Source organism: Ailuropoda melanoleuca, chromosome 16 (genome assembly GCF_002007445.2).
Source record: "Ailuropoda melanoleuca isolate Jingjing chromosome 16, ASM200744v2, whole genome shotgun sequence".
Taxonomy (NCBI): Eukaryota; Metazoa; Chordata; class Mammalia; order Carnivora; family Ursidae; genus Ailuropoda; species Ailuropoda melanoleuca.
Window position 1 is genome coordinate 29,195,584 of NC_048233.1, and position 72,089 is coordinate 29,267,672.

The 72,089-nt window shown below is 36.4% G+C and overlaps 1 long non-coding RNA gene and 1 other non-coding gene across 2 annotated transcripts; both read left to right on the forward strand.

Moving 5' to 3' along the window:
* The first annotated feature begins 3,939 nt into the window (after positions 1–3,939).
* LOC117796789 lies at positions 3,940–27,335 on the forward strand. The gene is made up of 3 exons (XR_004621453.1): positions 3,940–4,022; positions 4,875–4,972; positions 27,235–27,335. It is a non-coding gene; the product is annotated as an uncharacterized LOC117796789 (long non-coding RNA).
* A 484-nt stretch (positions 27,336–27,819) lies between these two features.
* Positions 27,820–27,926, forward strand: LOC117796875. Its single transcript, XR_004621576.1, has one exon. It is a non-coding gene; the product is annotated as a U6 spliceosomal RNA (small nuclear RNA).
* The last annotated feature ends 44,163 nt before the right edge of the window (positions 27,927–72,089 follow it).

Here is a 72,089-nt window from a genome sequence, read left to right on the forward strand (position 1 = left end):
GGAGGCAGTTTTTTTGTTTTGTTTTGTTACATAAAGTATATTAAAAAGAACCAAACAACCAAACAAAAAACAACTCCTTTTCCAATAACTCAGAGCAGAGATGTTTGCAATGGGCAGCAACAGAGGACTCCGTTTCATCTGATGTTCGCTGAGGTATGTACGATAGTTAAAAGATTCAGAGAGAGAGAGGCGCCTGAGTGGCTCAGTTGTTAAGCTTCTGCCTTCGGCTCAGGGCATGATCCCGGAGTCCTGGGATCAAGCCCTACATCAGGCTCCTCCGCTGGAAGCCTGCTTCTTCCTCTCCCACTCCCCCTGCTTGTGTTCCCTCTCTAGCTGGCTGTCTCTCTCTCTCTGTCAAATAAATAAAATCTTAAAAAAAAAAAAAAGATTCAGAGATAGAATGACAGTTGAGGAAAACCCTGTTCTTTATAGAACTTTAAGCCATTGTGAACACAGACTACTTTCAGAGTACTTAGACAATGGCAGTTTTCGTACAGAGGTCGACTTGAGGTGGACGAAAGTGGGTTACAAGAATAAAGGCTGTGAAAGTGGTAAATGTCTGTGACCTGATCTATAAAAGTACTGTCTTTTTATGAGTTTCACAAGTATTTCAGTCTGGAGAAATTAGTTATCAATGGGGCATGTTCTCTACTGTGAATAATAGCTACATTTATTGAGTGCTTACTGTGTGCTAGGCACTGGTCTACAGTTTATTTAAAGTGTGTATTAACCACTGTTAATGAGCATTCTCTGAATCAGGTGGATTCACCTGCCAGGTGTCGTTACTTTTGGTTCCCTTCCTCACAGACATGCTGCCATTCAGTCTCTTTCATGCCCATGAAGACATTGTCCTAGGGGACCCCCCCCCACCCCATGAACCAAGATAGAAGGAACCTGGGTCCTTGAATGACTATATAAAGCAAAACCACCAGCCTGACTTTTCTGAAATGTAATAGAGAAATGAATTTTTTTTCCCCTTGCAATTGTATTTTTGGGTCTCCTTGACATAGTTTTAACTTACTCTATTTCCATGTCTGGAAATAATACTTACAAAATATTATAGTGATTTTGTGAACTCAATTTTTTAATTGTTTCTACAAGACAAATTAGGCATTCTCGAAGTCATAGTCTTGATTTAAGAGCCATAGATAGCCAATAAGCATATTGGTATAAAATGAATCAATCACCCACAAATATTCATACTTTCCTGTTATTGTTTATCACTGTATTCAATTCGGGGGGCTATAAATGTCTACGTCACTTCATTCCTGCTTATTTTGGTGGGAAATAAATATTTTTCACACATGGTATAAATTTGTTTTATATATGTTTTAGGTGATCATTTTACTGGAAACATTATTTGAACTCATTGTGTGCAAGTTACTGTGTGGAGTGGTATGGATAAAAATGAAGACTAGGGGGCACCTGGGTGGCTCGGTCGTTAACCGTCTGCCTTCGGCTCAGGGCGTGGTCCCAGAGCCCTGGGATCGAGCCCCGCCTCAGGCTCCTCCACTGGGAGCCTGCTTCTTCCTCTCCCACTCCTCCTGCTTGTGTTACCCTTTCTTGCTGGCTGTCTCTCTCTGTCAAATAAATAAATAAATAAAATCTTAAAAAAAAAAAAAACCTAAAACATGGTCACTTTTCTCAAAGAACACACAGAAGGAAAAAGCAGTATTTAAATATACTTCATAATTTGCTTTCAAAAAAAGTTGACCTCTTTGAACTTCCCTACAATCAAGAAAATAGATTTTATCATACCTTTTTGTAGATGATGAAATGGAGACTTAATAAAGATAATAACTATACTTCTTGACTACCTACTAGTAGTTCCTGTGCTTCCTTCTTGGGCCAAACTATATTGGGAGTGGGTGCAGTCAGTACAAAACCCTGGATGATCTCGTGGGATCTGAGAGAAGCAAGGGCATGTGATGCCTGTCTCCTGATGGAGCCTGAGAAAATGGCAAGATCTGGGTGATAGTTTTACAAAATTTAATGTGTCCTGGTGAGAGGCAAGAAGAGTAAAGTGATTCTCACTTTAGCAAGAAAGGACCCAAGCAAGGAAGTTGGGTCTATAGTGGGGCCAGGGTGACAGAACAGTAGAGGACTGATTTCTGTGTACCAGAGAGAAGTGTGAAAGTAACAGAGGGCATTAGCTTCCTAATTTCCCTTATGCCAGTGTGGTGTGGGTAGTTTCATGGTGACTCCCCTGCACCCAAAGTAAGGGACAGAGCTCAACACTGGGGGACCTTTTGGACAGGAGTGAGACCTCAGAAGATGCAGCCTATTCAGCTGACACCTGAGATCAGACAGGAATAGGGGTTCATACAAATGCCAGAGTAGCAGCTGCTCACTTGGATCCGGTATCTTCCTCTCTGAATGCCCTATGAAGCCAAGGCCCCTCCCATGCCACCAGGGTAAAAGAGATCCCCTCTGGACTGACTAGGAGTAAGTTTCTACCACCATTAAAATAGGCTTACTATTATGAAGACTATATCATTTATTGTCCAAATAGGGACACTTTTTAAAAAGTGTATATATTTAAGTAATAACTCACGACCCCGAGATCAAGAGTCACATGTTCTCCTGACTGAACTAGCCAGGCACCCCCAAATATGGACACTTTTGTGAGTGAAAAGGGGAACTCTTGATAATTACACCCAGATTAGCATATATAAGTGCAATTGTCCAGGGCAAATTGGGAAAACTGTCACTTTCTTCTCACAAAAAGAATTAGGATGTGGTACACAAAAACGAAACAAGTTATATTTCTCACACACATGAAAATATGGGCTAAAATTCATACCCACCACAGAAGCCAATGCTTACAGCAGAATCTGTCTCTGCAGATCACTGCAATTCATAAGGAAGATGACTTTTTCCTTTGGTCCACTGCTACACTTTGAAAATACCGGGCTTCTGTACTCTGTTGCACTTTTTGCTAACTCCTCCCTGTGTAAAGAGGAATGATTTATCTCTTGGTGAGATGGCCAGGATTTGCCATCATGAGTTCATTTTCCTTTGTAAGTGACAATAGAGAGTTAATCATCACTCTAACAATGTGACCTGCCTTACTTTTCTTGCTGGGTGAAAGTGCCGGAATTTTCTTTTGCCACTTCTCTGCCCTCAGACTGACTCCTATCTGGGTAGGCTCTGTTCCTGTGCAGAGGACGCAAGAACTTTGCAGGGCTAGACTCAGTTTGCAGAAAATGAGTGGGAAGCTTAATTTTGAACATAGCTCCAAGCCATAGGTCTCTATTCCATCTCTACTAGTAAAAAAGCAGGTATTTTAATTCCTATCTGGCATCTGTGTGCATTCCCTAATTTGTTTCAAACTAATTAAGGGAAGAGATTGGTTTAGCCCTTCAGAGACACAACATGGCAACAGTATGCCCTGAATGATTTGGATTATGACTCAAGTGAGAGATGTTCTACTGGAGACAGTTATTATATGCTTTGCTTGGGATGCAGATGCCTTCCAGAACTTTTATTATTATTATGCCTGAAGCTATGTTTAAATAGAATTTTAACTTTTGTAAAACATGACACCTTTTAGGAGTTTGTCCCACTACTTGGTAATAGATTAATGTAATTTGGCCTTACATTTCCTAGGGCTTTCCATTCATTTTCTGGTTGTAGATACTAAGGGAGAATGTTTCTTTCCTCATTCCTGAAAATTTCTTCCAATTCAGAGGACTCAGTTTAGGGAACTCTTCTAGTTTACGGAACTCGGTGGCCGTGCTGGCCTCTCTGCATCCCATTTACCCTGCCCCAGAAATACAGAAGTTCCCACCTAAAAGCGGTTTCACTTTCGGAGCTTTCAATGACTTGCGGTCAGCACGGGTCTGGAGGAAGACGACCCTCCGTCTAACGAAACGTCGGCGGGTTAGGAGTAGCCTAACGCTACGTCACCACGCCTGTGTCATTCCCCTCCCATTGTCCCGTCACGCAGGACTTTTATTGTCCCGCATCAGTACAAGGGTGAGTACAGCGCAATGACACAGTTTGAGAGAGACTGCATTCAGGTAACTTATTATAGTAAATTGTTAAAATTGTCCTCTTTTATTATTAGTTATTACTGTTTACCTCTTATTGCACCTAATTTATAAATTGAACTTTATCGTAGGTATGTATTTATAGGAAAAAAACAGCATATACGTTGCCATACTATCCACAGTTTCAGGCATCCACTGAGGGTCTTCAAACGATCCCCTGTGTTAAAGGGGACTACTGTAACTTACGTAAATTTGGGACGGATCAATTGAGCATGCACACAGCTCAGCTCCCTTTCTTTTCTCTTATAATAAGGCTGTCTTCATGGAGCAGTTCTCTTCAGCTCCTCTGTGCTTTAAGTCTTATCTGCACTTATCCAGCAACGCCTGTGACTGGATAAGGTAAATCTGTCTAACACTGGGTTCAGTTAGCCAGCCAATTCAGCTCTTGTATTAAGCTGTGAAGTGGCCTTTGATAGCTCTATATGATCAAAGGATGATGTTTTGATTTGCTACCTGTTTTACTCCTTTTAGTTCTTTGTGTGTATTGGGCCTCCTCGATGTTCTGACAGTGGAGTGATGATTTTGGGGTTATGAGTGAGCTAATCTGTGGACATATTTGAGTATTTGCATAAAGTAAAAATTATTATTGTGGTATTTCTTAGCAACACCCAAGCATCACCAGCAGATAGCTATGCATCATTAAAGAGATCTTTATTATCCCCTGGAGGGATGATCGGACTGACAGGCTGTTCTGAGTGGAAAAGGGAATGTTAGAATGCAATTAGAAAATTCAGAAAAAGAAAAGGTGTTAATTTTTGCAATTGAGTCATGTTTTTGTTTATGTCCACTTGGTTTTCTCTGTTTTGCTTTTCTCCTTCACAGCTGAACTTAGTGATGCTTCAAGCCTCAGTCCACAGGAAGGACCCTGGATGTTCTGGATGCTCTGAATGGAATAGCCCCTTTCTTACGCTCCTCTTCTGGTAGGCACTGATACCTCACCTGGGCTTTCCTCTGTAAAAAGAGTTACAATTTGGGTGGGGGTCTGTTATGTTCTAAGACTTTGAATACATTATTTCATTTTATTGTCATGACAATGCTATAAAATAGATTTTGTTATTAACATTTTTACTGAAGAAGAAATTGAGATCCAGAGAAGTTATGTGACCACAAGACAGAAGAACAACTTGAAATTAAGTCTCTCAAATTACTACATCACACTTGGAGGATATGTAGGAGAAAGTAATCAGATAAATATTCATTATCTGACCTCTGCAGGTATGGGTTATGTGGGGAAACAAAAACTGTTATTAGTGTTCCCTAATGAACTGGTAGTAGAGTTTGCAATATTGGTCTGAAATTTCTTCAGATGTATAGACCTGGAGTAGCACTTTTGGATCCACAACATAAATTGTGCTGAAAGACTGTGTCACCATAAATATTGTCTAGAGGAAGGGCTTTGGTTTTCTTTTTGCTTAGTTCAGATCTTTTATGTTAAATACTACAATATCTATAGTATTTATTACATAACATAGCAGGGAGCATAGTGTTATGGATATTTTAGTAGGGTCACCTAAGGCAGTGGTAGTTGGGTATGGCAGACACTGATTTAAAAAATCTGAGCTGTCAAAGCAAATTCTTGAACTTATAGTCACATTTTAGCATTCAGGATATGGAAAAAGATAGACAGTGTTCACTGTCAACACAATTACATTTTGTTCCTGAGATGGAATTCTGTAAACATGTTTGCTTGCATGGATCTAAGAAAATATATTTCAGCCTTGAGGAATTTTTACTTTTTCCTGACCATCTCATTATTGTTTTCTCTGTTGTCTTAAGGAGGTCAGTCTTAAAGCTTTGTGTAGAATGATGTTTCCTGCTTTATTGCGCAGTACTGTACTTAAAGTATCAGCGTGAACCTGGTATTCTGAGCAGCAGGTTGGAGACTAGCTAAAGTGAATCTGCAGAGGGAAGTCAGGCAAGGACAACTGGCATAAATAAACCTGGCAGTTGGGCTTCTGTTGTATTTTATTGTATTAATAATTAATTAATTTTTTTCCCTGAAACAGCTCTATATCCTGGACTCATTAACTCTTATTAATTAAGCCTCTTATGGTATAAGACAGAGTTGAAAATAAAGGATGTTAGGCAACTAGCCCTCATTTGTGACTTTGTCAGAAATATTGGCTTCTAATACCTAGCACAGATCTGGCAGATGAGGTGCTCAAAAATATGTTGGCTAATTGAACATAATAATAAAAAAAAGACTTAAAAAGGAGACATTTTTAGTGCTTAAAAATATTTCGAGTAGTGAATATAATAATCCTGTATTCTTATTGAGTACATATGGGATTCCACACCTGTGCTAAAACTTTTGCAATATAATTGTGTTTAAAATAGACATAACTTTCAGCCAAAATTCCTTGCATGTGGTGCTACTGCAAACATTTGCCTTGCTTTATAAAGTAGGTGAGTTTCTAAAATTTAAAGAATGTGTTAAGGGGCGTCTGGGCGGCACAGCGGTTAAGCGTCTGCCTTCGGCTCAGGGTGTGATCCCGGCGTTCTGGGATCGAGCCCCACATCAGGCTCCTCTGCTATGAGCCTGCTTCTTCCTCTCCCACTCCCCCTGCTTGTGCTCCCTCTCTCGCTGGCTGTCTCTATCTCTGTCAAATAAATAAATAAAATCTTTAAAAAAAAAAAAAAAAAAAGAATGTGTTAAGCACATACCACAGGCCAGAATGAGTCTTCCCTCAAGCTTTGGTAAATACATGACAATGCTTTTATTCTTCCATTAAGTACGTGGTGACTCAAGCAAATTAAATGACTTACAAAAGTCACAGGTTGGTAAGAATTCACTCTGGATCTTTTTCCCAACCAAGCCATTGCTTTTGCTACTACACTCTACTGTGTATAATTGTAGTTTTTATATACATCTAGCCATTTTTCAAATGAGTGGGTGGACTTGAAAGAAAAGGATTTTTAAGTAAAATAGTCCTTTTAGGGACTTTTTTAGGGAATGCATTTAAAAATAATGTACATCATCCTTCTATCTCTTTTGTAAATTTGATTTTTGTATGTTAATTTAAGAAATATCTGTAGCAATATTATCAGTATTATTTTCAAAAAATATATTGCATGTATTTTTCATATTCAGTTTTTAATATGATACTTTATGCATACTATTTTATTTATTATAATAATCATCCATAAAATAGGTATATTACTCTTATTTACAAATGGGGAAATAAAGAACATTGATGTTAAATTACTTGTCCAAGGATATATAACTGTGGAATTGGAAAACTGTATGATTTTTTTAACCTAAATTTTCTCAAGGCTTATGGGTTCCTTGATCAGTTACAGAATTTTCTAGAGTAATATAAATATTGCCTAACTAAAACTTAAGTCACAATAATTGCCAAATTATTCTAACATTAGGGGGAAATATCACATTGTTTTAGATAGTCTCTTTTTGTCATTAAATATAACACTCTAACAATTTTGATTTTTCCAATAAAGAAACAATTTTACATGAAATTTGCAGCCTTTTAAACAGATATTGTCAATCATTCTCCAGGTTTCTTCAACCATTACAATTTAAGAATCAAATAGAACAGATAATTTTCTCAGATGACAGAAATACAGGAACATGCATAACATACATAACATTATCATTGTGACTTATTGCTGAACTTGTTGAGGAAAAGCATTTTTCTGATAAGTTCTTATAAGAATATTTACTTCTTTCACCAAACTCTTTACAAATGAGACTTGAGAGGTGGGTGACTAATATTCTGATTTTTTCAGCCTATCAAGGTATTGTTCTGAGGATTGCTTGATGCAGGAATTAAAATTGTTGTTATCCTTCAGGCGCATACCAGGTGTAGAGGTGATGTATCTTCTGCTGTCTAGTCTGCTTAGTGAGTGGTGTGGAGTGAGAAAGTTAATACATTAGCAACACAGGGTTTCAGTATGGATATTGCTTGATTGGCTATGCAGGCTGATACCATGCTTGAATAGCTATACAGAGAAGGGGGGGGCAGCTGGTATTGCAGAGACTGTGGTAAAGAAGGGGTGACCCAGAGTAGCTTGGGTAAACATGCCATCTTCCATTAGGATCCAGATACATAAACACTGCCATTTGCATACAAAATCTTATGTCTAATTATTTTCCCATATACTTTTGGTATATAATATATTGACCTGTTTTCTGTTGTAGGCAGATACCCCAGTTTACAAGTATATACACAGATATACTTGAATATATGAAAGTGAAATAACCATGGAGACAATATTCAGAATTCCAGAACTACCTCATTTTTCTTTATAAATTTTACTTATTATTTCAAAATATGTTTCAAAGTGATATAGGAGAGAACATTAGGGTTTGAAGCTGATGGCTAAGAAAGAATTCTCGAGACATATTTGGTGCAAAAAGGTGGTGTTATTAAAGCATGGGGACAGGACCTGTGGGCAGAAAGAGCTGCACTGGGATCATGAGGAGTGGCCCAATATATACTTTCAAATTGGGAGGGGGTTAGTGATAGCATAAGTCTCTGAGGAATTTTGGAAGCAAGGTTTCCACGACCTTGAGGGAGCCAGCTATTGTTGGGAAAAGGTCATTTCTTACCATGTAATAAAACCTGAGTCATGAGACCCTTCAGATGTATATCGGTGGGTCATATGCTTGGGGGATGATTGTCAACACGTATCTTGGGGGGGGTTTAGAGATAAAGGAAATTTCTAAAGGAATTTTTATATGTTAAAGTAGACTTACAGGATCCCGGGGGTCAGGGTAAGGTTGGCTTTTGCCCTTAGTAAAGTATTAACATCGTGGCAGTTGAGTCCCTAAAGGAATGTCACTCTGCCTATTTCAAGGACTTGTCAGTGGGCTGTGGGTAGTAAGGAAATTTAATAATTTTTCTTCTGCCTTTGTTTCCCACATCAAAAGGATGTTTGGTGTAAAAAGAATAAAAGGGTAAAGGAGTATATAAAATGAAAGCTTAAAGCTTCTCAAATCTTTCTGCTCAAACCAATCATAATTTCCAGAGGAAATGGCTTCTAGAATCATGGACTTTTAAGGAATTTTCCTATAAAATTTTTTGTTATTATTTTATCTGAATTTTTTCCTGTAAAAAGAGACAATGATATCTTTCCATAGGATTGTATCATATCAAAGCAATTGCTGTTTAGGAACAAAACAAAAAACAAAAACAAAACAATCTGTAACTTTGGACAAGTCTTGGTTTAGAATTCTTGGATCTTAAATTTATTAGGACTCTTTTGGCTGTGAGGAAAGAAAATTCAATTTATATTGTTAAAAAGGGATTTTTATTGACTTACAAAGTTGAAAAGTCCATGAGTAATGTGGCTGCAAGTTTACCTTACCTTGTGGGATCAAATGACAGCATTTTACTTCTCTCATTTATGTGGTCCTTTAGTACCACTTCTTCTTTGTTGGTTGCATTATCTGGTAGGTCTAGCCTCATGGTGACAAGAGGGCTGCAGGAACTCTCACATTGAATTCACTTAGTTTCAAATGTAGCAATGAAAAATATTCACTTCCAGAACTGAATCTTACTGGTTCTGATTGATCTGAATTGAGTCACATACCCGTTTGTATTAGTTCAGTAGGGCTGCTGTAAAAGACTGGGTGGCTTGAGTAACAGGAATTTATTTTCTCATATTTCTGGAAGCTAGAAGTGCAAGTTCAAGGTGTCAGCTGGTTTGGCTTCTTCTGAGGCCTCCCTCTTTGGCTTGCAATTGGCCACTTTTTCCTATGTGTCTTCCCATGGTTGTCTGTCTGTGTGTTTGTATTGTAATCTTCTCTTCAAATAAGAACACTAGTCATATTGGAATAGGAACCACCCTGTTGACCTCATTTAGCCTGATTTACTTCTTTAAAGGCCCTATTTCCAAATACAGTCACATTCTGAGTTACCGGGGGTTAGGATTTCAACATAGGAACTTGCTGAGGATGGAGGGTAGGACATAATTCAGCTCATAACACTATTCCTATATTACCACTGGCACATTCCTACAAAACCACATGCCCATCCTAGGTCATTTTGCCAAGAAAATACAGGTTAAGATTACAATGTCAGTGGTGAGATATTTTGGTAATAAATTAATAATAAAGAACTAGTAAAGGAGGAAAGACATTCTTGAATTGAACTTCACATTTTTACTTCAGGGGAAAGAAAAAGATTATCTTTCTTAAGAAAGAAAGAAGTAGTAGGTTCACCAAAACACTTTCTATAAAGAAAAATGGTAACCTGAGAATAGGATGTTAGTTCTTTTTTAAAAAAATATTTTAGTTATTTACCTGTGAGAGAGAGATAGAGAGAGAGAGAGCACAAGTGGTGGGGGGAAGGACAGAGGGAGAGGGAGAAACACTCCCTCTGACTGTGGAGCCCCATATGGGACTCAATCCCAGGACCCTAAGAGCATGACCTGAGCCAAAGGCTTAACCAACTGAGCCACCCAGGTGCCCAGGATGTTAGTTCTATTATCTGTCTTAAACTTTGAGTAACTGTACATTTTTGGCTAGGAAAAATGTGTAACAGACAATGTGGGGCTTTCTATAATAGGATATGGTCTCAATTTATCTCAATTTTTTAATACTGAGAAAAAAAGGGATTTTTTTTCTCCATAAAATGTTTTTACAACACCCTTGTACCCAGGAATAAATCCCACTTGATAGTGGTGAATGATTTTTTAAAATATATTGTTGGATTTGGCCTGCTAGTATTTTGTTGAGGATTTTTACATCTATGTTCATCAAAGATAATAGCATGTAGTTCCTTTGTGTGTGTGTGTGTGTGTGTGTGTGTGTGTGTGTGTGTGTGTGTGTGATGTCTTTATCTGGTTTTGGTATTAGGATAATGCTGGCTTCATAGAATTAATTTGGAACTTTTCCTTCCTTTTCTGTGTTTTGGAATAGCTTGAGAATAGGTATTAACTCTTCTTTAAATGTTTGGTAGAATTTGCCTGTTAAGCCATCTGGTTCTGGACTTCTGTTTTTTGGGAATTATTGACAGTTACTCATTCAATTTTTTTGGTTATCAGTATATACAAATTTTCTATTTCTTTCTGTTTCAATTTTGGTAGTCTATATGTTTCTAGGAATTTATTCATTTCTTCTAGGTTGTCCAGTTCGTTGGCATATAGTTTTTCATAATATTTGATTATAATTGTTTGTATTTCTGTGCTGTTATTTTGCCTCCCTCATTTGTGATTTTGAGTCCTTTCTTTTTTTTTCTTGATAAGTCTTAGCCAGAGATTTTTAATATTTCTTTCATCCTGAGGATGAGAATTCATCCTCAGTTCTTTCCATATTGAGAAACCCATAATCCAATAAGGATATAATATTTCTAGTAATATAATGTAATTAATAGAGTTGCCATAAAAATTTATATACCCTATAATGTCTACCTTTTTTTACAGTCCCCATGAACCCACAAAGAAAATCTCAGTATCTCTCAATAAATTCCAGAAAGTAGAAAGTAAAAAATTTAGTGAATTTCTGAATTTCTGAATGTAAACTAGTAAAACCAGATATACCTAGCAAAATGAAAACAAATGAAACAATAGCTTTTATTTAACCAGCTGTTGGGTCAAATAGAAAATAAAAGTACTACATACAACAGCTTAAGGAAAACAAAATAAAAAAAATTAAGCACTCGGTGTAGGACATTGAATGAATACATCCAAGAAAAGCAAAAAAAAAAAAAAAGTGAATTCATGAAGGTAAAAGCATAAATTAAACCATAAATTAGAAATAGAAAAAAATAGAATTGATATAAGGAGGTTTAAACGATAGTAACAAAACCCATTCCAATAGGTAACTTTTTACTTATCTTCATCAAAGTGTAGCTGAGAAGAGATGAAAGCACAAATAGATAGATTTAAGGGTGAGAAGAAGGAATGATTCACCAGTACAGAAATAATTAATAGAGCTACAAAAAATAGTTTTCAAAAATCTATGCTAATAAATATGAAAAACTCCTTGAATGGATGATTTTCCAGAAAATATGTTACCCAAATTAATACCTAAAGGGATAGAAAAATATAAACATCTAATAAGCATGAAGGAAATTAGTTGTCAAAGAACCAGTACCTTCATCTCCATCTATTTTTGAAGACAAGAACTTTTCATGTCTACAGTGTTCTGACAGCAATATTAATTATTTATAATACTGAAAAAATGACTTCCAATCATCCTGAGATTATATTTATACATTGTCTAAATACTCTGGGGTATGTGTTTTCGGTTTTAGATATTTTAATTAGTTTAAAACATTTATTTACTTATTTTTGACTGATGCATTTTTCCCCTGCTGAGTGTAGAGCATTGCTATGCAAACCTTCGTAAGCCAAAATGGTGTAAAGTAAAAAAAGCAATTACCATTAATTTATATGGAAAAATTTTTGAACATTCCCAGGCCCCCAAAATAACCTCTCTTAGGCTTTTCTGATACCTTAGGACCAATTTTGTTAACAGTTGCATGAAATAAATCCAGATAAAACACAGATGCTCACACAGTTCAAAGCTATGGCCACTTGATGCTGAGAAGCTGAGGGTATAGTTCGCGAGAAAGGTGCTTGGCAGGACCACTCCTGCTATTCCTGGTGTACATTGCCACTGTAACAGCTCTGCTACAAAACAAGCACGGAACGCTATTTTTGCTTTTTGCCTTTTTTCGTAAAAGTGAAAATTCTCTTTGGATTTCTTTTGGTTAACAAAAACAGGTACTACTAATATAGGTCTTTTGTAAAAGTGAAGTGGTATACTGTGAACTTTTGAAAAATGGGGTGGGGGGATACCTGTATCCTCTTGTCTATTTGGAATTCAATGTCTGCTTTGACTGAAATTGTTCTTATAAAATCTAGAATCACCTTGTTAGGGGAAGTCTTATCATTCAATTCTCTCCATTTCCGAATTAGGAAATATATCCATAGAGGTGATGCAATTTTCTTTATCATGGTCATCTAGCAAGCTAGTGGTAGAACAAGCACTAGAAAAAAATGGATTACCTGACCAGAGTAGAAAATGTAGAAAAAAGTTCCTTTGCCAGGTATTGGGTGAAGGGAATTAGATATAATTATCTTTACTCTTTTAAGTACTTTAACCTTAGTTAACAATATAAAGTACTTGCAGGTTCTCATTGCTTACATATGAACTCAGTTTAAGGCTAGCAGAGCAATGAAGCAAATTTGTAAAACTATTTTAAAAACTTCCTGAGTTAGTAAAAATATATTCTGAAGAGGTTTTCTTCAAAATTAGAGCTGAGAGTAACAGATGTTTCACAAATTGCAGTTTTTGTGGATGTACAAGAATTTGAAAGTGGTCCCCAAAGGTTACTAAGAGCCTCACTATGAATGAAAAAAATGGAATCAACAGTGCAAAGCCTGGGTAAGCAATAATGTCACATCCTGACATTACACACCATCAAAGCTGCAGAGAAAAAGCAAGCTGGGCAGCAACAGCTGTATTTCCAAATGGTGAAAATGTTAAAATGTTGCAGAGATCAGGGGAAGTTATTTATATTCACTGGAAAGGTACACTGATAAGGTGGGTTTCATTTAATTAATATTTTACAAGAGCAAGTCCTTCAAGATTTAGAGATCATGTGAATGAGGGCATGAACTTCCTGTTTTTTCTTTTCTCTTTTGACAAAGACTGCTTTTAAACCTGGGCCAGAGGTCTTATGAAGGTCAGCCTTTGGTTACATACTCAATCACTCCACAGACCTGGAAGAATGTGAAATTGCCTTGTAAATTCTGTGAGGGCAGGGATTTCTGTTTGTTTTGCTCGCTGTTATAACCCTGTACCCATAATAGTGCCTGCAACATAGTTCAATCAATATTCATTAAATAAGTAAACACATTATTTCTCTAAGAATATTTCTCCCTTATATTTCATTTAGTTCTTATCATCTCTTGCCTGGGTTGTCATAGGAGCCTTCAATCTAGTTTCCTTGACTATGATCTTATCCCTATTTCTCATCAGTGTTTCAATCTACAGCCAGATGTAAAATGTACTTCTGATCTTGTTATTATATAGTCTAAAAGTCTTCAAAAGTTAGCCATCAACTGCAGGATCAAGTTAAAGATTTTTAAGGTGGTATATGAGGTCCTCCATGATCTGACTTAAGTCCTCTCCAAGTGCATATCTCAGTGCTGGCTGCCTCATACTTTATGTTCTAATAACCACAAATTGCCTTATTCTCTACACATACCAGAAGATTCTTCCATTTTCTTTGTGTGTTACTTCTGCTAGGAATGTCTCAACTTCCCACTCACCTTTAAGATTCAGCAAAGGAGCACTAATCTACCCTTCTCCCTTACCTTCTGGCTCGATTATTTGCCCAGTTCAGCATGTCTCATACACTAGGAATATGGCTATCATAGAACTTTCCACACTGCTCTGTGATAGTCTGTTTATGAACCTATCTCACCCTCAAAACAGTGAGCTTCTCCAGGGTGAGGACAAGTTCTCACCCATTTTTAGATCAATAAATGGTAGTTAGCAGAGGTGCCTTGAACAATAAATGGTAGTTAGCAGACTCCATAAATTTGTCGAGTTACTTTGTAGATATAAAAGGAAAAAAAGAATCTCGTGACTCTGGGGGAGCATGCCCAAGATGGGAAGAGAATACATATTTTATTTTTTTTTGTTTTATGCAAAAGATTCTGTGCAAAGAACCAGGAAACATATCTTACCTAATTTAAAAAAAAATCAAAACTAAAAGAAACTGGTTCTATCTCCTTATCCCCACAAAGAAGGAGAAACTGATTGCAGGCTGGGAGAAAGAAATGAAAGCAGCCTGGTGGAGAAAATTACCCTGGGTAGGGAGCAGGAAGAAGGTAGATGACCTATTCTAATCAGAATGTGATGAAGATGATATATCTCTCTGCTTCATAATTTAAATGCTCCCTGTGTGTAAAGTGGTTCTGTGACTCTCACTTAGAGACCTCATCTATTATGGACCAGAGGGAATGTCTGGTAGAAATAACTTGGGGATCTGTTCTTGACATCTAAGCATTCTTTCTGCTTCCCCTGAGACTTTTGTTAGCTTGAATCCTTTACAGCATGTAAATGAGCTTGCTACTTGGCAATATTTGAATTTGTGTGATCTCTGTTTTTGCTCAGCTCATGGACATTTCTGGTTGCCTTCCAAGTATTCACTGTCTTCTTTATTACTTACAGAACCCTAATTTCGTACACATCCTTGTAGAGTAGTGGATGTATAACAGAGGTCTAGCCGATGAAATAGAAGCAGATATCTTTGGATGGGGCCTCTAGAAAGTTCTTTTAAAAGTAGACTTGGCTGGCTTGTCCCTTTAGCTTTCTCATTTTCTCACTTTCTTTCTTTCTTTTTTTTCTTCTTCTATTTAAAAACATTTGCTCTTCCTGCCTGGACATGGAAGATCCATGTTATGAGCATGAGGGGAAGGGACACATGTTAAAAGTGTTGTGTTGTTAAAAGGTAGAAGAGCTTGGGGGCACTGATAGACACTTGTTTTGGAGACAAAGTATTCCCTACGTTTCTCATTTTGTGGGGAAAAATGTTACTCTTTTGCCTCATTGTAGTTAAGACATTGATATTCATGAAGCAGGATCTATTCTTAACTGGTAACAATCTCTTAATGTCATTAGAGAGAAGTTCTAGAGTAGATGACTTTTAAGTGTTGGGGAATACTCTGTCTTTTGATTGGGGAATGTGAGGCCAGAAGTTTCAGATTGATGGCTTAGGGCTGTAACAATGAAAATAAAGTTGCTTTTCATCATAAATAAGAAAAGTAGGAGTTTGGGAGTGAGACGAGGATGTGTGAGGAGATTAGAGAACGAGAAAGAAGAGGGGATACAGGGAAGGGCCAGATGCAGAGAAGGATCTTAAGGCAACATGGTGGCAAGCCTGGATCATGAGGGTGAGGGCACTTCCCCTCCCCAGCAAAAAAAAAAAAAAAAGAAAAAAGAAAAAAGAAAAGAAAACTCCCTGTAGACAGCAATGAAGAGGGGCCTTGGAAACAGAAACAGCTAATATTAAATTTTGCATCATTGTTTTTTCTATGCTTAGCTTCCTTTCTGTTAACCTAACAATTTTAGCAAAATTCTCTGTTCTCTTGGGACTAACTGAAGAGGGCAAATGTCTACCCTGGCTGAGCTATACAGGAAGTGAATAGGTTCCATGGGAGGCAAATCATCATGAGGAGGCAATCGAACCTTCAGGTAAAGCAGGAAATCAGAAAAAGGCAAATATTGGTGCAATGCAATTCCTTAATAATCCTCTAAGGAAAAGTTGGGGTTCTTCAATCCTCTAAGAAAAGTTGGGGTTCTTCAGCCCTCTAGGCAGTATTTGAAGGAAGACTTATTGAGACACTAAAGGAGGAAGTTATGACTCTAAAATGTTGGAGGACTTGGGAACATGCAGGTGGTTAACACTTGGGTTTCATAGAAGAAAAGTGGCACACTTTCCCTTGAGCTTTTCTAGGATGCACTAATCTTCAGAACAGATGCTTGCATTTAGGCAAGTGAGCACCATGGGAAAGGATTTTTTTGGTAACTTTCACAGAATGTTTCTAAAGCTGCTAAATTGAAAATCTGTCCTGCATTATTTTGCTTAACTCCAGGGACCATGTTTATAGAAGAGCTAATCCATCTTTTCCCCATGAGAGTTCTGTTGACGTTATAGAAAAGGTGAGTAACACTACCCTTGGGTATGTTTGCTCATTTATGGTGGTCTCTGAAGTATAATGCCAGGAAAACTTATAGATTATTTTTAAAAGTATGACTGTTAGCTTATTATATTGGATGGAGGTCATTTTTTTCCCCAACGAAGAGTCCTAGCTGATGAAAGAGTCAGCTCAGGAGCAGTATCATTATTGCTGTTATACCTTATCTGCATTCTAATTAACATATTTCTGCATAATATCCACTTATGCAAACTCATTTATTGAAACTCCAAAACAATTTAGCTCTCTATAAAATCTTTGGGACTATTGTGGTATAAACTTCGCTGTTTTCATTTCACCATCTGTATATTTGTACCTCTTTCAGTTTGGGTTCAGTGAAGAAATAAAATGTTCTCTTAAGAATTTCAGGCATAGGCAAACGGCAGGAAATTAGAGCTTATGAAGTTATTTGGTTGGGCTGAAGTTGTTTGGAGGAGTGAAGTTCAGAGGGCTTCCACTCGATATTTGACATTTTAGGGCACTTACATAAATCTAAATATGGATAGTATTTTAGATGATATTGTAAGTTATTAACATTTTAGGTGTGATGATGGCCTATAGTTACGTAAAACATGCATGTTGAAGTCCAGAATGAAGTGTTAGGTCTACAATTTATTTTCAAGTGGTTTTGCAAAATAAATCTCTCTCACACACACACACACACACACACACACACACAAGGCAAATGTGGTAAATCTAGAAGTGTAAATGGGTGTTCTTTGTACTGTTCTTTCAAATTTTATGAAGATCTGAAATTTCTAACAATTGGAAAAAGGAAAAAATTCTGTCATTCATTAAACTGACCTTGTTAACAGAGCAGGTGCTATTAGTGCCAGTCTCTGAATGCTCAGGATGGCTTCTGTACAGACCAGTACCACTGACTGTCATAAGGGACCTGGGGTAGCAGCCTCTAGGGAAGGATGGTTCACCGCATCATAACTTGTTGGATGAGGCACTCAACATGTTAGTACTGATCAAACTTGAGATGTATGTTAATAAGAACCATATGTCATTGAACTTAATGAAGTATTTTTTTTTTAAAGATTTTATTTATTTATTCGACAGAGATAGAGACAGCCAGTGAGAGAGGGAACACAAGCAGGGGGAGTGGGAGAGGGAGAAGCAGGCTCATAGCAGAAGAGCCTGACGTGGGACTCGATCCCATAACGCCGGGATCACGCCCTGAGCCGAAGGCAGATGCTTAACCGCTGTGCCACCCAGGCGCCCCTTAATGAAGTATTTTTAAATGCATCATAAGTTTATATATAACCAAGAAAGAAAAAATTTGTTAATATTGTATAATGCTTTCAAATGGTAATTTAAGGAAGGATCCCAATACAAGAGATGTTAAAATACGAAAACAAGCATGAGTCCTAGAATCAATTAAAGTACAATATTCCCCCAGGAAATGGGTGATTATGTCAGAATATCAGTGTAATTCCATCTAGATCTGGTCATTGTCCTATATATTGCACCTCTGAGCAAAAAATATTAAGAATTTTAATAATGATTCAACCATAAGGTCTCCTGCCAGGGGCACACACATGGTTGGAACTATTAGTCTTAGACGTAGTGGAGCAAAATGGTAGGGATGGATTGTGTAGAAGGAAGGAGGTTTTGACTGCTGTCATGCATTTGGATCCTGTGCCATTGGGCCACTAATGTTCCCAGTTTTGGGATATAGATAAGAGTTTCTTTTCTAAATCATAATAGATAATACAGGTGAGGAATAATAAAAACAAAAAAACCCTTTAACTACAACCAAACACTGCACAGAGTAAAATCACAGAAAAAAGTCAAATTAAAAAAACAAAAAAACCCTTCCCTTAAAAATAGCATCTGGTCCCTGAAAGCACTAAGACCTGGTGGTAGATCATATTGTTCAAGATATTTTCTGCCTCTTTCCATGGGAGGATTATACGTCTTTTCTCTGTTAGACTCAGGAGTGGCCATGGGACTGGCATTGGCCAATGAAATGGGTGGGAATGCCATGTGTCACTTTGTGCATAGGTTTTGTAAGTGAGTTCATCGTCAGTTGTGTTCTCTCTCTTTCATTGGCCTGAGACCCAACTTTAATAAGAAATAGACCTTATTTTTTAAAATCTTTGAGTTTTTGGAGACGTCAATGCAGGAAACTTCGTTAGGCTGACTATTACTTCGACTAAGAAAAATTTGATATCAGAAAAATAATGCACACAGTCACATAACAAGGACAATGTCTAATAACAGCCCAAAGAAATTTGTTGTAGATTAGAATTGCTAGGACTAAGTATTTTTGACAAAAGTATATCTGCAAAATTTGTCATTTCTTTCCAAATCAGAGCAGCTAAGTTATAAGATAGCCATAAAATAATGTTTATTCACTACATACTTGGGGTTTCTTAGTAAAACAGATGATCATCATTAAAAAGCCACTTAATGGAAACCAGTATTAATGTTGAGGTAGTAAAATAACAAAAATCATCATTTATTTAGCATTTGTTATGTGCCATACACCATTCTGTGCTCTTTATACATGTAAGCTCATCTACCCTCGTGGTAATTCTATAAGTTAGGCATTTTATCAATGAGGAAATTAAAGTCCCAAGAGATTAACTAGTGAGCCCACTGTCATACATTTAGTAATGTTAGAACTAGGGTTAAAATTGGAGGAACCTCTCCTCTGACTAGCATACTTAACCCCAGGGAGGTAGTTTAGTTGCAAGTAATGTGTAATGTGGGGCACATAACCTGTAACCTGGGGAGTTTGCAGTTGTGACCATGTCAGTTATGGTAGAAATGTCATTGCTTGGAATGTAAAAGATTTAAAAAAATAGTAGTTCATGGGAAACAGTATTACTCAGGGGGTAATTATCTTTTTCTTCTTTTCCACACTCAATTGAAATATATATTGAAAGGCCCTGATGTCATTTTTAAATTATCTGGCTTCTGGATGTTGTTCTCTGATAAACATTTGACAGCTTGAGTAGAGATGTTCCATTATAAATATCCAAATAGCTCGGAAATTGGGTCCATTATGACCTCATTTGAACAGCATATACCTTCCTTCAAAGATCAACAACGGAATAAATGTCAGACGCTGAATACCTGTTAGATCTTTAGCATGGTTGACTTGGCATTCTTATTTGAAATTGGTGCTTGTTTTGTCTTTTTAAAGATATTTTAATTTATATAGTCTGCCACATCTGGCCTGTCAAGTCCTTGGCTCTGGATTTATATGACCCAGTTCAAGTCTCAATTTCAGTCATTCTGAGGATGACTTTCAATTCTTACGGGTGCCCAGTTATTCCTCAGTTTTTGCAATAATCCAGGCTGTTTTAAAAAGAGCTGGCCTCAGGCCACCTGGGTGTGTCAGTAGGTTAAGCATCTGATTCTTGATTTCGGTTTAAGTCGTGATCTCAGGGTCATGATTATCAGGGTCGTGAGATGGAAATCAACAGGCTTCATGCCCAGTGCAGAGCCTGGTTAGGGTTCTCTCTCCGTCTCCCTCTACTCTCAATCTCTCTCTCTCAAAAAAAAAAAAAAAAAAAAAAAAGGAGCAGGCCTCTGTAGACTGGGAACTAAAGATTCTTTTTGTATATGAAATGTCAATCTCATTTGCTCTTGAACTAGCTGAACATTGTTGATTGGCAGTTATTCTCCATGCTCTTGAAACTAACCAACTTCCTTCTTCCCTTCCTCCCTCTTTTCCTCCTCCTCCTCCTCTTTCTGTCCCTCCCAACCTCTTTAAAATCTTTTTTTGTTTGTGGAACCAGTGGTGTGCTGGTAAGTGTTTAATAACTGGCTTTCTTTTTCTTTTTTTCTTTCTTTCTTTCTTTCTTTCTTTCTTTCTTTCTTTCTTTCTAACAACTGGCTTTCTGAAAGATAGAGATGAAAGTTCAGTTTGTACTGTGTGCAAATTTCTGGGTATAAATACTTCCATCATGGACAACTTTATGTTACTAACATAATGTAATTAATCATGGAGTTGGGAAGAGGTGTGTCCAGTTGGCTCTCCTGAAGTGGTAGGAACTAGCACCAGCACAACACTGCGCAATTCAGATTTCTTCATTTTCATGATGGTATTTTTACTGGCATAATTTCTTACATGTATTCAAAGAAATAAATTAGAATATCCATTTTGAAAAATTAATGAACACTGAGAGGTTCCTCTTTCTCAATTCATAAAATGTAAGGAAAAGACTATATTTAATTTATAATTTTTGACTAAAAAATTATAAATTAAAATGTTTGAATAGGCAAATAAATTCATAAAGTTCAGAATTAAAAATAATGTAAGAAAGTGTAAATTGAGTAAAATACTTAAATTTAAGTTTCTGATCATTAAAAAGAACCACAAATTTTGTAGTGAAGGCAGACTATCTTAATTTTACCTAAAAGTTTTGGTGAAAATTTATTCTGTATTCTTAAATAAAGTGGGAATGGCAGACTGATGTTTTCTAATTTTATATGAGCTCTCAAGGATTCCCGATCATCTCATAATCTCTATTTTATGACCTTTCAGTTCATTCATTGTAAGTCCTTCCAAAACTTTGTTGCAAATTCTATACAGCTGTGTTATTTCAATCTTCTATTTCCTCCAATTCTTTGAGAAAAATTACTTACAGTAAATCCAAGATCACATATATCTTCTTCCAAAATCAAACAGGCTGAAAGTTTTATGTTAAACTTCTTCAGAATAAGGTTGCAAAATAATTTTCAACCTTTCTCTCCTAAATATGGCCAAACTGGACCATCTCCTGCCCTTTCCTGCCCCATGTGTAATTTATTTTTTTTTCCTTTTGAGTAGTCTCCATCCCCCATTTCTCTAATGCCTTTTGGTTGCAATCCTGTTGAAAGTAAGAATGCCATTTCCACCCCAATCTGGTTATTGGGAAATTAAGAAAATAATCATAATAATCTATGTTCTTACTTTTTATATAATTGTATAAATATGTATTTTTTAATATTAATTAAGGATTTGTAAAAATTAATCATCTTGTCCTCAGCAAGGAAGAACCTAATCATTAGGCAAAATTCCTTTGACTTTCAAATCTCTACCTTGTAAGAGTAGTTCCGGTTGCTTTCAAGAGCCATTTCCATATTAAAATTCACGTATGGATAGAAACAGTTAAATTATTCATTAAGGGTAATTTTCTCAGAAGATATAAAGTTGCTAAATTAAAAGCAAGTCTCACAATGGAAATGTTATCATAGCATTAACTCTGGCATAGATAAGTTAAACTTAATGTCCATTTTCTGAAATATTGATTAGTACATCAATGAAAATTCCATTAGGGCATTATAAAGTGGTTAATAAACTCATTTGATCTCCATTTTTCTCCTCAGGAAGGAGTGGATATATTAAAACTCAGGTTTTTTCCTTCATTTTGCCAAATTTTCAGTCAATTTTCACAGAGTGCCGCTTTAAAGATATTCCCAATGTGGTAGATTTACTTTAATGGATTTCTGAGTAAAGTGGAATCAATGGAAGACTTTGCTGCTTGTACTGTTTTCTTCTATAGCTAAAAGCCATATTTTGTTTTTACAGCAGAATTGCCTTTGAACAATGTCATTAGATACCCCTTAGTGGAAGTAACTACCTTTAATAGGAGTTTAATGAAATTAGATTTTATAGTTATAGAAATCTTATGATTTGTTTTTGTTTTCAGATCTTAAGAACATCACAGTATTATATCTGGAAGAAAGTGCCTAGGCATTCTGGTTCAATTTTCCCCTCAGTATTGGGAAGGTTTTTAGTACTTCTGATAGATGGCTCTCAATTTTGTGCTTAAACTTGTCTACTAGTGAAGGACGGTTTACTTCCTGAAGTGGTCTCTTTGAAATTTTTAGCTACCTGAATGTGTTATTATACTTAAAACAATGCAGTATAAACTCTGTTCTTTTTCCCAGTGACTGCCCTTCAAATATCTTAGTGCTTTTTTTTTGTTTTTGTTTTTCCTTTTTACCTCTCATTTCCAGACCATAATCATCCTGGTCTCATTGTTTTGGATGACTCTTTGTGGAAGTGAGACTCAGCCAGCTATAACATTCCGTGTGTCATCTGGTCAATAGGGAGACCATGGGATTATTATGGGATTATTATCTTCCTTGATCATGATCCTCTGTCACATAGTAGTTGATCAATTATCATTGAACCATTATCATGGTTCTATTTTTTAGTAGTTCTGTGGCTATTTATTGAATTTGAGTTCAATTAAACTTCAAGGAGAATTTTACATTATTGGTGTCCATATTATGGATCATTGGAATGAGAATTCAAGAATTAACCAAATCCTTCTATTCATTTTTACATTTATTTAAATTTTGATTCTGACAGATTCTTTCCAAATTTGTCATCTTTAAATTTGATATACATGTTTTATAAATAAATTCCAACACTGTTGATAAAATTTTTGAGAAATTAGTTCTATAGATTTGAATTTATTGAAATTGGCTTTTATGGATCTTTTTAAAAATTTACTTCCTTTACTTGAGGTTCATCTCCCTGTTCTGTGGAAGCAGATGGTTGGGTGGTTAAGAGCACAGGCTCTTTGTCATTCTGCCTTGGTTTGGAGTCTGGTTTCAGCAGTAATTAGCTATGTGATCTTTACAAGTTACCTAACCTCTCTGTGACTTTGTTTTTTCATGAAAAATAACTGGAAAAAAATGGGAATGATAACTGTACCTAGCTCAGAGAATTCTTATAAGGTAATACATGTAATACATGTAAATGACTTCTAATAATTTCGGGCACTCCATCCATTTTACTCTTTTTAAAATTTATTTATTTAAATTAAAGTATAATTAACATATAGTGTTATATTAGTTTTACTCTTATTAATTCTTCTTGATGCCGGAAGATGTGAAATGAACAATATTGCTTTCCTTCTTTTGTCTTTAGATCATTTTCCCCAACCAGCAAGTCCATTTTATCCTTCTTTTTCTTTTTGAACATAGATTTTAAAAATATAATTATGTCCATGTATTATGGAACATCAGTAGTCCTCAAGATAGCCTAAGATGTTTTGCTGCCAGTTAATTTACTCCCAATTTATAGGAAACATATTCTAAAGTGATGTGTTGAGTTCTTTACTTTGAATTTTTCTTCTACCTTAAAATTCCTCCGTGCAGTAAACTTTTTCTGGGACTTCAATCTAAAGAAATAAGGATAAAGCAGGAAAACAAAGTGTGCATGAAAATATTCAAGGTAGCATTATTTATAATGAAAATAAAACAACTTAAATGTTCAAAAATAGGAAAATGTCTAAGTGATGTCTATATATCTGTTATATTATATAGCCATTTAAATTGTAATAAGTTACTAATGAATTATTATAAATTATTAATTTATATTAATAGTGAAGAAGTTTACATTAACATGGATGAATGCCTCTATCTTAAGAAGAAAGAGAAAAATGGGTTATAAATTTGTTTTTACAGAAAAATCACACCTATGCAAAGTAAACAAACTAACTCAGAATTATGCATAGAAAAAATTTTAAAAAGTAACTGTGAGAGGTTAATACAGATTTTATTTAGCTAAAGGGACTAGTAGCCATAGTAGTGAGTATTGGTGGTAGTATACCAAATACATGCCAAAATAGTAGTCATTAATAACTAATAGCAACATATTTTGTTCTGAAAGCACCCATTTGTGGTAATATGTGTGCTACAATATAACAATATTTTCTGCTAGCCAAGTTTTTTTTTTTTTTGGTATGTTGGTATTGAATGTAATCATATTCCATTTGTTCTGCAAAAAGGCATCCTATTCCATAGAGTTCCATGGCTTCCAGGTGCTTGGCCTAATAAAACAATTTTGAGACATGCTTGTTTCATAAGGACTACAGCAATTTACTTTTTTGGTTAGCCGGGTCATGTGGAGAGAGGATCATGGAGCTTTTATCTTCTCACAGTGGGAAGAATGGAATTTCACTCCTGATTATTAAAGACCATCTGATGTAGTAACATCATAATCACTTACATTTTATTCAGAACTTATGATGTTCCAGACACAATGGTTACAAAAGCTATAACAACTTTAACCTTTACAATGATGCTGTGAGGCGAGCACTGTTATTTCTTCCCCATTTTACAGCTGAGGAAATGGAGGCACAGAGAAGTCAAATAACTGCTAAAGTTTGCAAGCACAGATGTGTTTGAGTTGGCTGAGAATCTTAACCCTGGCACTAAGTTGTTCTGACTTTCCTGTAATATCACATTGCCTAAAATCAGAATAAGTGTCAAAATTGCAACTCTTTTTTTTTGTTTCCTTTATTGCTTACATTATGAAAACATTATCTGTGGTAGCCAAAATTTAATAAGTAAATTTTGTCATTTTATCAAAAGAGAGTCCTCTATAAAGAAATAGATGTTTCTGAGTTTTTCCAGGAAATAGCAAGAACAGAGTGATTTGCAAAAAGAAGTTTATATCAATAAATTCAGCAATCTTTGGTATATTCTATATTTTCTTTCTGTGTAGATATATGAATCTATATTAATCTACTATTATAAAATGACAGGTTAAAGGCTAGTACCTGCCATTTAAACTCTGTCCTTTCTTGATTGCAAGGTAATTCATTAAAACATTCTGCTTAGAGCCAACTTGTAGTGGACACTGTGTTAGATTTGTGTGTGCTGTGATGAATAGCACAGTATCTTTAACCTCAAGGAACTTATAGTCATACATATAGACATACACATTTGATCAACATTCACCCAATCATGTAGCAGGATCCTGATGTCGTGTCATGTATTAAAACTTGCAGTGACAAATAAGGCACAGTTTCTGGTCTCAAGGAGTTCTAAATAATTAGAATACAATATGATGAGTACCAATGAATTACATATAAATTATCTGGTAGTACTGAGAATGGATTAAGAAGGCTTTAGAGAGGCGATGATACTAAAATTGTCTTAAAGATGAGTAGGAGCCTACCATGTAGACAAATTGGAAATACCATACAAGAAAGACAAATTAGCAGGAGCAGAGGCATAGTTATATAGGAGAACTTGGGGATGTTACAGGAATGTGAGTGGTTTAAATGTGTCTAGACTATAAGAATTGAAATAATAAAATAGAATACACATATTTTTTAATTGTTTTATTTTATTTTCATCATGATAAGTGTACTCTTTAATCCCCTTACTTATTCCCATACCTATTCCCCTATCTGTCCATCCACCTCCCCACCGGTAACCATCAGTTTGTTCTCTATTAGTAAGAGTCTGTTTCTTGGTTTGTCTCTCTCTCTCTCTCTCCCTCTTTCTCTTTCTCTCTTTTTTCTTTGTTCATTTGTTTTGTTTCTTAAATTCCACATATGAGTGAAATCATATGGTATTTGTCTTTCTCTGACTTATTTCACTTTGCATTGTACTCTAGTTCCATCCACGTTGTTGCAAATGGTAAGATTTCATTCTTTTTTAGACTATAAGAATATTTTGAGAGAATAGTAGAGAATGAGACTGAAATACTAGGGAAGGCTCATATCATGCCTAACCCTCATTTTTTTTCTTGTAATAGCATATTGTACCCTAACTATATGTCAAGTATATATATAAAGACACAGAATGTCTTCTTCATGCTGTGGGGATAGTGACACTAAATTATTTTTTGAAATTTGTGCCCTTGAAGATGAGTCTGCTTATGTGTAGGAGCATATAATTTTAATTTGGTCTTTCAAAGATTTGAGTGATTTGAGAAAAAACACAGAAACCATTCAGAGATTGTTGTGCTGTATTTATAAGAAAAAATGGGAAAATTACCTAGAATATTTGATATTTATATTTATGAAAGAAGAATAAAATTCTATGTCTGGAGAACATGCTGATCAGGTAAAGAGATTTTATTACAACTTTAAACAGCCACAATAATTAAATATTTTCCTTAGGTATCATTTGTTATTTTGGTTTTCTTTCCCACCATCCCTGGCCTTGCTTTTTAGATTATTAAAATCACTTGCATCTGTTATGATCTCAAGCCATGGTTCTTTTTATAGCTGACATTTTGAATTTATTTGTAATCTCATTTGCTGTTTTACTTGCATTTTGTTTTTCTTATTATCAAACAACCTATTTCTTATTTGCAAGTCTACAGCCTCCTCTCTACCAAGATCTAGTTTGCATTTTTTATGTTCCTAAAAGAAACAGAATCTGCTAAGAATAAAAAAATATTCAAAGTTGAATCGAGTTCAGCTGTTCAGTGCTTTTTGAGTTACTACCTTTTCAACTCCAGGAAACTTCTGAGTTAAAAGGTGGCTTTGGGAACAAGTTAAGACGGTTTTGCCGATCTTTTATTCTCAAGAGAAATTTCTTCACAGTACAGCCACTCAGAATGAGGTTTGGAATACTGTAGATTTATCTTTTTTGGAACATCTTTCTGCATCTGAAATATTTTGAGGATGTCAGTAGGCATTTAATAAGTACTGAATAATAGTACTAATAAGTACTAAATAATAGATGCATGAAAATATTTTTCGATTATTTACCTACTAAGTTTCTCTGTGATATTTCACACTCCCCATAGACTGAAGAAGCCTACCCTCGGTTGGATCTTTCTTCTACCTAGAGCATAACTAGATTCTTCCAATTTGCTTCTAATTCACTATGGGACATTTGCAGGGATATCGTTTGGTGAGTTTTCTTCTTCCATTCATATTTGTACTGCTTTTCTCTAGGGTGATGGATTGAAAATAATGCTAAGAAAAACAAGACATCATTCCTTCCTCAAGGAACTTCAAGTTGACTAGAAGCTATAAAAAAAGATGGAACTCAATAATATAAATACAGATTGGGATTGAAGTGAGGGAAAGATCATTTTTTTAATAAAAGGTATTTTTAGGCATAGATTGTGTGAGTGATGTATTCCTATGCAAAGGAAATGAAAAAATAATGAAGTTGAGAAAGTATAAGGATTCTTTGCATAAACAGACAATTTGGCTGGAACACTTAATTAACAGAATATTGTAGATGATAAGGCTGGAAGGATAGTTTTGGGTCATATTATGGGGGGATTTAGAAAGCAGGTTTAGAGATTAAGATTTAATATGCTGAGACAAGAAAAGGAAACAGGAGTAGCATGGACAAAGAGATGTATTAGGAAAATTTAGCTGTTCTCACTTTGACAGCACATATACTAAAATTGGAACAATACAGAGAAGATTAGCATGGCCCTTGTGCAGGGATGATATACAAATTCATGAAGTATTCCATACTTTTCAGCTTAAGAAACATAGTCAGTGATAACGTAATAGTGTTGTGTGGTGACAGATGATAGCTTGATTTGTGGTGAACATAAGCATAATATTTAGAGATGCTGAATCAGTATGTTGTATACTTGAAGTGAATGTGACGTTGTGGGTCAACTATACTCAAATAAAAATATTTAAAATAGAGAAAATTTGGCAGCAATGTGTCAGCAGACTGGAGTAGGAGAGACTCTTGAATTAGAGGGCCAGCCAGAAAGTGTTCATGTAGGTAGGAACTGATAAGGGTCTGAGTCCGCATAATGGAAATGCATTCAGGAGACAGTGGGGCTATCTACAGGACTGGCCACATTTTGTTTGGGTGGCACAGTGAGTGGAAGAGCCATGAATGAATTTAAGATTTTTTTTTTTTTTTTTTGTGATCAAGAGAATAGTGAGACTGTTAAATAGGAGTCAGGAGGAGAGTAGGAGGGGGAGATTTTGAAAAAGATAGGTTGATAATTTTAGTTTTGTATATATCATGGTAGAGAATTCCAGCAGGTTTTGGACATAGATTAAAAAGCCATATGTATGGATGGTTGAAAGCATAGGAAATTACAAGATAATTCAGGGATAGAAAGTAAACAAGAAAAAACAATTCAAGAAGAAAAAAATAGGTACATATTCTTGGAATTGGAATACATTGTGGTAAGAACTACCATAAAGGCAAAAGAAGGTGCCATAGACCTCTATCAGAGTTTTTTAGAGTCAGGAAAAGCTTCCCAAGGAAGAGAAGGCTAAGTTGGTATTTGCAGCACGATTAGGGGTTGTCAGAAAGAGATCAGGTGAGAGATAGAATGCTCTGTGGATTCAGGACAGTAGTCTCTTAGGCCAGACCTAGGAAGGCTCAGTGTCCTGTGAAGTTCCTCCCTTGGAATCTAATAACAAGGCCTACATATTCCTTTAGGCATAGATCTCTTATAACTTCAAGCTACTTTTTTTCCCCCAAAGAGGCTCCCAGACTTATAAGGTAATTATGTTTTAGAAGGTCTTGTACAACTCTGATTTTTCTTTAAGTCAAAACTGTATATCCAAATTGTCTTGCTAAGGCCTTTAAATTTATCTTGATTTCCTGGGTAATAAGCAGAGGGTTTAGTTAATAATTCCCACTATATTGGCTATAAGCCAAAATTTGGACCTATATTTATTAGTCTTAACTCCTGCCTTTTAAAAACCTTTTCTTGAAATATATGCTCTATCTGAAAATTCTCCCATGTTCATACATTTTTTTCCCATTTAATGTTTGCTATGCTCTTTGACAATTTGCTTTGTAATTTTTCCTAACATATTAAGGCGCATATCTGCTTTCATTTTTATTAGCTTTTGTAGCATCACTGGAGGCTTTTTTTTCTGAAAATTAACAAAGGGTTTAAAATTATTTTATAATTCTGTGAACAGTTATAAGCACAGCTTAGAATTTTTATAAGTGTAATAATAATACCAATACCAGTGATACCGAGGTATAGTCAAATACTACTACAAACATTGATACTACTGTATTAATGAATGTTAAGTATATTCTAAGACTGTCTTGTTCAGTATAGTAGTCACTAGTCACATGTGGCTACTGAGTACTTGAAATGAGGCTTAAACTAAAAATTGAGATATACTCGAAGTGTAGAATATGCATCAGATATAAAAGATGTTGCATTTCTGTTGGCAAGCACTGTTCTAGGGCATGCTAATAGAAGCTTTTAACTGTCCTTTAAGCTCAGAAATTACCCATATGGGGGGAAGATATTAATATTATTCCCATGTTATAGATGAGAAAGCAGGTCCCATTACAGCTAATCAGTGGAGGAGAAGCCATCTGTTCACTGTGGCTCAAACGGAGGACTGGTTTTCAAACAGAAGATAGAAGTTGTTGTTAGGCTCAAAGCACACATTTGAGAATTTGCCTCTGCCTTTGCTTTGATAATAACTTTTCCATTTCATACATGACACCTGAAGTTGACTTCATTATCACTGTCAGTTTTAAAGGCACAGAACCTTTCACATAGGTGTGCACTATTCAAGTGCATTGTCTATACCAAAATATATAATATACACCACAGTGTCTAATGTACTTGAAACTGGACTGAAATGCAAGGCTAAACAACTTACCTAGACCTGGAAGTTGTTGCAGAGACTAAATGAAGGGCCTCAGCTGCATGCTTTATTCTTATAATCTAGCTCTTATGTGTAAGCTAGGGTATTGTTAATATCTTTGTGATCCACTGGGATAAAACTTGGTACTAATTGGATTCCTAGCCTCTTCTAGTTTCTAACTGGAGCTTAGAGTTTTCGTTGCTCAGTAGATCCCTAGGTGGTGCTTTTTTGTAATGAATTATAGAAAGCTCCTTTGGGTCTAACTTTGATAGTGGTTCTGCCCCTGCATGGAGATGAGTCTCAGAGAAATCACACTTCAATTTTTTATGAAGCCGCTTCTTTAATTTTTTCTTTAGTCAAATGTTATCATGCCTATAGCTGTCCTCTAAGGTGGAAGAATTTGAAGAATACTCTCTAAAGAATCCTGATTCTTTTTTGTTCCTTCACCCTCAAGCTCCTAATAATAGCCACTATTGTATTCAGAGCCTGAGAGACTGTGCCTTCTTTCCACATGTCCCATGTTTACTTCTTCAAGTTTCAAGAGTGCCATGATACTTGGTGAATCAAGAATCCACTCCTGTATTATTAACATCACTATATGCAGTTGTACTCATTCTGTACTATATTCCTGGTGGTCACGATGAACCAGTTTTTAATATTTCGGACACAGTAGGAGCTGTTTTGCAACTTCCCTTGGGGAGTGTTGATCTGTTGATGTCCGTTCCATCCTAAGGCACATTTGTTTTAAATGTTAATATTGTAACACCAAAGAGACAATGATGCTTTGTTAAAATTTTATTTGAAGTGTCTTAGGAAGTATTAAAAATATTTGCCATTGTTTTTTTCTTGGAATACTTGTATTTCCTCAGCTAACCATGCACTGTTATATAATTAACCCTCTTAATAATTCTCAAGTTTTAGCAACTGTTTGCAATATTTCTAGAACAATTTATGAAATAAGCACTTAGAGTAGCACTTTCTCTATGCCAGGTACTGTTTTACATGCATTAGAAAATATTAATTCATTAATGCTGTGATTAAAAGAGTAAATATATTCTGGTGATGAATGAATTATGAAAAACTAAGTACATTCTTAAGTATAAAATATACTTTAAAAATTATTGTAGTAATAATATTTTCACTGATTAAAAAGCAAGTAGAAAAGCATGAAGCAGCATTAATATTGACTATATTTGAAGATCTGTTTTTAGGAGAATGAAAACTATCATTTATTTATCCTTGAAACGATCTACCTATTTTAGAATACTTTTTACTTCAGAAGGGTTTTTAATGGTTTGTAGTGTTTGAATATATATAATAGAACAAATGACTTAAGCAAGTGAAAAGCATGATCAGAAATAATTTAGAAGAATAAAAATATTTGTACTGGAGTCCATGAGGAGGTAGTCACAACATATAAACACTCTATTTTTTGATTCTCTTCCTTACCACAAAAGGGAAGGAACATGGGATGAATCATAATTTTTGTATGATAAAAAGTCAAATGAGTTTGTCTGGAAAGTCATTTTTTTCTTAGTACTAAAGTCTAGGATAATATTCTTTGGGGTCTCTTACATAAGAGATGCCAAGTGAAAACATATTTCCACGGTGAGAATGAGCATCTTCTAATGATATTACATGGTAACTCCACAAACACCTTTCTGGTAGTAAGCATGCTAACATAATCCAGGTACACTGTTTTACTACATGGAATTTAATAAATACAAAGCACACAGAACACCTAAAAATTAGTCAGGACACAAACCCCACAGGTGCTCACATTTTCAGACTTCACTGCTTTCAGCTGAGCTTCAGTATACCCTGGAGAGCAGTTAGTTTAAAGCAGTGCATTCTGGCTAGTGATTACACTTTCTTCCATTACTGGGGAGGAATCCTATATTTGGCAGATAGTTAATATGCGTTCTGCAACACTGAATGATATTATGATACTCATCCTTGCTATTCATGGCCCAACAAGGGTTAGTACCTCCAAGATTCTATTCTCCTTGAATTCAAGATATGCCTCTCTGTGTGTTCCATAGTACCATAAATAAGTTTTATCATAACCCTTATAATGGAAGTATGTTAATCTTAATTTTATTTCGTATTTTGGTCTGTCTTCTCTGGTCTCTGAGCTACTTGAGAGCAGGTGTCCTCTTATCACTGTAGTTCCAGCACCAGTACAGGCATGACACATTAGAAACTATTTGACATATATTTAGTAAATGAATGAATAAATGTGTGAATTAACTTACCACTGATTGGTATTTGCATTCAGACAAAGGACTATGCTTAACAGAGATCTCTAGGGATACCAATAGCAATGTCCTAGAACATATTTCTAAGTTTTATGATGATTTTATGAAGCTACTTTTCAGATTTTCTCTAATTATAGATAAAGTCATAGTCAGCCCGGAGGCTGTGAAGTCGGGGTTTTATTTTGACAGAGGCTCTGTTCCTCAGTTTTCCAGTACCAGAGAATTGATGGGTCATAATTTTTTCCAGGAGGGTTCAGTTTCATGCTGGTCAAATTTATAGGAGATGGATTTGTAAATCAGAATTCCAGTTTATTGATTTATAAGTGATATATGTTTAACTTAGAAATCAGAATCATTGGTGGCAGAGAAGAGAGTTTCATATAAATTATAAATTAGAAGATTGCATGATGAAGGCATAAAATGATTTTGGGTGCTCCTGAAGGTATATCTATCTGGGTATGGCAACCAAATGTATTACTTGAAAGGCATTTTTATGTAGGGTGCTGTCCCAGTCCATTAGCCAATTGATATTTCTAGTTAAGGGATGATGGAACCCAGATAGAGCTGACAATAACAGGTGGTCCATGAAAAAGCAGTTTCATAGTGGAGTAAGTGAAAAAAAAAGTATAGACTCCTCTTGGAGGCTCTCAATTGATTATAGGAATCTTTCCATAAAGAAATTTGATTCACTTAGTTTATATCTATCTAATGAATTTAATCATCAGTGAATCTAACCTTGGAAGAATTTTTATTGACCCACTCATGAACATTTATTTTAAAAAAACTGTAGGGCAATGAGTATGACAGACACTTTTCAAGGTACCTAGGGGACACATTTGTGAATCAGACCAACACATTCTGCTGTTTCCTAGCGCTAACAATGTAGTGGGATGGGAGTACCATGGGGTGGATAGTCAATAGAGAAGGAAGAAAAGGAACAAAAAGAAATTGTTTTGTGATATGTATTATAATGAAACTAAATAAGATACTGAGATTCTGAATCACAGGAAGGAACTTGCTTTAGATGGTGGCAGATGCAGGACTATGTCTACGAGGAAGTGAGGTATAAGCTGTACGGTGTATAAACAGTGAAGGCTGGGAGGGAGCCAGTCATGCAAAGTAAAGAGGATTCAGGCAGAGAGAATATCATGTACAACTGAAGGGTGTTCAGTGGAAACAATCTCAGAAAATACTGCTCTTTGTGTATAGAACCAACTGATAGTTCTGTGGGGCAAAGTTAAGTTTCAAATGAACAAACTCAGACCCCCAGAAGGACCTGAAAAAGATCATTCTTGGGGAAGACAGGATTTCTGCCTCACCTCTTGTTTCTCAATAAGAATAAAAGGAGTTTCTTTCTAGATGCCCCTTAGGAGAATTCGTCCTCGCTTTTGTGCCTAGTTTTTGCCTACATGTGCATCTCTCCCAAATGCAGGGGTCTCCCCTGAATTGTGGTCAATGGTGAATATGCTCTAGTTCTGGTCTATAAGTTTTCTTTTCTCTCTAACCCTCCTTCCCCTAATGTGACTTTCCCCCTCTTGGACTGTGCAAATTGTTGTTGTTGTTATTATTTTTTGTTCAGACGTTGATAATAATACAACCTTCTTGCATGGGTACAAGTGATGTGATGTTATTTGATATTTCACTGTGGTGACCTGGCTTCATTGCACGTTCCTACCTTGCCAGTCCTATGCTGTGACTCTTGGGTCAGGTTTCCCTCTCATCCCTGGATGGCTGAATGGAGTGTGGCCTTTTCTCCCCAAATGACTTCAAAAGCTAGAGTGCTCTAGTTTCATAATTCATGTTAAGCACCTCACTGATACCCAAAGAAAATGGTCTTTCACCTTTCATCTTGACTCTTAGCTTCTTCTTCAGTCACTGGCAGTCAGGAACTGCTGGACTGACCTGCAGTTCAAAGTTCAAGCTACATCAGAAATGAGAAACGCCATTTTGAGGACTTCAGAAATGGGAAAAGGGAGGGAGAACAGAAAGTACAATAAAAATCTAGAGGTGTGCCTTCAGGTGAAATTTAGTTCTGCTACTTTAAAAGGTCTCAGAGGAAAGGGAATCTAGTTGTGGAAAGAAAGCTCTGGAGAAGCAAACCTCACCTTGTTGGGAGAGACAAACAATGCCCCTACCCCACCTCCACCCTGCAAATTATGAGTTTTTTTTTTGTTTTTTTTTTTTTTTTGCGTATAGGGAACTCTTCCTCTGGTGATATGGCCAAAATCAGTAAACTTAATTGTAATATGTTAACAAAACCAACCCTAAAACTGAGTTCATTTGTTAAGAATGTGGGCATCTTGGGGCGCCTAGCTCAGTCAGCTAAGCATCTGACTCTTGATTTTGGCTCAGGTCATGATCTCAGAGTTATGAGATTGAGCACCACATTGGGCTCCAGGCTCAACAGAGAGTCTGCTTCTTTCCCTCTCCCTCTGCCCTTCCCCCTGTTCTCTCTCTCTTTCTCAAATAAATACATCTTAAAAAGAAAAAGAATGTGGGCATCTTTTCCTCCAACACTTACATTTCATAAAGACTTGAGATAGAATTTCTGTTTGTAATTTTCATTAAAATAATGGCTATTATTTTTCTTAGTTATACGAATAGAACCTAAAAATTTGACTTGGAATGCAGACATACACACACACATGAAAATAAGACACTCCCATAATTTTAACTGCCAACTGCTCTGTTGCCACAAATTTAATTGTTCTAAACATTTAACATATCTAAACATGCAAGAAAGTGGGGCAGAGGGACACACGTAATCTCATAGATCAGGTGCCTAAGTCTTGGTCCACATGGAACGAATATCACTAACTCAGTTTTTAAAAATCCTTATGGCAAATTACAGTTTCCAAGATTAAAGTGTTCCTTACTTTTTATATGAGAGCTTTATGGTACATCAGGAGGTGTCTTCAGAAAGGGAAGATCGCTTTGTAAAGTGACACTTAGATTCCAAAGTAGACTGATACCTTCATTTTATCTTCTTGGTTGGATGGTAGTTTTGCTCATCTTCAGTTTGTGGTTTCAAACTCAACTGCCCAGGGAGGCCAGGCAGGGAAAGGAAGAGAGAGAGAAAGGCGAAGGAGCGGGGGAGCCAGGGAACAGGGAGGCAGGGGGCAGGGAGGGAGAGCAGGGCCAGTGCAGCACAAGAAGACATGGTGAGGACTGCAGAGACCTGAAGTGTGCATGCCCCAGCCAGAGGAGGCAGCCTCAGGTTAGCTCCAGCAACTGCTATCATGTGGGAATGTGATTATTGAGTGCTGGATGTCCCACTTTCAAAGGGAAGCTGAAAACTCAAAATTTCACAGGAAATATCCTTGTTTTTAAATACTAGTAGCTCACTCATTTTTGTTGTTGTTGATTTTAACTGAGTGAAAAAAAAAACCCCAACTAGGTCAATGACTGTTAGTTTATAGTCTCTTAACTAGAGAGTAGAGATCGCTGATCTTGCTCCCGGATTTAGTGATTATTTTTTTTTATTTTGGGACTAGTCCACCACCATGGAATCTTTAATTATAAAGGCATTTCTGAATTTTTGTTAAATGAAAAAGACTAGGAGCTATGATCAGGAATGCAGAAAAGCTCAAAATCAGACAATGGTCAAAATTAAATCGCCATTTTAAAAAGAAGAAAACCTTTCTATGAAACTTATGTTCAAATTGCATTTTTTATTGATTCATCCCTTGAGAATTTAGTATTGAGGAACCTTCTGATGGAAATCAAGAGCAGTGATAACCTCCTCACCTGTAAATTATGCTAAAATGACCTTTTTTCAGATCATACACATTGACTTTAAAATGGAACCTTTAGATGTACTTTATTGAAATACTGATGTTCAGAAGACTTATGGCCTGAGTTATGTGAAAAGGATAGATATGGTAAAATTATAGAAAGTTATTATCAAATAGTATACATCAGCAAATACATATCAAGGGAATCATTAAAGTATAGGACTTAAGTGTTTTAATTTACACATTTTTTAAATATATGTTTTTCTGAAGTATTAGATCTCTAATAAGGAAAGCAGAGTTTTTGCACCCTTGGCAGCTTTTATATATGTTTCTATTAAGTCAGTGCATGTTCCTTGTCTTGTTTAGTCTATGATACACAGTTTCCTAGACATGTACGCTGTACGAAAATTTTTCATTTTTTAATATTGCCAAATTAAAATTGAGAACATTTCAGTTATTTATAGTTGGCTAATTGCAATTAATAAGCTATCACTTTTACCATTCATATTTGTCAGTAAAATATTAGCATGAAAATATCATGAAAATATTATAATAGAAATAGACATTTCTATTATAAAAGAAGAAACCCTTGCATTTAAAAAATTCTTCTGAATATTCTGCATGTAAATGATTTTCAGCAGCTATGTGAATGCTGATAAGGAAATACTTAGTCTCTATTAATACACATTGTTCTGAAGCTGGAAGAAATAGGTATATGTTAGAGTGAATTCAATCCATAGTTTCATCAAAGTGATGGATACTCAATTAATGGTCTTATTTTCCTCTTCTCATTTTTCTGCAGCAAGGTGTCGGATGACCTTGCATATACTTGATAATAATAAGTTTCATTTGCAGCTCTTTTTCTGAGAAGATGAAATGGTTAGATTGAAAAATATTTTTAAAAGGACTCATGTCACCTATTGTGATAAGTTTAAGTATCTATCTTATGATAGATTTCATGACAATCTGCTATATGCCAATGGTTGTATTTATAGTTCATATAAAATAATGATTAATTTCTATAATCTGAGGTAATTCTTCTAATGAGATGATTCAAAATTGAATTATTAATGCCATAAAGTTATCTTTAACATTTTTCTATCTTACACAGTACAAATAGATTTGAGCACTTAAATTTCAAGTTCTAAACCAAGTAAGCTGAAACTAAATTTAAGAAAATAATAAGAAATGGTAGAAATTTGGAGCTTGAAGAGTGTGTGGCCTATTAAAAACAAATGTTGGATTTGTGAAGATTAATGACAGGGAAGAATGAGAATCTCTGTGCAATAGAAATACCTATCATCTTGTGTGTATTATTAAAACATTGTTTCCTTTATTTCATTAGAACTAGTAAATGAGTGATAGGTAATGGTTTATTTTTTGTGTGAGGAATTACCTTGTATCACCCAAAGTCGCTCTGGGTTTGCCTGTATTTTTGTAATATTTTAAAAGCATAAAAGCTCTTTCATATTTATGACATTTGGTTCTCACATCACCAATTTGAAATATGTAGGGAATTTATTTGTATTCTTATTTTGCAAATGAAGAATTTGATTTGCAAGAAGGGCATATAGCTAATATCAGCAGAACCAAGGCTTGAACACATGCTCTTGGATTCCAAGTTCAATTGTCTTTCAGGGGGTTTAAAGTCCTTGTTCAACATTAGATACAAGATCAGTCTATTATTAAATAAGATTGGGCTCCAATCCAGGTCTTTTTACAAAAATAAAAATTCTTTTTTTTTCTTTTTTTTAAAGGTCTTTTTAAAAATTATTATGTTATGTTAGTCACCATACAGTACTTCATTAATTTTTGATGTAGTGTTCCATGACTAATTGTTTACATATAATACCCAGTGCTCACTGCGATACATGCCCTCCTAAATACCCATTACAGGGCTAACCCATCCCCCCACCCTTCTCCCCTCTGTAACCCTGTTTGTTTCCCAGAGTCTCTAGTCTCTCATGGTTCCTCTCCCTCTCTGATTTCCCCCCTCATTTTTCCCTTCCTTCACCTAAAGTCCTCCATGCTATTTCTTATGCTCGACATATAAGTAAAACCATATGATAATTGTCTTTCTCTGCTTGACTTATTCCACTTAGCATAATCCCCTCCAGTTCCACCCATGTCAATGCAAATGATGGGTATTCATCCTTTCTGATGCCTGAGTAATATTCCATTGTGTATATGGACCACATCTTCTTTATCCATTCATCTATGAAGGACATCTCCACTCTTTCCACAGTTTGGCTGTTGTGGACATTGCTGCTATGGACATTGGGGTGTATGTGCCCCTTCTTTTCACTACATCTGTATCTTTGTGGTAAATACCCAGTAGTGCAATTGCTGGGTCATAGGGTAGCTCTATTTTTTGCTTTTTGAGGAACCTCCATACTGTTTTCCAGAGTGGCTGTACCAACTTGCATTCCCACCAACAGGATAAGATGGTTCCCCTTTCTCCACATCCTCTCCAACATTTGTTGTTTCCTGCCTTGTTAATTTTTGCCATTCTAACTGGTGTAAGGTGGTATCTCAGTGTGGTTTTGATTTGAATGTCCCTGATGGCAAATGACGTTGAACGTTTTTTCATGTGTCTGTTAGCCAAAACTATAAATTCTGATTTTTTTCCTCACTATCTTATGCTTATTTTGGCATCTTCATAAAAGACTAAGGCCTTAGTTATCTGACTTAGAGCAAATTAATATGCTTCTCTCTGTAGGTTTTAAGTTTCCCTTTGGTAAAATCAAGACAATGGGACTTTTGATTTTTTGTTTCTTTCAGTGATCTAGTGTAAAGTGCAGTTGAATAAAAGACAGTGAACATTGTATGGGGAGAATACATCTTGGCAGCTTAAGAATCACATATGCTTAATATGCAAAGAAACGTAAAGAACAGCTTGCAAATAAGAAAAAAATATGCACATTAAAAGTATGCAAAGGATACAAATAATTCACAGAAGAATTATAAAAATGACCAATAAACATATGAAAAGACACACAGCCTGTCTGGCCATCAATAATACGATTTTTTCCAATAGATTAGCAAATATCAAAAATTGTTGTTATATGAAATGTCAATAAAGATGTGGAAGAAACAGATTCTCATTATATTGTTAGTAAAAACAAAATGGTAACTTGATTTAGAGGGTAATTTGGCATGATTTATCAAAAAAATCAAAATGTCATACCTTTCAGGTTTTTCATTCCTAGATATCTATTAATGGAAATGTGTGTATATGTAAATGAAAAGATATATGTGAGAATGCTTATTACAGCCTTGTGTGAAATACTAAAAAGTTGGAAACAAGCTGGGGTGCCTGGGTGGCTTAGTTAAGAGTCCAACTCTTTTTTTTTTTAATGATTTTTTTTATTATATTATGTTAATCACCATACAGTACATCCCCGGATTCCGATGTAAAGTTCGATGCTTCATTAGTTGCGTATAACACCCAGTGCACCATGCAATACGTGCCCTCCTTACTACCCATCACCAGACTATCCCATTCCCCCACCCCCCTCCCCTCTAAGAGTCCAACTCTTGGTTCTGGCTCAGGTCATGATCTCAGGGTTGTGCGATTGAGGCTAGGTCAGTCTCTACACTCAGTGGGGAGTCTGCTTGAGATTCCTCTCTCCCTCCACCTCTGTCCCTCCCCTCACTAGCACTCCCTCCCCTCACTTGTGCTTGCTCTGTCTCTTTCAAAAAAATAAATAAGATCTTATAAAAAGAAAAGTTGGAAACAACCTAAATGCCCATCAATACAAGGAAAATGAAATAAATTATGCTTCATATATGCCACAGCATATTAATCATCAGATAAAAAATGAGGTATATGTGAGCTGTCATAAAAATACTCTAAAATACAGTAAATGAACAAAATAAACTCTAAGACAAAATATGCAATATGATTATGTTTATATAATTTCACCCCCCAAAAAAAACCACGCAACCTAAGTATATATTTTATACATATGTAAAATCACAGAAGGAGGTGTGACAAATATCCACCAAACCATTGCTAGCATTTTCCTTTGAGAAAAAGAATAAACTTGGGGGTTGGGGTGATAGTATGATAGGTAGTTCACTTTCACTATGTATACTTCTATATTTTTTTTAAAAAGTGTAACCAGGGATGTATTTATATTTTATATCAGATACATTAATATTTTAAAATTTGGGCTTATTATTCTCCATTCATTATATGAAAAGGATCATGATATCAACTTGTCCCTTTACTGGCAATTTTAATTTATTCCCTTGGTTAAGATGATGTCTGTGGTATTCCTGTCAAATATACATAACCTGAGTATGATTTTGAGGAAAAATCCCCAGTTGTTGGAGAAGTTCATGTAGAGGACATGACCGTCGGTTGACCCTCAAGCTGGACCTGGACAATTGGAGTTTCTTCACCCTCCTCTCTGTCCTCAGAATGTATATTCTGCCCACTATTCCCACACTAGGAGCTGTTTCAAAGACATGGACTTGAGAGAATAAGGTGTTCTTGAGACCATGTGGGCAGTGTACATGACTGAACCCAGTTAAGGCCTCTGTATAAACTTTTAAGTTAAAGTTATCTTGCTGCAGCCCAAGACAAGCCATGTATGTAAGTTCCCTTGTTTATTAAATCTGCCACCTACCAAACTGAAGTGGACCGCTGCTTTGTTCTCTCCTTGCCTTTCATGGATGGGGGCCAGTTTTTGAACCAACACCTATTTGTGAGACTTTTCTTAAAAAATATCAAAGTGAAGAATGCAAAAACAGATGGGTGGAACTGTTCTAGATTAAAGAGACTGAACAGACATGGCAATGAAATACAAAACATGATTTGGGATTTTCTTTTGCAATGAAAGAACAATATTGCAACAAATAGAGATATCCAAATTAGGTCTATAGGTTAAAACGTACTAGTTAATAATACTTGGTTATATAAACATACTAGTATAAAATTCTAGGGTCGTCCTTTCTTCCTTTCAAAATTTGACTGTACTATTACACTGTCTATTAGCAAGAGAGCTCCTGTAGATAGACTGAGGCCAACCTAGCATGTGAATTTTTGTATTCGTACCTGGATGTCTGTATGATTCTCCCTTTGGTCCTTATGGTTCAATAACTTCCAGAGGTTATGTCCCAGTGCTGACCTTATTGTATTGATTTTTCTTGGAACATGATATACTTCTTTGATCTGCAGACTAAAGTCATCATTTCAGGATTGTTCTCTTCTATTTTAGATTGAGTATTTTTTTTCTGATCTTCAGTTCTTCCCCCCCCCAGGAAAACATCAATAATGCACTTGTTAGATCTCTTATGTTCTATGTCTATTATCATTTATACTCAATTTTAAATCATTGTCCTTTTTCATGTTTTCTGGGAATTGCAGAATTCTATTCATTATATTCCTGACTCTGCATGTGTGTGTGTGCACTTGCATGCGGGTACTAATCTAGCTTTAGTCTCTATTGTGTTGTTTTTCCTTTTACTCTTCTGTTCTGAGCTCATAAGCTCCCTTTTCACCTCTTTCAGTAGTCTCTTCTTGAACATTGAACCTGCTCCTTGATCTTTAAAAAATTTGTTTTAAAGAAAGAATTCAGAGCTATAATTTCTTTGAGGGACTAGAAATTCTTTGCCTGACTTTTCACATTTCATTGGGTTAATTTTCATTTGGTTTGTGTTCCTCATCTGCCTCTTTTCATTCCTCCCTCCAGTTTAATGCATGTTCCATATTGGTTTCTTTCTGATTATGTTTAATCTGCAAATGAAATTGCTTAATGTCTGGAAGAACAGAATGAGAGCAAGAGAGGAGATATGGGGAAAGAGGAGATCTATGACTGCACGCACTTACCATTTGTGGCCTTGTGGAGACTTTCATCAAATCTGTCATTTTATTACTTTGCTTTTTTAATCTGGGTCATATCAGTTTTTCTAGGAGGATGATATGGCTCAGAACAAGGTCCCTTGGGCATGGATTGGCTGTATTTTAATCTGGTAATTTTTGCCCATTCTTCCTCCCAATTACTAATTCATGTCTGGTGATCTTTGCTCTACTGAGAATTTAGGGGATAAATAATAGAAATGTGGCAGCATGATTCAATCCTTAATGTTTAATGATGTAGGAATATTTAAAGGAATCAAATCTTTACAGGACCGCACATTCATCCTTTAGATTTCAATGTTCCAAACAGAGTCATAGCTTAAACTTTTTTAGATTGAGGTACTCATTTGGTGGGGTGGGGGGGAATTCTGTACTTGCAAGAGCTCTAGTAGGCACAAGTTGACTCTTAGCACTTCTCTTTTTGGTCCAGAACCCATCGTGTTTGGCAGGTGAACTTCATTGTATGAGTTTTGGAATTGAGAGAGTTAATTTATTGAATATGGATTATTTTTTCTGTTTTTCATTCCTTTTATTGTTTTTAGTGAGGTTTTTGTTGTTTTGTGGGAAAGTTATAAGAACAAATAAAAATGGTTTTATTCAACACTGTAAACATAAAGTTATTTGTGAGGTAAACTGTTATTTTCTGTCTTTATCTTCTTTAAATTTAATGAAGTCTATAGAAGCTGAATGTGAGTCATAACAAGTGAAATTCAAGAGTTTGATATCTCGGAGGAAATAAAAGTAGTTTGATTCAGATCTCAAGTGAACTTTACAATCTTACTTGGGTTTATAGGCAATATACTGTATGCTTATGAATATGTATTAACTACAACACAGATTGCTTGAAATTTTTAACTTAATTTTGTAGTAGCAGACGGCCTGAATCTATAATTATGCTACCATTTACTGTTGTGTAAAACTCCACTTGATGCTAATTATACTTAATGATTATAGTTCTTAACAATAATTACAGTACAAAATCTGTAAAGCAGAATTCTCCTTACTCATTTGGTAGGCTGGATTTTCAGTAAGAACAAGAGATCTAAAACTTTAGCAGCATGAATGTCCCAGCCATAAATTATATTTAGCATCTGAATACTACCCAGACTAAATAATTTAGTGCTACATTCGAATTATATAGTGGACTTCATGGTGAGTTCCATATGCCTTTCTTCATCAACATCATTTTATTTTTACAAGGTAATGATCAGAGACAAATAACTTTTACAGCTGTAAAAATAAAAAAAAATACAGACAGAATTTAAGTACTAGCTTTGGTAGTAGCAGCTGTCACAATTCAGACCAGTTCCCTCATAAAGAAAAATAAATATGGAGAAAATAATTATTTCAATGCTATTTCAACTTAAACATAAGGCCTGTAACTCTAAAACTCCTAGGAGAAAGCAGGGAAGAAGCTCCTTGACATTGGTCTTAGCAGTGATTTTTTTGGATATGACACCAAAAACACAACAGGAAAGCAAAAATCAGTTAAGTAGAACTACATCAAACTTAAAAGCTTCTGGACAGCAGAGAAAATTGACAAAATGGAGACAACTTACAGAATGGGAGAAACTATTTCCAAACGATACACTGAATAAGGAGTTAATACCCAAAATATATAAAGAACTTATACAGCTCAGTAACAGCAACAACAACACAACAATAACAACACAAAACCCCAAATAATCGGATTTAAAAATGGGCAGAGGGGCGCCTGGGTGGCACAGCAGTTAAACGTCTGCCTTCAGCTCAGAGCATGATCCCGGCGTTATGGGATCGAGCCCCACATCAGGCTCCTCTGCTATGAGCCTGCTTCTTCCTTTCCCACTCCCCCTGCTTGTGTTCCCTCTCTCGCTAGCTGTCTCTATCTCTGTCAAATAAATAAATAAAATCTTAAAAAAAAATAAAATAAAAATGGGCAGAGGAACTACATAGACATTTTTCTTTTTTCTTTTTTTTTAAAGTTTTTATTTATTTGACAGAGATTGAGAGAGAGTGTGTGTGCACAAGCAGAGGGAGTGGCAAGCAGAGGGAGAGAGAGGGAGAAGCAGACTCCCCATTGAGCAGGGAGCCCAATGTGTGGCTCCATCCCAGGACCCTGGGATCATGACCTGAGCAAAAGATAGATGCTTAACCTGACTGAGCCACCCTGTTATCAAAAAAATAAGAAATAGGTGTTGGTGAGGATGTGCAGAAAAGGGAACACTCATGTATCATTGGTAGGAATGTAAATTGGTGCAGCCCCTTTGGAAAATTGTATGGAGTTTCCTCAAAATATTAAAAATGGAACTAACATACAGTCCAGTAATTCCACTTCTAGGTATTTATCCAAAGAAAATAAAAGCACCAATTCAAAACTATATAATGCACCTCCCTGTTCATTGCAGCATTATTGATAATAGCCAAGACATGGAAGCCACCTAAGTGACCATCATTAGAAAGATCTCTCTCCCTCCCTCTCTCTCTCTCTCTCTCTCTCTCTCTCACACACACACACACACAATGAAATATTACTCAGCCATAAAAAGAATGAAATTTTGCCATTTGAGACAACACGGATGGATCTTAAAGGTATCGTGTTAAGTGAAATTAGTCAGAGAAAAGCGAATACCATATAATTTCACTTATATATGGAATCCAAAAAACAAAACAAATGAGCAAACCAAATAAAAACAGACTCATAGTTACAGAGAACTGATTGATGGTTGCTAGAGAAGGGGGAGGGCAGCAAAATGGGTGAAAGGGATCAAGAGTACAAACTTCCAGTTATAAGATAACTTAAGCTTGGAGAGGTAATGTACAGCATGGGGAATATAGACAATAATATGTTAGCTTTATGTGATGACAAATAGTAATTGGACTTGTGTTGATCATTTCATAATGTATAAATGTCAAATCACTATGCCGTACACCCGAAACTAATATAATATTGTATGTCAATCATACTTCAATTAACAAAGAAGGAAATCCTGCCATTTGTGACAACATGGAAGGAACTTGGAGACATTATGCTAAGTGAGATAAGTCAGATAAAATCAAATACTATACGATATCATTTATGTGTGGAATCTAAAAAAGCCAAACTTGTAAAAACAGAGAGCAAAATGCTGGTTATCAGAGGCTGAGGTGTGGGGGAATAGGAGATGCTGTTTAAAGGTACAGACTTGCGGGGCGCTTGGGTGGCGCAGTCGTTAAGCGTCTGCCTTCGGCTCAGGGCGTAATCCCGGTGTTACGGGATCGAGCCCCACGTCAGGCTCCTCCGCTATGAGCCTGCTTCTTCCTCTCCCACTCCCCCTGCTTGTGTTCCCTCTCTCGCTGGCTGTCTCTGTCAAATAAGTAAATAAAATCTTAAAAAAAAAAAAAGGTACAGACTTGCAACTAGTAGATAAATAAGTCCTAGAGATCTAATGCAGAACATAGTGATAATAGACAACAACATTGTATTAAAAACATCAAACTTGCTAAGAGACTAGATTTTAATTGTTTCCTACACACATACACACACCCCCCACAGATAATTATGTTACATGATAGAAGTGCTAGCTGATGTTACAGTGGCAATCATATTGCAATATAAATATATCAAACTAGTATATTGTATTCCCTAAACTTATTCAATATTATATGTCAAATATATTTTAATTAAAAAGAAAAACTATTTAAATCCATTGTAGAACAAAGGGGATAGCCCAGAACGAATAGGTCAGAAACAGAAAAACAGAGGCCCAGAAAGGTGAGGCAGCCATTTGTGGCCCTTTTCTTCTGGGTTCTTTGTCGGGGGAGGGGGGTAGGGGGCTGGGAGGAGGTGTGTGGGAAGAAAATAAGTACCTGTGGCAGCCTCACTGAGCAGTTGGTGTCCAGAGGCCCCAGAAAGAGGAGTTGCAAAACTCCTTGCTTTGAATGACCCCAGAACAACTGCATAATAGCAGTAAGGATCACAAAGAAGTAGCCATGGTTCTCTCAGATGACTCAGTTTAGATTCACCTTAATTCATGGAAACTGGATTGAGGAGACTCCAGGCTGCTAGTGGCCCCAGGTATCTGTCTAAAGCAAAGATAATTCTTTCTAGAGGAACATAACATCATCTTAGCCCTCAAAATATCATTTCCACAATTTTGCAAATAGAGTACTTGTTCACCATAAGACATAATTTGGAAACTGAGAAAGTAAGATAGCACAAAAGAAAATAAACAGAACTGGTGGACAATAGAAAAAGCTGGGTAAGGACTCCTGCTTTTGGACGTATCAGACAAAGAATAAAATATAGAATGTTTAAGAGCATTGGTCAATTCAAGGGCATAAAGCCAATTTAAAAAAATTAAAATCATACTTAATAGTAATTACCAGATTGCCATTATGATAGAAATTAATAACAAAAAGACAATTAGGAAATCCCTGTGTTTGGAAAGTAAGGAATATATTTCTAGATAATTGGTAGGACCAAAAAGGAATCACAATGAAAATCAGATAACATTTGAAACTAAATGATGATAAAATAGTACCTAATAAAACTTGTGAGGTGCAATGAAAGCATTACTTAGAGGGAAATTATAGATTTAAGTAATATGTTAGAAAAGAAGGAAGGCCAATAAGCAATGAGTGAAAGAAGAAAAAGAATAATCAATTATACCAAAGGCTATAGGAGAAGAAATAGTAAAGATAAGAGTAGAAATTAGTTAAATAAAAAATGAGCATATAATAAAGAGTATTAATAAATCCAAAAGAGATATGATTATTGAGAGAGTGGGATAAAGCATAAATAACTAATATCAGGAATGCAAAAAAGGTATCATTGCAGATCCTGCAGACATTAAAAAGAACAAAAGAGGAAATTAGAAATAAAACAACTTTATAAATATAAATTTAAAAATTTTGTGATATATATAAATTCCTAAAAATGCATTCTAACAAAACAGATGAAGAAATAAAAATCTAAATACCATAATACTAAAGAAACTAAATCTATAACATAATCCATAATTATAAACACAATGCCTACAACTCAGTGTTGTAAAGCTTAAACAATGGAATCTACCAAATACTTAGTCTTGTACAATCTCTTCCAGAGAATATAAAAAGCAGAAATATTCCTCAATGCATTTTATGAAACCAGAATGATCTTGATATCAGAGTCTGACAAGAATATAAAAGAAGGAAAATTACAGGATTATCTCACACAAGAAGATAAATGAAAACATCCTAAATAAACAGAAAAACAAATCCAGAGTAATAACGTACATGAGATGTGTGTGTATGTATGTGTAGAGAGAGAATAAGTTATGTGTGTATGTATGTAGTACATACATATCTGGTATGCTATATGGAATTTGGAATGAATACCTGTTTATTCATGTCTAGTAAATCAAGACTACATATAAATCAACATCAGAAATTGATTCAATTTTATAACAGACTAGTAGCAATGAATTTGACTTTAGGCATTAAATGTTCATAGGGTCAATTACCATTTTGATTCTCACATTGGCTTTTTTAGAATTTTTGTCTGGTTAATGCCAGTGTCTTTGCCCATGTAACACCTAGATAATTCACACTTTTGTTTATAGATATGTTCCTGTGTAAGTTAGAGAATGCTAATTGTCCTCCACTTCTTTCATTATAACTCTTAACAGACTTTTAAGAAAGTGATCTTTCTATATTTACAATGTCTTTGCAAACTTTCATTTGAAATTTAAATAATCCTTTGAACACTTCTGAAAAATGTGACTTACTGAGTATTACAGAATTGTCAGAGATAACATAATTAATGCTTGTTGTTGCTTTCACCGATCATATTCTTTCAATAACTTTTCTTATAAATTTGCCAGAGAAAGTAGTGAAAAATAATTTGAGCTCCAACTCGCAATATTTAAAATTGCTTAGTTGTTATATACAAAATAGCTTAATTGTTGTTTACTATTTAGCTACCTATTGGAAATAGAGTAAGGCGTGAATGAAATCTATGGTGTTTATAATGATGATAAAATAGAATATACTTATTTGATGCATAAATGTTTAAAAATATTTTTATATGTGTGTCATCAAGATGGGACTTTATGCCTTGATATATTTTCAGTAAGTTTGCAATTCAGCGAAGTCAATATGATGAAAAAGTAGAGTAGTTTTCTGAAATTAACATTTAGTTTTCTTTAGAATATGGCAGACATCAAGTATTTTGAGGAATGACTTGCAAAGTGTACAACCCCCAAAGCAGATAATATGCAGTTAATGAAAGCAGTGAAAATCTATGATATTCACGGACACAGACCTCACTTCCAATTAAACAGTTTATAGATTTATATGAGTTTTAGGTAAGAAATTTTCAACTGCACATAACAGAAAACCTTGCATTAAACTGGTTTAAAGCACGAATAAGTTTATTATCATATATAATATGGCAATCCACAGGTAGGGAATGCTTTAAACATAGTACAAATTAGTGACTAAGTGCTGTCAGCAGATATCCAGGATCTTTTGGTTGATCAGCTAAGCTCTCTCCAGAACTAGCTTTATCCTAAGGCTGATTCCTCCTTCATGGTGGTAAAATGGCTTCTTCGGCATTTTGGACTGTTCGCTCTTTTTTTCATGTGTAGTATGGAAGAGTCAGAAAAATATACATTTTCCAGCTCTGAAACATCAGTCCATTAAGTTTTCTCACATACACGTGTTTGGATAAATAATATATACCATGGTAATGTCCTTAGATCATAAATTTAGACAAAACAGAATCAATCCAAGTCCAGGGATTGGGAGTGGTTCATCTTCTTGGAAACTCACGGATGAGTGGGTGAGATAGGATATCTGAATAAAATTAAGCTTCCACTAGGAAGGAGTAAGTGAAAAGATGAGGCACTAATAAACAGTTTCTGCTAGTTCCCACTATAATCATGTATTGAAAAGTTAAAGGAAATAACAAGATATCAGTAAGCAGTATGAGCGGTATTGGCAAATATATTTTGGGTAAAATAGTAAAAATATTTATGAGACACAGAGTCTTTTTGTAAAATCTAAAAGTTTAACCAAGAAGCATTAACTAAAGGCTTTGATTGCCGTAGAGGTAGGGATGTCTTCATATATTGCCCCAAGGACATATTAGGTGTTTGTCAGGGGGTTTGGTACTAATTGCTGCAATATGGTCATAGATGCCTATTAAGTTTATTTTACTGTATGGCCCATATGATTTATCCTTCTGAGTGTTCTGTGTGTATTAACTCATCTAATTCTCATAACAACCTTAGGAGGAAGTTACTATTTTATCTATTCCATGTTACAGGTGAAGAACAAGAAAAACAGGAGATAGAATAAATTAGAATAAATGCATTTGAAATACATACACATCTTTTAATAGCCTTATTACTCATTTTGTTAAAATACTTACAAACTGTCACAAAGTGGTTAGCGTATGAGTTAACAAAACAGCCATTAAAGCTAGACTATGGAGGTTTAAATCTTGGGTCCACTAGCCTACTGTGTGACCTTGGTAAAATAAGTTAATCTTTCAGGGTGCCTGAGTGGCTCAGTCAGTTAAGTGTCTGCCTTAAGCTCAGTTCCTGATCTCAGGGTCCTGGGATCAAGCCTTGCATCAGGCTCCTTTCTCAGCGGGGAACCTGCTTCTCCCTCTCCTGTTCTCCCTGTTTGTGCTCTCTCTGTCTGTGTCAAGTAAATAAATAAAATCTTTTAAAAAATAGCTACTCTTTCAATGCCTGTCTCCTCTTCTGTACAATATGGATGCTATTGTTGCTTCCTCTATAGAATTGCTATGAGAATTAAATGTGTATATATACATAAAATGTTTTGTATAATGGTGGGTATATAGAAAATGCTAGAAGTGTTTGCTATGATTCTTAATAATCAATTTATATTTAACATAACTTAAGTGGTTACCATTTTATCATATTTACAATAATCTTTATTTACAAAGAACATGTTTTTATTTTAATAATTTCTTATTTGGGATAATAGAGGGTTTTGTTTTTTTTTAACACTTCACTCCCCTCCACAATCCAAAATGCTGGAAAAGAACAACATAGTAAGTTATTAAGGAAGAGAAAACACTGTTCGTTGGCAGTAAAACTTTGTCTTTTAAAAAAATCTTGTTTCAGAAACTGTATTCTGTTTATTTTATGGTTTGCTATTTGACTAGTGGCCTAAAAATAAAAATATAACTGAACAACAAATGCCTTCATTCTCTTTTGGAGAAATACAAATGCCAAGATTTTGTGATTTGAAAGAAAGAAAGATTCCAATTATAGATAGATTTGATTTATAATGTAGAGAGGGGAGAAAAGATAGCGGAGGAGTAGGGGACCCCTTTTTCAGCTGGTCCCCTGATTTGAGCTGGATATGTACCAGACCATCCTGAAAACCCACAGAATCAGCCTGAGACGCAGGAAGATACATGTGGATCTCTAAATACGAACATCTCCAGCGCTGAGTATTGAGGTATGAAGTGGGGAGCCGTGAATCCGTGCACAGATATTGGAAGATAAACAGAAGGGGAAGGGAGCCACCACGCTTGGGCACCGGGAAGCAGTAGCCACCTGCACTGGGGAGGTGGCCGGACTGCCAGACCAGCACCCATGAGAAGGCTGACTGAGATCATAAGCCTGGGAATGCACGTGCGACCAGACTGAAAACCGGAGCTCCAGAGCGCTCACTGGAACCGGACTAAAACCGGGAGCGCAGGAGCTGGCGCGTGTCCAGACTGACAACCAGAGCCCCGGAGCGCTCACTGGAACCGGGTTGATACCGGGAGCTTGGGAGCGCACGTGTGACCACACTGAAACACGGAGCTCTGGAGCATGCATGGGAACCTGGGGCGGCGGGCGGTGTTAGAAACACAAAGGACAGAGACAGCTGACCCTGGAAGTGAGGGCTGGGAGAGCGGGTGTGGGGTGCACAACCCGGGACGCTGCAGGGTTTTTAGCAGCACCAACAGAAACAGAGTTAAAGTGGTCAAGAGAGCTCCGTGGAGAGCGGACTGCGATCTCTCTGTTCTGAGACAGAGGCTAGGATACGGACACTGCTTGCTGACTCTCAGAAGACTCACAGATAACCGCCAGGGAAAGCCACCAGAGAACAAAAGCCTGGAAATACCAGCTCACATTGTACCCATCCCTACCCCTCTCCCAGGGGATAGGGTGACTCTACTCAAACAGGGTTGCCTGAGTATCAGTGCAGCAGGCCCCTCCCCCAGAAGGCAGGCTGAAAAATCAAGAAGCCCACATCCCTAAGGTCCTGGGTCCTGGTCAATAATTTGGGCTCTGGGCATCCCCGCAACCTCTCCTCATCAGAATGACGAGGAGGAGAAATCCCCCCCTCCCTCAGCAAAGAAAAGATAATGAGTCTGTGGCTTCTGCCAAAGAACTGGTGGATATGGATATAACCAAATTGCCAGAAATGGAGTTCAGAGTAACAATGGTCAAGATGATGTGTAGACTTGAAAAAATATTAACAAAAATATTAATGAGAATATAGAATCTCTAAGGGCGGAAATGAGAGCAAATCTGGCAGAAATTAAAAATGCTATGAATCAAATGCAGTCAAAACTAGACGCTCTGACGGCCAGGGTGAATGAGGCAGAAGAACGAATTAGTGAATTGGAGGATGGGATGGTAGAAGAGAAAGTTAAAACAGGAACTTGGCTACAAAAAATCCAATCTCAAGAATGTACATTACCGGAGATTACTGACTCAATGAAATGTTCCAATGTCAGAATCATCGGCATCCCCGAGGGGGTGGAGAAAAATAGGGGTATAGAAAAGATATTTGAACAAATTGTAGCTGAGAACTTCCCTAATCTGGCAAAGGAAACAAGGATTCATGTCTAAGAGGCAGAGAGGACCCCTCCCAAGGTCAATCACAGCAGACCTACACCACGTTACGTCATAGTGCAATTCGCAAATATTAGATCCAAGGATACAATATTGAAAGCAGCCAGGGGGAAGAGATTCTTTATGTACAGAGGTAAAAATATCAGAATAACGTCGGACCTTGTCTACACAGACCTGGAAGGAAAGGAAGGGTTGGCAGGGTATTTTCAAAGCTCTGTCTGTGAAGAACATGCAGCCAAGGATCCTTTATTCAGCAAGGCTGTCATTCAGAATTGATGGAGAGATAAGGACGTTCCAGGATCGTCAGAAACTGACCGAATTTGTAACCACCAAACCAGCCCTCCAGGAGATATTAAGGGGGGGTTCTATAAAAGTAAAAAGGCCCCAAGAGTGATACAGAACAGATATTTACAATCTATAGAAATAAAGACGTCACAGGCAACATGACATCATTAAAATCATATCTCTCAATAATCACTCTCAATGTGAATGGCCTAAATGCTCCCATAAAACTCCACAGGGTTGCAGAGTGGATAAAAAGACATGACCCATCCATTTGCTGTCTACAAGAGACTCATCTTGAACCTAAAGATACACCCAGACTAAAAGTGAGGGGATGGAAAACTATTTTTTCAAAAGAAAGCTGGGGTAGCAATTCTCATATCAGACAGATTACATTTTAAACTAAAGACTGTAGTTAGAGATATAGAAGGACACTATATAATTCTTAAAGTATGCATCCAACAGGTGGGTATGACAATTATAAATATCTATGCTCCCAATAGGGGAGCAGCTAGATACACAAGCCAACACTTAACCAGAATAAAGAGACATATAGATAATAATACGTTAATAGTAGGGGACCTCAACACTGCACTATCAGCAATAGACAGATCACCTAAGCAGAAAAACAACAAAGAAACAAGAACTTTGAATGACACACTAGACCAGATGGACCTCATGGATATATACAGAACACTACACCCCAGAACAACAGAATACTCATTCTTTTCGAATGCACATGGAACTTTCTCCAGAATAGACCATATACTGGGTCACAAAACATGTCTCAACTGATACCAAAAGACTGAAAATTTTCCCTGCATATTCTCAGACTACAATGCTTTGAAACTGGAACTCAATCAGAAGGAAAAATTTGGAAGAAACTGAAACACTTGGAAACTAAGAACCATACTGCTCAAGAATGATTGGGTAAACCAGGAAATTAAAAATCAATTTAAACAATTTATGGAGGCCAATGAGAAAGAAAACACAATGGTCCAAAACCTATGGGACACTGCAAAGGTGGTCCTCAGGGGGAAAATACATAGTCATCCAAGCCTCACTCAAAAGAATAGTAGAGCAGATCAACAGAACTAGAAGCTAGTTCTTTGAAAGAATAAATAAGATCGATAAGCCACTGGCCAGACTTAATCAAAAGAATAGAGAAAGGACCCAAATTAATAAAATTATGAATGAAAGGGGAGAGGTCACAACCAACACCAGTAAAATAGGAAAGATCATTAGAAACTTTTATTAACAGCTTTATGCCAGGGGCGCCTGGGTGGCTCAGTCGTTGAGTGTCTGCCTTTGGCTCAGGGAGTGATTCCGGCGTTGTGGGATTGAGCCCCACATCAGGCTCCTCCACTGGCAGCCTGCTTCTTTCTTTCCCACTCCCCCTGCTTGTGTTCCCTCTCTTGCTGGCTGTCTCTATCTCTGTCAAATGAATAAATAAAATCTTAAAAAAAAAACAGCTTTATGCCAATAAATTAAACAACTTGGAAGAAGTGGATGCCTTCCTGGAAACCTATAAACTACCAAGACTAAAACAGGAAGAAATTGATTATTTAAACAGACCGATTAATTATGAAGAGATTCAAGCAGTGATCAAAAAACTCCCCCAAAACAAGAGTCCAGAGCCTGACGGATCCCCCGGGGAATTCTACCAAACATTCAAAGAAGAAATAATACCTCTTCTCCTGAAGCATTTTCAAAAAATAGAAACAGAAGGAAAACTACCAAACTCATTCTATGAGACCAGTATTACCTTGATCCCCAAACCAGGCAAAGACCCCATCAAAAAGGAGAATCACAGACCAATTTCCCAGATGAATATGGACGCCAAAATTCTCAACAAGACCCTACCTAATAGGATCCAACAGTGCATTAAAAGGAGTATCCATTATGACAAAGTCGGATTCATCCCTGGGATGTAAGGGTGGTTCAACATTTACAAATCAATCAGTGTGATAGATCCTATCAACAAGAAAAGAGTCAAGAACCATAGGATTCTCTCTTGATGCAGAAAAAGCATTTGACAGAATACAGCATCCTTTCCTGATTAAAACCCTTCAGAGTGTAGGGATAGAGGGTCCATTTCTCAATCTCATAAAAACCATCTATGAAAAGCCTTCAGCGAATAACATTCTCAATGGGGAAAGGCTGAAAGCCTTTACCTTAAGATCAGAAACACGACAAGGATGCCCATATTTAGTTTGATTTGGAAAACAATGATCATTCTTTCACCTGTTTTGTGGAACAGATTCTTACCCATGCTCCATGAGATTAGGATTCATGTGTCTCTTTTTATCACTGTATTGATATTAACTGGGAGACTCTCAAGAAATACTAAGTATATTTGTTCAGGATAAGTTAGTGGAATAACTAAGTGGAAATACGTTGAAATGTGAAAGACTCAGTTGAATTCAAAAATCTTATACTGAGCGAAGCTTTAGTAAGGAAAGAGTCTCTCAACGTTGGCACTATTGGCATTTTTTACCCAGATACTTCTTTTTTTGTGTGTGCAGGGGAATATCTTCCCTGTTAGTACAGTATTTAGCAACATCCTAGGCTTTGTCCAGATTGTATAAAAATAACCGAGTGCCAGAATATTAGACCTGAATTTTGATTATGAAGTTGGTCTCCCACAAGTGATTTCTTTGAGGTTTTTGTTATATGGGACTGTCTTTTTTAGTTCACCTGTCAAATAGCCTTATAATTGAGTTTTGTGTGCATAGAATTTATTTATCTGAGCCAGTGATGATTTGAAAAGAACACTGGATTCTGTAAGACAGAGGATTGAATTTACACTCTTTTCACTAACTACTTTTGTGAAACTCTCAGGTTTCTTTCTGTATTTGGGAAATAATTATAAACACCTCATGGATAGTTGTGAAAATTAAACTATATGAAAATCCCTTTTCCTTCTTTTTTTAAATTCATGCCTGAAATTTGTATTTCTCCTTTTTACTGAGTTATAACTGACATATAACATTAGATATTAGTTTCAGATGTATGACATAATGATTTGATATTGGTATATATCGAGAAATGATCATCATATAAGTATAGTTGACATCCATTACCTTATAGAGGTACAGATTCTTTTCTTCTGATGAGAACTTCTAAGACCTACTCTCTTAGCGACTTTCAGATATACCACACACTTTTATTAACTATAGTTGTCATGCTGTACATTATATCCGCAGACTTTTTTATTTTGAACTGGAAGTTTGTACCTTTTGAGCACCTTTACCCATTTAAACTCCCACCTGACCTGGGCAACCACCAGCCACCAATCTGCTCTCTGTATCTATGGGCTTGCTTGTTTGTTTGTTTGTTTGTTTATGATTCCACATATAAGTGAGATCATACAGAATTTGTCTTTGATTGCCTGTTATGTACTGGGTACTATTAAAATATAAATATCCCTGGGAGTGGTAACTGAAGATGAAAAGGGCATATGAAGATAGTCTAAGGCTGAGGAGGCCAAAACCAAATTTTTCCTTACTGCTCATAGTTCAACTGTGGATATAGGTAAGTACATGGAGTATATAATATTTGCCAAACAACCATAGAGTTCACATGCAGACGTTTCAGGGAAGTTGGAAGGTTAAGTAATCTAGAGTCAGGGGAGTCCATCTAGAAGTATTAGTCTAGAAATCATGAAGAAGTTTCAGGGGCAGAGAGAGACCCACCCTGTGTGGAAGTGATACTTTTACAGATGGGAAGATATCCTGATCAGCTTCTAGTACATCTTGGGCCAAGCAAAGACTTGTGGGTAAGAAGAGCTCTAGTGTTTTGAACCATGACTCTGTCACTGAAGGTGTGGGATGGTCCTGGAATAATGCTCTTTTCTATACGGAGTGAAGCCTGGCATTCTGACGAGGAAGAAAGCATAGTTCTGTGTCATCAACTTTGGTGATGTCTTGGGATACTCATATAACAAAGGTTTGATAGTAAATGAACAACTCCTAAAGTATAGATTTGTGGTTATATTTCTTTTTACATATTGATTTAAGGTCCCGGTGAGCTTTCAGGAGACATATACTCCTATATAGTGATATACTGTCTCTCATATTCTTCAGTCTTGCAGTTCAGTAAGTTGTTCTTATAAGTTAAAATAAAAGTCAGTAATATTCAAAACCTAATCTGCAACTTGAAAATTATGGTGTGAGAACTAAGAGTATTGTGCAACTACCATGTCATATCTAGAATGATCCAGTATGTAAATGCCTCTGTCAGGATTAAAAAAGAATACTTCCGAGGAATAGATTACCACACCAGTTCACACAAACAAGGCAGGTCCATTAGAATTATCCCAGAAAACTTTAAAGCTATTATTTTATACCTGACCCTGAAGAGATTCTGATTTAATAGATCTTGTGTGAGACTCAAGATTGATCAATTGATTATTATTTATCCATCATCTATCTATTTTTGTAGAAAAAACCTCCCAGGTGATTTTAATGAACACCATATTTTTTCCAGAAGTATTGGATGGAAGAAAATTTTGGATGCCTAGAGATTTTCTTTTGAATTGTATTAGATGTTTCTTAAATGGTGCAGTGACACTTTAAAAAAGTTTTTAGACCAGTTGAGTTAGAACTTAAATTTCTACATGGCAGTTTTATTTTTCTTATGTACTTGATAAATAAACCATATTCATTTGTCATTATAAAAACCCATAAATCTCAAAGCAGGAATCTTGGTTCTGTGCTTCACACTGATGATTCTGCTTCACCTAAAATGCCTCTGATTTGATTATAATCCCTCCATCAATAGGCAAAGCACTCTGTAGATTTTGGAGGTAGAATTTTCCATTCCTATTTTGGGCACATTTTGTTCATGCTTATTACGGTGTTCTGACCATCTGTCTGCAACAGTGGGGAAATACTAGGTACCACCTGCACTTTCAGTAGACAGTTTTTTTCTTCTTTTGGCAAATGTGAAGAGTCTGGCAAAAAGGGGGCTGTAAACACTGCCATAACTCTTCTCTGAAAGTCTGTTTTGGGTCAGATATTCATATATAGCTGAATGATTGTGATAAAATGGAGGGATCATGGACTTTGGATCTATATTTGAATTCAAGTTTTATTGTCTTATTCATTCACTCAGCAAATATCTATTAAGGGTCTGCTCTTAGGTATAGAGATAGAAAGAGCCTATTCTTAGGTATAGAGATAGAAAACATAAGACTGTGTCTTCAAGCAACTCATAAGCAATGGGAAACACAAATAATTGATACAGAGAGTGATGTGTTAGAAGAGATAGAAGCAAGAGTGTAAAGTCTGAAGAGGGAGTCATACATAAATTTGGTATTGGGGGTGGACTTGGTTGGGAGGGTGTTAAATGTTGGAAGGTCTTGCTGGCAGGTTTAATCTGAGTTTAAGTTTTAAAGGAATTTTAAGTGAGAGGGAGTGTGGGATAGTTTAATCTAAACAAATGAGTGTGTGTGGTATATTTGAGGAAATGCAAGTAGTTTAGAATGACTAAAAGAAAGGATGCAAAGAGAAAAAGGATAATGATAAGACTAGAGAACTAGGCAAAACCTAGGTTATTAAAGCCGGTGGACTTTGTTCTGAAGGTAATAGGAGTGATTGGGAGTGACGCTATCAGATTTGCATCTTAGATCTCCTTGAGGAGGACCTGACTGTTAACAGGCTGTTGAAGTAACTCAGACAGCGGGGTTGTAGTGATGTAATGGTAATGAGTAAATGGGTTTTGGAATTATTTAGGAAGTTCCCTTGATTGGACTTTTATCTTTAATCACATGCATGTGTGAGGAAGAGGTAGTAATTTAGGATGCCTGCAGCTCAAATGGTGGTGTCCTTCACCAATTTAGGGAGCAAAGGAAAAGAAGCACTTTGGGGAAGTTTTTTTTGTTCTGGTCTATTGCTCTTTGAGAGGCCTTTTTTCAAGGTCTTACCCTAAGTCACCAGTTGGTTTGAGTTGAATTTCCCACCTTCTGTGCTGCTAATGGCAAAAATAACATCAACTCACAATCACAAAAGCCATAGATGTATTAAGTGACTGCCTTCGGCTCAGGTCGTGGACCTGGGATTGAGCCCCATATTGGGCTACTTGCTCATCAGGGAGTCTGCTTCTCCCTCTCCTTCTGCCGCTTCCTGTGCTTGTGCTCTCTCTCTTTCTTTCTGTCTCAAATAAATAAAATCTTTAAAAAAAGAGGTTATTCAGATCAGATGTGATGCAGCAGAATATAATATGTGGTAAATTGTACCTGATGTAATGCTTGAAGACTCCTTTTCATGTGTCACTACTACCCAGCTATCCTGAGTCCATATGTGACCTTAAGACATTAGCCATTAGAAAGAGGCAAAGATTCTGGTGTTTGGGCAGGACATAGATGTGTCTCCTGAAAATTCTACCAGTGATGTGTGTGAATTAGTTTTAAAATGTTTATGGAACTAAAGGCTGCCACATGGCCATTGACAGATCTGAGTGTGTGCAAGGGCCTGCCCAATTTCTCATGAACCGAGAAGGGGATTGTGAAGTAAGTTTTGGGCTGGGCATCAGAGAGCCTGAAAAGTCTTGTATTGTGAGGGTAGATAACTTTACATAAATGAGGCCTTGCCTTTATTTTCATCAATGACCCTATCCTGATCTTGTTTCCAGAAGCCAGATTGATTCTCAATTATAAGGGCCCATTTTTCAGTGTAAACATTGTAAACATGTTGGTTTGGGGAGAGATCCAGAGGGCAATTGCAGATATAGGTCTTCAGGATGTCTATCTTGATATTTAGGTATATTTTTCTGTATCTCTTGTGGACCTTAAATTAACTATTTTAGAGATCTTGAATTCATTTTTACTGTGTTTTAAATAATAGACATTCATCTACCCAGTACAGTGTTATAAAGTCTTTAGATGACTTTTAAAAGACAACTGAAGTTTTACCATTTAAGTTCAAATATACCTAAGTTAGAACTACTAATTTTTGGATTTGTAATAAGATTTATAGATTTTTATGTTATATAGGCAATAAAGAAGTTCTCATGTACTAAATGAAGTATATCGCAAGTTGAGAAACTTAATTATGCAGAAGATTAAACCTTTTCAAACTCTTAATTACCTTGAAGTATTTGCCGAGTTTAAATACTACTTATTAGATTCTCCAAATGCAGGCACTGTATTTTGTGCAGGCACTGTATTTTGTGCTATATATAAACAAGCAAAAAAAGGCATGACCTAAACTTCTAGAACTTTACAGTCTAATATCAAATAAAAAAAGATAGACAAAAATATAGAGATGTGTGTTCCAGATGAAAGAATATGAGGGGAAACTTAGATATACCAACATAGTTAACTAAATTGTTATGTGTTGGCCATTTGATAATAAATGTTACTAATGTAACCATGTCATTTATGTGTGGAATCTCAATTTTAATTATAATAATAGATAAAAGCTATATTATTATATAATTACTCTGGTATTACTTCAGAATTTAACTAGATGTATTGCAAACAGTCACAATAACAACAAAAACAAGCAAAACAGAAACAAAGGAAAAAGCCCAATGTCATGTTTTTCCAGTTTCATTTTATCTTCACCTTATTCTCATATCCACATGGGCAAATGATAGCGTAATCTTTTAGATTAAGTTACCTTGAACTTTAATTAAATTTTAGCTGACAACTGGTTAACTGCTCTCAAAAGGAAGAGTTCACATTGCTTGAGAGTTCCCAATAGAAGATACCTCTCCTCCCCACCCTGGGCTGTATATAGAACACTTTAATGTTTACTTATATCCTGACAGCTTTGCTGGCAAAGTGGAGATTATCATCTACCTTTTAGGATAGGCCTAGTAATAGATTTGTGATGTAGTTTACACAGATAAGGGCTTACCATTACAATTTCTTCAGTTCCTGTAAAGCTGTGCAAGCAAAGACCTTACTTAGTTTTCATTCTCATTTGTGATCAATGATAAAAGAGTAAAAAATCTGTTAAACTATACTTTTTAAAGTGGCTGAATTGGAGCACGTGGGTGGCTCAGTTGGTTAAGAGTTCGATTCTTCCTTTAGGCTCAGGTCATGATATCAGGCTCTGTGCCAGGCATGGAGCCTACTTAAGATTTTCTCTCTCCCTGTCCCGTTGACCCCCCTCAAAAAAATAAACAGACAAACAAACAAAGTGGCTAAATCTACAGTGAACCTGGGGCTATTGTTCAGGCAGAAGCATTTGGAGGTTTTTAGGACCAGAAGAGGGTTATATGATATGCTTTGGGTTCTCTGGCTTGATGGTACATACTGGCAGCAGGCACAGGTAAGGGAGGGAAGAGAAGCTGAGCTGAGTACTACATTCTCTGGGTAAATAATGCTATTCGCTGGTGGTATTTTTCTTAGGAAAAATAATGTGACTAAACAATTTGTTTACTTATTCTGAGTTTTAGCCTACTTTTAGGAAAAAAAGTAAAAGGCTAACGTGAATCAACCTTTCTTACTTTCCGGTTATAAACATTCAACTAATATTATTGAGATTCACTAATGCCAGGAAGTGGTTTAGGTGCCAAGAATATAACATTAAACAACATAGACAAATCCCTGTCCTTACGAAGGTTAGTTTCCCCAGTAAAGGCTCTTTGACATTGTAGGTTGTTTTTGTCATTTATTCACTTCTTTGCTTCCTTCCTTTCTTATTTTGTGAATGTTGTTGAGATTTGGGGAGGAAATGGGCATATGAATCTTACCCCATATTTCTTCCCTACTTTTGGGAGGTTGCTGCCTGAGGAAAACACATTTTATGCCACATTTTTAAAGGGCAGAGCTCTATATTTGAAGTTATGGGGTTGTTCAGTGTTGCTTGCAGTGGGCAAATGTCTAATTCTGGATTTTAGGACTAGGAAGACCATTTCTGTTACATGCCCAAGCCATGTTCTATGATCAAAACTTTATTAATGATGTTGATACCTTGTTCTTTATCTATCTTTAAAAAATTGGGGGGGTGTCTTATTTCTCAAATGATTAAGAACTTGGGAAGGGGAAATGGATGCTATTATAGGCCCCCTTTGAAACACCAATTGCTCATGACTTTGTCAGGAATACTGAGAGATATATAAAACCTGGCTTTTGGTGAGCAAAGTAACTTTGACTGGGTCATTTCTAGTTTGATGCTGCTTTTTCAAATTGGGTTTGTGATCTTTTCCATGATTCAGATTATTCTGTGTGACTGGATTTTGCAGTCAACAATCCATTTTTAACTGTTATAACAGGTTCAGGCAGTTTTATTTTATTTTTATTGAACTATAGTTGACACACAATTTTATATTAGTTTTAAGTGTACAGCATAGTGACTCAACAACTATATATGTTATAAAATGTTCATCACGGCAAGTGTAGTTATAATTTGCCACAATAAAAAGTTATTACATTATTATTGACTATATTCTGATACTGTACTTTTCACCCTCATGACTTATTTATTTTATAACTGGAAGTTGTACCTGTTAATCCCCTTTACCTATTTTTCCCATCTCCCCAGTAGTCACCACTTTGTTCACTATATTCATGCAATTATTCCTGTTTTTTTGTTTTTTTGATTCCACAAATAAGTGAAGCAAATGGTATTTGTCTTTTCCTGACTTATTTCGTTTAGAATAATACCCTCTAGGTCCATCCATCTTGTTGGAAATGGGAAGATCTCATTCTTTTTTATGGCTGAATAATATTCCATTGTACATTTATACTATACCTTTATCCATTCATTGATCAGTGGACATTTGGGTTGCATAAATCTTTTCAAATTAGTATTCTTATTTTCTTCAGGTAAATCCTGAAGTGGATTTACTGGTTTGTATATACAATCTTTCTATTTTTAATTTTTTGAGTAACCTCCATACTGTTTTCTGTAGTGGCTGCACCAATTTACATTCCCACCAACAGAGCACAAGGATTCATTTTTCTTCATATCCTGGCCAACACTTGTTATTTCTCATCTTTTTGATAATAGTTATCCTGACTAGTATGAAGTAATATCTCACTGGGGGTTTGATTTGCTTTTACATGATAATTAGTGATGTTGAACATCTTTTCATGTGTCTACTGTCCATCTGTATTTCTTCTCTGGAGAAATGTCTATTCAGGTCCTCTGTTCACTTTTTAAACAGATAATTATTATTATTATTTGGTGTTATGTGCATTCTTTTTTTTTTTAAAGATTTTATTTATTTATTTGACAGAGACAGAGACAGCCAGCGAGAGATGGAACACAAGCAGGGGGAGTGGGAAAGGAAGAAGCAGGCTCATAGCGGAGGAGCCTGATGTGGGGCTCGATCCCACAACGCCGGGATCACGCCCTGAGCCGAAGGCAGACGCTTAACCGCTGTGCCACCCAGGCGTCCCGTTATGTGAATTCTTTGTAACGTTTGGATATTTACCCCTTACTGGATATATCATGTGCAAATATCTTCTTTTATTCAGTGGGTTGCCATTTTGTTTTGTTGACAGTTTGCTTTACTGTGCAGAAACTTTTTATTTTGGTGTATTCCCAGTAGTTTATTTTTGCTTTTATTTCCCTTGCCTGAGGACATTTATCTAGAAAAATATTGCTAACATTGATGTCTAAGAGATTACTGCTTATGTTTTCTTTTAGGAGTTTTATGTTTTCAGGTCTTACATCTAGGACTTGAATACATTTTGAGTTTATTTTTGTGTATGGTGTAAGAAAGTGGTCCAGTTTCATTCTTCTGCATGTCGCTGTCCAGTTTTCCCAGCACCATTTATTGAAAAGACTGTCTTTTCACCATTGCATATATTTGCCTCTTTTGTTGTCTAGGCAGGCCATTTTAGAATTAAGCACTCACCATACTGGGTTTTCACACTGACAGTTTACTGCACTTAAGATGCTTTTTCCCCAAACAAGAAGCACTTTTTAGCTGAGAAAAGGCTGTTATGGAAATGGAGCTGTATTCATGAGACTTTGAGCAAATGGTGCATGAGTCTCACCCACTCTTTCAGTGGTGGTTTAGTGGGGGGTAAACACAGAATACTCTAAGAACCTCAAGTGTAGTAGGACCTATGTTTGAAATCATTTTAAGGTGTGCTGGTGCTGGTGCTGTTTTGATCTCCATAGAAGTCATCAATGGAAGGATTTCAAAAATTTGTGTCATGAATGTTATATGGTTAACAATGATTGAAATAAAGCCATTGATTACATAGAGTACTCTAAATTCGGAAAGGTAAAACTATGAAAAAATAGACCTTAGAATTGATAAAATCTATAGGTGCTTTCAAGATTATTGGAAGTTCAATAGGGGTTCAGTTGCCTCCTGAAAGAGTCACTGAAGGCTGATTCACTGAGAAAGTTACTACCTCCCATATCATACTGTTAAAGCAGGAAATTACTGCCACCACCACAATTGTCTTTCATACTAGAAAAACTGGGAAATGGACACTGCAGCTCTGCCTGAGGAAGTCTCCCATTTCCAAACTTATTTTTGCAAGAAATACCAGCTAAGAGCCATAGTAAGATGACCTCTGCCTTATGTTTATTTTCCCAGCCTCACCAGAGTTCTTATAATTGGTGGAACTTTAATTTGCGTCAAGAATCCTAGCTTAACGAGTTTGGTGAATTTAGATTGTGGTTTTCCATCTTCTCCAATTAGCAGAAATATAGTATGGGGATTGGGTAGTGAATCCTAAGTATGAAGTGCCTTTAGCAAAAAGTAAAAGTCTCAGGACATGCTGAATAAGTGAGTGCTAGTGTGCCGATTGTTGCCACTTCAGCTTCACTACTCAGGGGCATGCATAGGGGCATCAAGAGTGCTTCAGTAGATCTAGCTAAGTGCTGTAGGCTTGATAAGTGAGGGCAACAGGAGAGGGAGTAGATTATAGGGAAGAGACTACCTTATGGGTGGTATTATCCATCTCAGGAGAATGGAAGCATACAAGATTTTGTGAGTAGCGGGCTCTTTTCACAGATGCAGAAGTTACTGATTTCATATTTCTCACTATGAAACATCTTAGAGACAAGGTAGATGAATATCATAGGAAAACAAATGACAACTAGAATTGAAATAGAAAGTAAAAGGAGGCAGGCATTGAATTCCAGGAAGTAGTGCTGGCCTTTCATGTAGAGAGAAACAATTTCAAAAGTAGATTAAATTATTCGAAACTCATTTGAGCCTCATTTGCTACAGGAGAACAGCAGAGGGAAATGAAAGACTAGAAGCTCATACATTCATGGAAAAAGATGGAACAGAATGAAAAGCTCCTCAAAATTGGACATGTTGCCAAGTACAGAAACCATGTGTTTTGAGAAGCACATGGGGGAAGTATTAGTCTTCACTAGGTTCCAAGAGCACACACTTCATAAGCATCAACAGCAGCTTCAGTTTGGCAGCCTCCTGGGGGTTATTCCCAACGGAAAGAATAATAGGGATGAGGGACAGACCTTTCCCAGAAGGCTTAAGCAATTCCAAAGCAAGCAGTAATGACAGCAACCACTGTGGCATAGAGTGTCTGCACCCAAGATGACAATGTTGGTTTTAACGTTAGATATTAAAACAGATACGTAAAATAAGACTAGGCAAGTCAGAATGTCATTATTGTAAACATCTAAATTTTTTCAGGAGGCAGGCAAGTCACAGATGATACTATCAGAAAGTATACACAGGTGGACCCCTCCTCAGACATGGTGAACACATACTAATTATTTTGATAGAAAAATTATCTAATGAAGTTTAAGCTTATAGTTCAAAGAGTCCAGATATCTTATCTGGAAGACTGGCTGTCAGCCTGACAGGATAAACTAATAATCTTTTCTAACAAAGACAGTATATATATATATATAGGGGGAGAGAGAGAGAGAGAGAGAGAGAGAGAGAGTGTATATATATATAGAGTTTTTGATGTAAAGTTCCATGATTCCTCAGTTGTGTATAACACCCAGTGCGCCATGCAATACATGCCCTCCTTACTACCCATCACCAGGCTATCGCATTCCCCCACTCCCCTCCCTCTAAAGCCCTCAGTTTGTTTCTCAGAGTCCATAGTCTCTCATGCTTCATTCCCCCTTCTGATTACCCCTTCTGATTACCCCCCCCTTTCTTTATCCCTTTCTTCTCCTACCGATCTTTCTACTCCTTATGTTCATAAATGAGAGAAACCATATGATAACTGTCTTTCTCTGCTTGACTTATTTCACTTAGCATTATCTCCTCCAATGCCGTCCATTTTGCAGCAAATGTTGAGAAATCGTTCTTTTTTTTTAGCTGAGTAATATTCCATTGTATATACGGACCACATCTTCTTAATCCAGTCATCTGTTGAAGGGCATCTCGGCTCCTTCCACAATTTAGCTATTGTGGACAATGCTGCTATGAACATTAGGGTGCATATGGCCCTTCTCTTCACTACGTCTGTATCTTTGGGGTAAATACCCAGTAGTGCAATGGCTGGATCATAGGGTAGCTCAATTTTTAACTTTTTAAGGGACCTCCACACTGTTTTCCAAAGTAGCTATACCAACCTGCATTCCCACCAACAGTGTAAGAGGGATCCCCTTTCTCCACATCTTCTCCAACATTTGTTGTTTTCTGCCTTGTCAATTTTTGCCATTCTTACTGGTGTAAGGTGGTATCTCAAGGTGGTTTTGATTTGAATTTCCCTTATGGCTAATGATTTTGAACATTTTTTCATGTGTCCTATTAGTCATTTGTATGTCTTCATTGGAAAAGTGTCTGTTCATATCTTCTGCCCATTTTTTTATTTGATTATTTGTTTCCCGTGTATTGAGTTTGAGAAGTTCTTTGTAGATCTTGGATACTAATCTTTTATCCGTAATGTCATTTGCAAATATCTTCTCCCATTCCGTGGGCTGCCTCTTAGTTTTTTTGACTGTTTCCTTGGCTGTGCAGAAGCTTTTTATCTTGATGAAGTCCCACAAGTTCATTTTTTTCTTTTGTTTCTCTTGCTTTTGGAGATGTGTCATGAAAAAAGTTGCCATGACTGATGTCAAAGAGGTTGCTGCCTATGTTCTCCTCTAAGGTTTTGATGGGTTCCTGCCTCACATCGAGGTCTTTCATCCATTTGGAGTTTACCTTTGTGTATCGTGTGAGAGAGTGGTCAAGTTTCATTCTTTTGCATGTAGCTGTCCAGTTTTCCCAGCACCATTTATTGAAGAGACTGTCTTTTTTCCACTGGATGTTTTTTCCTGCTTTGTCAAAGATAAGTTGCCCAAAGAGCTGAGGGTCCATTTCTGGGTTCTGTATTCTGTTCCATTGGTCTATGTGTTTGTTTTTGTGCCAGTACCATGCTGTCCTTGTGATCACAGCTTTGTAGTATAGCTTGAAATCGGGCAACGTGATGCCCCCAGCTTTGTTTTTCCTTGTCAACAATTCCTTGGCGATTCGGGGCCTTTTCTGGTTCCACACAAATCTAAGGGCTGTTTGTTCCAGTTCTTTGAAAAATGTCATTGGTATTTTGATCGGGATGGCATTGAAAGTGTAGATTGCTCTGGGTAGCATGGACATTTTAACTATGTTTATTCTTCTGAGCCATGAGCATGGAATATTTTTCCATCTTTTTGTCTTCTTCAATGTCTTTCAACAGTGATTTGTAGCTTCTAGAATATAGAACCTTTACATCTCTGGGTAAGTTAATTCTGAGAGAACGTATGATTTTTGGTGATATTGTAAATGGAATGGATTCCTTAATTTCTCTTTCTTCAGTCTCATTGTTCATGTATAGAAATGCAACTGATTTCTGAGCATTGATTTTGTATCCTGCCACATTACTGAATTGCTCTGTAAGTTCTAGTAGTTTGGGGGTGGGTTTTTTGGGTTTTCCACATAGAGTATCATGTAATCTGTGAAGAGAGACAGTTTGACTTCTTCTTTGCCGATTTGGATAACTTTTATCCCTTTTTGTTGTCTGATTGCAGTTGCAAGGACTTCTAGTACTATGTTGAATAATAAGGGAGAGAGTGGGCATCCTTGTCGTGTTCTTGATCTTTAGGGAAAGGCTTTTGGCTTTTCCCCATTGAGAATGATATTCGCTGTAGGCTTTTCATAGATGGTTTTTGTGAGATTGAGGAATGGACCGTCTATCCCTACACTCTGAAGGGTTTTAATCAGGAAAGGATGCTGTATTCTGTCAAATGCTTTTTCTGCATCAATTGAGAGAATCATATGGTTCTTGACTCTTTTCTTGTTGATACGATCTATCATACTGATCAATTTGCGAATGTTGAACCACCCTTGCATCCCAGGGATGAATCCCACTTGGTCATGATGGATACTCCTTTTAATGTACTGTTGGATCCTATTAGGTAGGGTCTTGTTGAGAATTTTGGCGTCCATATTCATCTGGGAAATTGGTCTGTGATTCTCCTTTTTGATGGGGTCTTTGCCTGGTTTGGGGATCAAGGTAATACTGGTCTCATAGAATGAGTTTGGTAGTTTTCCTTCTGTTTCTATTTTTTGAAAATGCTTCAGGAGAAGAGGTATTATTTCTTCTTTGAATGTTTGGTAGAATTCCCCGGGGAATCTGTCAGGCCCTGGACTCTTGCATTGGGGGAGGTTTTTGATCACTGCTTCAATCTCTTCATAATTAATCAGTCTGTTTAAATAATCAATTTCTTCCTGTTTTAGTCTTGGTAGTTTATAGATTTCCAGGAAGGCATCCACTTCTTCCAAGTTGTTTAATTTATTGGCATAAAGCTGTTAATAAAAGTTTCTAATGATCCTTCCTATTTCATTGGTGCTGGTTGTGACCTCTCCCCTTTCATTCATAATTTTATTAATTTGTGTTCTTTCTCTATTCTTTTGAATAAGTCTGGCCAGTGGCTTATCGATCTTATTTATTCTTTCAAAGAACTAGCTTCTAGTTCTGTTGATCTGCTCTACTGTGCTCCCAGTTTCTAATTCATTGATCTCTGCTCTAATGTTGATCACCTGCCTTCTCGTGCATGGGTTAGGCCTGTTCTGTTCCAGCTCCAGCTTCTTGAGGTGAGAATATAAAAACTGCATTTTAGATTTTTCTATTCTTTTGAGTGAGGCTTGGATGGCTATGTATTTTCCCATTAGGACCACCTTTGCAGTGTCCCATAGGTTTTAGACGGTTGTGTTTTCATTCTCGTTGGTCTCCATAAATTGTTTAAATTGATTTTTAATTTCCTGGTTTACCCAATCATTCTTGAGTAGGATGGTTCTTAGTTTCCAAGTGTTTGAGTTTCTTCCAAATTTTTCCTTGTGATTGAGTTCCAATTTCAAAGCATTGTAGTCTGAGAATATGCAGGGAATNTATAAAAACTGCATTTTAGATTTTTCTATTCTTTTGAGTGAGGCTTGGATGGCTATGTATTTTCCCATTAGGACCACCTTTGCAGTGTCCCATAGGTTTTAGACGGTTGTGTTTTCATTCTCGTTGGTCTCCATAAATTGTTTAAATTGATTTTAATTTCCTGGTTTACCCAATCATTCTTGAGTAGGATGGTTCTTAGTTTCCAAGTGTTTGAGTTTCTTCCAAATTTTTCCTTCAGATTGAGATCCAGTTTCATAGCATTGTGGTCTGAGAACATGCAGGGAAAATTTTCAGTCTTTTGGTATCAGTTGAGACATGTTTTGTGACCCAGTATATGGTCTATTCTGGAGAAGGTTCCATGTGCATTTGAAAAGAATGAGTATTCTGTTGTTTTGGGGTGTAGCTGAAATCTTCCCTAATATAGCAAAGGAAACAAGCATTCATGTCCAAGAGGCAGAGAGGACCCCTCCAAAGGTCAACCATGGCAAACCTACACCATGTCACGTTATAGTACAATTCACAAATATTAGATCCAAGGATACAGTATTGAAAGCGGACAGGGTGAAGAGATTTCTCACGTACAGAGGCACAAATATCAGAATAACATCAGACCTGTCTACACAGACCTGGAAAGAGAGGAAGGGTTGGCAGAGTATTTTCAAAGCTCTATCTGAGAAGAACATGCACCCAAGGATCCTTTATCCATCAAGGCTGTCATTCAGAATTGATGGAGAGACAAGGACCTTCCAAGACTGGCAGAAACTGACCAAATTCGTAACCATCAAACCAACCCTACAGCAGATACTAAGGGGGGTTCTATAAAAGTAAGGAGGCCCCAAGAGTGATACAGAACAGAAATTTACAATCTATAGAAACAAAGATGTCACAGGCAACATGACATCATTAAAATCATATCTCTCAATAATCACTCTCAATGTGAATGGCCTAAATGCTCCCATAAAACGCCACAGGGTTGCAGGTTGGATAAAAAGACATGACCCATCCATTTGCTGTCTACAAGAGACTCATCTTGAACCTAAAGATAAACCCAGACTGAAAGCGAAGGGATGGAAAACCATTTTTCATGCCAGTGGACCTCAAAAGAAAGCTGGGGTAGCAATTCTCATATCAGACAGATTAGATTTTAAACTAACGACTGTAATTAGAGATACAGAAGGACACTATTTTATTCTTAAAGGATGTATCCAACAAGTGGATATGACAATTATAAATCTCTATGCCCCCAACAGCGGAGCAGCTAGATACACAAGCCAACACTTAACCAGAATAAAAAGACATATAGATAATAACACGTTAATAGTAGGGGACCTCAACCCTGCACTATCAGCAATAGACAGATCACCTAAGCAGAAAATCAACAAAGAAACAAGAACTTTGAATGACATACTAGACCAGATGGACCTCATAGATATATACAGAACACTATACCCCAGAAGCCAGATTTTTTTTTGAAGATTTTATTTTATTTTTTTATTTGGGAGAGAACGGGAGCGATAGATATCAACAGAGGGAGAGGGAGAGGGAGAAGCAAACTTCCTGCTGAGTGGAGAGCCTGATGCAGGGCTCACTCCCAGGACCCTGAGATCATGACCTGAGCCAAAGGCAGACCCTTAAGCATCTGAGCCACCCAGACACCCCAGAAGCCAGTTATCTGTAGAATGTGCCCATTCTGTTCTGCCCCATCACCCATTATTTAAAGGGTCTAGCCCCAACTTGGAAAGCCTACAGTCATCCCACGTAAGTCTGTATCTATGGCAAGTTTGCATATTTCTGGTTTTGTAAATTCTATATCATTTCACACCTTAGCCATCTTATCCAACCTAGGCTCTATCAGTAATAAAAGGAATATTTTGATTTTCATCTGATTGACTATTATTTTTGATAAACTTTATTTTCAAATAGTTTTAGATTTATGGAAAAATTTGACAGGTAGTATAGATAGTTCCTGTATATAACTGATACAGTTTCCCCTACTTTAACATCTTCCATTACTTTGGTAATTTTGCCACAACTAAGAAACAGACATTGGTGCATACGTGGTAACTACATTCCAGAATTTTCTTAGTTTTCACTAGTTTTTTCTCTAGTGCTCATTTATTATTCCAGGATTGATTTAACCATCAACTGGTCTAGAAGATTTTCTTAGACATTCCTTGTTTTTTATGGCCTTTACAGTTTTGAGATGGTCAGGCATGTTGTAGAGTGGTCCATTTGAGTGTGTCTAATGTTTCTGTCATAATTAGAAAGGAATTATAGATTTGAGGAAGAATGCCATAGAGGTGAAATATCTCCCTCATCCCATAATATCAGGGCTGCTATCAACATGACTTGTCACTGATGATGCAAAGCTTGGTCACCTGGCCAAGGTAGTTTTTTCCAGGTTTAGTCACTGTAAAGTTACTCTTCATGCTCCACGCCACCCCACCCCCCCGCGGCTTCCCTACTGTAATCATTGGAAACAATCCACTAATCACAGTTCATATTTGAAGGGAATACCTAAATGTTTTTGGTCTAATTTTCAATTAGTTTATAAATCAGACAGAGCAGAGAATTGATATTTATCAGGCCACATAAAACCCCAACAAGAATAACTATCCACCTGCAGGTTTAGTCAAGAGAACAGATCCATTAAGTGGACAGAAAAGCATCATGGTGAGACAAAAGGAGTGGGCTTCCTGGCTAGAGGCATCTCTGAGGTTAGTAACTGGCCAGAGAGTGGCAAGTAGTACAAAACAGGGTCTGGAAGCTAGAACCAGGGGAGAGGCAGTATGTTACCACTGGAGGATTATAGTATACTGAGCATCAGATAAAGAACACAACATTTACCTAAACCCACACTAGGCAATCAGTGCCACAGTGAATTCTGCAATTGAAAAAAAAAATCAATTTTCCTGTTTTGATTTATATGAAAACCCAATGTTCTTTCGCTTGTTTCACCACATGCATATGTGACTGATGGCCAGGAAAAACCAAATGAATTAACATTTAAGGACAGCCTCAGCCCCTGGGTCATGTTTGCTAAAGAAAGACAAGTGGGTGGGTGAAAACACAAATTAAAAACCTTCCACTGTCAACAACGTTATCTCAGTTTAGATAAAATACCAAGGAAACTAATTTAATTTTATGCTGTTTCCCTCCTAAAGCTCTTTCACTCAGTAGGTTATTGCTACTATAAAATTGACATTATTTATAGCTTCTTCAATCAATAAAAAAATGGAGGCTTAAAGGTGGGTCACTGGCTTGTTTGTTGTAGAATTCTTACATTATTCTTTTCCAACTAAAATGACCTTAATTTTTATACTTTTTTCAAGTATCACATTAGTTTTCTTTAAAAATGTTTATCAAAATGTACATCTGAAAAGGACACCTTTATAGACAAGAGGGAAAAATCATTCATATGTTTCAAGATAACAAGTGAATGGTTTGAGATGCTAAACCTTGAAGCATTAAATTCTCCAGACCTGGTGATATTTTCCTAGATTTTTCAATTTTATTTCTAATGCTGCTGAAGAAAATAATTATATGTACCTACATGTGTTTCTTATGCTGATTTTTAACATTTTTTATTATTTAAGTAATTCATGCCCATTGTGCAAAAATTTAAAAATGCTGAATATTAGAATAAAGTCTATTCCGAAACTATTTTCAACACATATTTATGAAGCATCTATTATTGGCAGTCTCCTAAGTGCTGGAGTTACAACAATTAACAAATCAGAGAGAAATGCATGCCTTCATGTAACTTTCATTCTAGTGGGAAGACACATATAAAAGAACAGTGATATGCATGTTTTAAAGGTTGT